Consider the following 70017-nt stretch of genomic DNA (forward strand, 5'->3'; position numbering starts at 1 on the left):
GCCCATGGTGATTTGAGATCTGAAACAGAAGGTGATCGGAGTAGTTGGGATTGGGGGAGTTGACACAACCTAGGAACCAGGTTCTGCTTTGGTGGCCAGCTCTGTTTCAAGGACCCTTGGTGAACTCTTAAGCTCTCAAGAGACCTGAGAAACAGGCATGCTAAAGCAGCTTTTCTAACCTCACAGAAAAGCCAACTCAGCTTTTTTAATATAATGAATTAGTTTTTGGTCTCATCTTATAGGCCTGGCAAGTCTGTGTTACCCTTGCTCCTTCTGTGCTGTTTTTTTTTCCCCCGTAGAAATGCATGCAGGAACTGATTCCCTTTCTTATTCTTTGGAACAATGTGAAGAACCATTCTGCTTCACTGCACATGTGGCCTTCCTAGCCAGGCTTACGGTACACTGCATAGAGCTGGGCAGCATTGCTTCTGGGCCATCCAGAATGTTACAGTTCAGAAGAGAGTCTAGCCACAGAGCTTCCTGTAAAGGGGGAAACACCCTCAAATTGGGAGACTTGGCAAGGCCCTGCTATCTTGTTGGGCTGAGCCCTCACCATGTCTTCTGAGCCTAGGAGGGCAGGGGGAGCAGCTGTAGCAGGGGAGGGATCAAGATCTGTATTTTAAGCAAATCTGCCAGTTGTCTAGGAATGTGTAAGGGAGGTTGGGATGTCTTGTCTTATGTCTCAGAAAACGGCGTGTTTTTGGCTGGAAATGAGGTGGGACTGCTGTGGTATTTGAAATCGAATTTGGGGCTACACTCTCAAAGTCACCCTGTGCCCTCACAGGAATGTGCTGGTATGATCTAGGAAGATTTGAGTTTCCTCTTTGAAGTCAGTTTCTTTTAAAAGGCTGGTTTGATTTTAACAAAGTTGCCAAAGCCCCCCTCTTTACCCTCACATACACAAAGAGTGCATTGTTCATGTACCCCCGCCCTGTGCTGTAAATAAGACACCAGATCAGATGCAGCAACCCAGTCTTGCATAAGCCTTGGTTAAAATGTTTTTTGAAACAACTAGGCCAGTAGCCAGAGCGGAATTCTTTAAATGGGGCAGATGTCAAGAGAATGGCTGCTCTCCTCTAGCACCCTTGCAGAAAAAAGCAAGTCTAGGATTACAACTTTCAGTGGCCTACTTTAAATAGACACTACTCTGGAAGATGACTTTCTTTATATTTTTAAACATAAAATCCAAAAACCTAACTCTGTTAAGTGAAAATTAACAATAAATTATGGTGACCCAGCAGCTGGCTGTTGTAATACTTCTTGCCCACCATTTGTACCTAATGGTTGACTGACCTCTTGAGGTGGCTTTGTGACACCTTTTACATTCACGATGAGTCTCAACAAGTTTATACTTTAACATGATGGAAACGCTGTGGAAAAAGTAGATTGTAGATTTATCAGTCTTCAGAAGTTTTGTATAAGAATATGACTACTTCAAGAAATACTTCATGTACCTTACAGTCTTTGGGAGGAAAGGGTGCTATTAAAATACCCATCTTTTGGATTTTATGATGATACCAGGTTATAAAAGATTCCTGTGTGTTCATGTTTTCCTCAAAATAGGCTATGTACTTGTGTCTTTTATCTCTGCCTTCAGAGGAAAATGGAGCCCAGTGATGATACGTACCTATTTCTGGTTGGGTTTTCTTAGGGGCTGTGGCGGCAGTTTCCAGTCCATTGTCATATGAGCAGTGGGGTAGGTTGGCCTGCGCGTGCATCAGGGGTGAGCTCAGAGGACTGGGGCGTTAAGATCAAGGCTTGCAATGGGAACTTATACCTAGCATGAGCCCCGCTCTCTGGGTTGGAGCAGGGCCCAAGCCCCTTAAGGAGAGATGACAAGAGTCAGTCCCTGGCTTGTGTAGGTTCAAGGTCTTGAGAACATGTGTACCATAATAGAGAATAAACTTTGTGGCTGTGGAGAAGAAAAGGAAAGAGTGTTATACTCTGTCACTGAAACAGCTTATTCCTCAGAGTCAAGCTTTGAAAAAGAAACCCAGTAAAAAGTATCTTTATTCTCATATCAGAAAACTTTTTCTGTGATATGCATTAACAATACAAAAATATTTTGAATACTACAATGGTCCTTTTTTCTCTCAAGACTTCTTGCAACACTACACCAGAACATATGATCTTTGGATTCTGAGAAGCCAGTGGCTGAAGTAGGAACTAAAGGCTTTTGTTGAGGGGGTGTGTGGGTACGGGGATAGCCCTTTCTCTTTGGACTCAGGCTATGTACAGTGAAGAGGAGGCAAAAAACCGAAGTTAAATTAAAAAAAGATTTGTTTTTTAAGGCTCAGGGTTGAAGCTTGGCTCAGAAATGGGTTAAAGTAGGCTGTGGTGCAAACCCGATGTCCACCACTAGAGGTTTTCTGGGCTCCTTGCTTTGGTTGTAATAGTCTTTCTTCCTGCAGCCTGATAGGGAAACTGAAGCTGGCCTACTTTCATGCTGGAAGATAGGCACTGGCTGAGGTTTGGTTTGCCCTCTTACAACTGTCTGAGAGCTGGCTAGAATGATGTGGATAGGCTGGAACTGTATCTGTGAAAAAGGCTCTCAAGAGCGGGTAGGGATGCACACAGGATTTTGAGCCATGACTAACTTGAACCGTTGACTGCAGCCACTAGTGACTGAGGCATTTGGTATCAGGGCTTCTTAGGTGGTTGAGTTCCTTAGGAAACATTTCCGAGTAATTTGAACTAGAGCCACATACCCTCACCACCCACACTTGCCTTTAAGGTAGTGTCAGGTTATTCCTGTTGGCTAGGGTGATAGGCCTAAATTTAACCTATTCCATTCACTCCTCTTCTTGTAAGCTCCAAAGAACGTGGCAAGAAGCTTGCTTTGGTCCAGCTTACAGATAGCAGCTGGTTTTCTGTAAACAGGGCTTCTCCAGGCCCTTAAGAGAGAAGCACTGTTGTCTTGAGCTTTGTGGTTGTGACCATGCTTACATATTGTTTGGTAAACCAGCTTGTTCTTGGTCCATGAAGTATCTGGTATGGGGAGGGTGTGGCAGTGGTGGGGTTGGGTGGGGGAAGTAGGGAAAGCAGTTGGGCTCAGTCCAGTCCATCTATGACCTATAGCAGAAAAGCAAGGGAGGCAGGGAGGGGCATCTGGCTAGCAAGATAGATGGTAAAAAGAATAGATCCAGTCTGCCATAGGCATGAGGGGATGCCCTTAATCAAATGACACAACGCAGATCTAATTCCCACTACTTGGAGCAGTTTGAATTGATGGCCCCATGTTCAGGCAGAAGATGTGCAGCCTCTGAAATCTCCAGGGCCTGGACTCTGAGAGGGAGCCAACAGGGCCCCTGGCCGGTTTCCACGTGCTTTGGGGCTCTGTCGTCTCCTCTCAGAGGGTGGGCCCCTGGAGGAAGCCATGTGTCCTGTGCATGCTAGGCTGCCTGTCTCTGAGATTCCTGTTGCTGTACCTGTGTACTCTGCAGGTTGCTGTGAGGAGCCTGAGGGGGCCCAGGGGGCTGGGAGGCTGAGAGTGGCCGAGAGACCTGGTGATGTAGGCGCCGGTTCCGCAGGGCTAGCAAGCAGTTCTGTGGGGAAGTGGGGCAGCAGGAGGTACGAGGGCGAGTCCTGGGGAGCTGGGGACCCGGGGCAGCCTAGAGCACTGTCATCGGAAGGAACGGGGCTGGGGCAGCGGCCTTCTCCGGGTAAGTACCGAATGCATTTCTTTTTCCTCCTAGGAATAGTGAAGAGAGTTATCTGTAAACAGAGGGTGAGTTCATAGTCATACTCCACAACCAAAAAAATGCTGTCCTTGCATAGGCCTAGCTCCCCATGACTTAGGTGATATGCCTGTGCCTTCAGGTTTAGCGCTACAACTGCTGAGCCTGGCCCAGACCTGGGACAGGTGCAGCTCCCAGCAGAGCCACAAGGTGGCACTGGGACCTTTTCTAGCTTGGCCTGTGGGCTGCCTGCTATCTTCCAGGGCAGCTATCTCCTAGTCTAGGCTGTAGAGGCTCTGCTTCACATGTTTGTGGAGCTCAGATCTGATTAAGGAAGGGGGGCTGCAATGGGCTTGTGGCTTCTAGGGCTGAGCAATCCAAATGCTCAGAGCTAGGCTAGGGGCAGAGAAGGGAAAGTAATGGACAGTGACTTGTCCTATCCATTCCGACCATCTTATTCTCTGGACCACACTTTGTTTCTGAGTAGCGTGGAATGGATGGAATAGGGCCTCCTCTGAGAACAGGGTTGCCTCCCATCATGTGTACATACACACACATACTTATTTCCCCCAAATTCCTCTTTGCCCTTGGACGGGAGCACGGTGGGCACGCATAGGGGATGGACAAGTATTTCCTAGAGTCAGTGAACTTACTGCCTGGAGCAGCCTCAGCCTTGGCCCTAGCAGGCCTGGCCTGAACCTCAACTAGGCAACTTTAGCCATTTGGTAGGTATACTTTCTTTTCCTATACACAAATATTTCTCTGCTGTATGGTGAAACATACAGGTTTAATGCCACAGGGCCTGAGTATGGGTACCAGGGGTACCTCTGTTCATCTCCCTACCTCTCTGAGCCCTCTGGTCTCAGTAGGTACATGATATAAGTCACATGGCCACTGGGCATTTAGGTTATTCAGGTTTTTCTCTACTACAGTCACTTTGTTATTCTTACAATTAAGGGCTCGGTATGGTACAGCAGGGATCCCAACTGGAAGAAGTGAGGGAGCTGGTGGACCATGATGACTTTGAGGCCTGGGAACAGGGGCTCAGGCCATTTAAATGCTGTGTGTGTGATTTGTTTGCTGAGGACCTGCTAGGCCTGATGAGCACCAGACCAACATTACCAGGGAACCCTGGGCACCAGGTACCAGAAATACCTTCTAAGTCTGCCTTTCCTTTCCTCCTAGAGCACTGTCTCTCCTTCTCCTTCCTCTTAGACCCAAGTGGTCTTCCCCACGAGCTGTTCTGTGTTCACTCCCATTCTTAGGAGGCATGGGCTCCCCAGTCTGCGGGTATGTTGGGGGCTAGGGGCCAAAGGAGGGCAGCAGGCCCAGCAGAACATGTGCAGAGAGTAAGGGAAGCAGCTTGAAGCAAAGGGAGGACAGTGGTGGGGACAAACCCACCTGCACGGACCACACCAATCCGTCTGCTGGTTGAGGCCAAAGCGAGCACGGCATTTCTTAGGCGAGCCAGGGTCTACTCACAGCCATGCCAGAGGGGCAGAGCAGGGCAGAGGGCGAGCAGGCAGGCAGCAGGGCAGAGCAGGGCCCAGAAAGAAGAGGTAACATCAGTGTTAGCCAGTCACAGATACCCCACAGTCCCTACAGGCAAGGGCTTCTCCACGGCACAGCCAGCCCTAGTGGGAGCCCCAGGGCCCAAAGCCAAGGTATCAGGAAAGGGTGGCACCCAGCTGGCAGTGTAGAGGCAGTGGGAAGAACGGCGGGGGTGGGGAGGGAGGGGACCCTATCAATCAGACTGGCTCCTATCTGTGGCTTGCGGGGCCCTTTGCAGCAAGGGAGCTCAGAGAAGAACCTGGGGGGCCCGTAGGGATCAAGCCTTTTCTGCCTTAGGGCACCCCCACCCCCGCCAACTCCCTGCCCATTTTATCCAGTTTTTCTTCATCTTTGCCAGTGTGCAATCTACCTGACCCATATCCCCTGGGGCTGTAGCTTAAGCCTATGCTACATACTTTTCCAGAAGGAAAGTAAAGCCCATTGTTCAACCTTAGAAAAAGGACTGAGGACTCTCCCGTGCCCCAGTCCTAGCCTCCAGCTTCCCTGTGTGGGGCAGCACAGCTGAGAAAGTCACTCATGGATGGTGGATGCGGAGTGTGAAGTGGGGGCAGGGTGCGGCCTCCCGGGTCCTCTATACAGAGCACTTTGCACCTCCGTGAGAACTGGGGGTGGGGTGATAAGAGAAATTGCTACGCACCAGCCAACAGGCTGTGTGACTACTGGGCTCAGGCGTGGGGCCTGGCTCAACCTCCACCCAGACAGCCTGCTGCTCACCTCCGCAGAACTAACCAGGATGCAGTATTTGGGTTTAGTCTTGAATCAAACAGTTCCTCACTAGCTTCTCTGGCAGAGGCTGGCCGCTAGCAGGGCTTGCGTGTGTGTGGCGGGTCACAAAGCACTGCTCTAAGAATTGGCTTCTGCAGGTCTTCCCTGGGACTTAGTGTAGCTGTTCCTCCTGTGGGGGGTTGACTTGTGAGATGCAGGCCTCGTTTCCAGAGGGCCCAGGCCCTTAAGGTTCATGGCTCAGTACTCTGCCCCTCTCCTGGGCCAGAGCAGGGCTGCTCGTGAGCTGGGGACCTGGAGAGGAGCCTCCACTACTGCCGAGGGAAGGCCTCACCTGTGTTGGATTCTTGGTGCTTTTCCCGTGACCGCCTCTTCTTCTTCCCCTGCAGGGAGCAAAGCGGAGGATGCTCAGAGGATGCTGGGAGGTGGACACTGTAACCCCAGTGAGCGAGTGGCTGGGACACCTGCAGCCTGCTGCCTAGTCTGGCTGCCGCTGGGATTCCAGGTCCACAGTGCCCTCTGACTTGGGGGCCCTTGGTGTTTCTTGATTGCACTTTTTGCTAGGTTACCACGGGGCAGTTGGGGTCTCCTCCTCCCTTTCCCACACTAGTCTCCTTTTTGAATGCAGGAGGTGACTTCCGGGCCCCTTCCTCTGCTTGTGCTGATGTAGCCCAATCAAGTACTGGACAACAGCCCTGTGTGGAAGTACATCCTGGGGAAAATGAGCCTGCCTCTAGGGGCAGCTCCCCTCATCTGATCCTCTTCTGAGCTAGCCATGGGAGGCCTTGGACCCTCTATTCCACCACCTCCCCTCCTCCTCTGTGCCTTCAGGACAGTAGTCCCGACTTCCCTGGTGAGACTGTGGCCTGGCATCTTGAAGGTTCCCCTACTGTGTGTTGGCCACTCACGTAGTTGTCCCGCGCCGACCAGCCTGGGTAGAGCTGCATGTGCAGCTGCCTCTCCTTGCGGGCCAGCTCATAATACTTGGCCTGCTCTTCCCGGGACAGTGCGTGCCACTGCAGTGGGAAAGGGGGGCAGATGGAGGTGCATCAGGGAGTCAGCAGGCTGCACCGGGGTGAAGGTAGTCAGGGCCGGCCCCTACCAGCCCACCTGCCCCGTGGCCTCACCCTCCGGCCCAGGATCTGGTTGATGGCAGCGCTCTCCTTGAGTGTGCATTCTGCAATGACCTTTGCTCTCATCTCCTTCATGTACAGCATGAAGGCATTGAGAGGCTTCTTGATGGTTGGCTTCTTGGCTTCCTTCTCTGCCTTGGATTCTGCCTGCGTCTTCCTGAAGGACACATGAACAGATCACTCAGGGGCCCCCACGGTGTCCTGATGCTACCACTCTCCTCTAGTGTGTCCAGTGTATGTGTAAGTGCCTGGATACTAGGGTTTTGTAAATGGGATCTTTTTTTAGCTGCCCCAAAGTAGGTGAGCAGAGCTAAGTAACTGTTCCTTATAGGAATTCTGCAGCTAAGTAAGGAAAGCCCCTCCCCTCTTGGCTCAAACTAAATCCACCCACTCCTCTCCTGCTTCTGAGGATCAAAAAACTGGTCAGTGGCAATTGCCACAAGACGGCTTGGCCAGAGGTCTCCTGGCAGTCCCTGGAGCTTCCAGGCAGCAGGCTTGGGCCTGGTGGGAGGAATGTGTATCTTGAGGTCTGCTTACCTCTCCCACCCCCCTCCCCATTGAGTGTCTTTTCACTCACAGGCTGCGGTCATAGGGCTGCAGCTCCTGCTTCCCTGAAGGGGGCACAATGGCTGGGTGGGGGATGGCTGCGGGGTGACCAGGTACACCGGAACCTAGCATCAGGGGTGGATGGGTGAACCTAAAGGCAGAAGAAGAGTTAACACTGAGCCAGGTATGTATGGGCCAGATCTTTGGACACAGAGAGGCCCCTGCACAGTACAAGAGGGTGAACAGATACCCACCTCCACTGGCCTGCATACAAGTACACAGAAATACAAATACCTGCTCCCAACACACTGCACAGACACGATGCAAAAATCTACATGTATGTCAAATTCAGGTGGTTACTAAAGTCCTGAATAGCTTTTGAATCTATCCCTTTCTCACCTCCTGCCCTCACCAGCTCAGCCTCAGCCTGTGGCTGCCCTTACTTTCCTCCTTGACCCCTCCAGGCTTCTCTCTATGTAACAGCCAGAGTGACCTTTTAAAAACACCTGAATGCTCTTGGCCACTTCTGTTGAAATTCCCCCACTGCCCACAGAATAAAACCCAGGCCCCTCCCTAGGGCTTGCACAGCCCTGTATGGCCATCTCTGCTGACATTTCTAGCCCCATTCCCCACCCCCCCCACCCCATTTCCCATCACTTCCCACCCCCAGCCATCTCCAGCTACTGATGTTCCCTTTGTTCCCCTCACTCAAGAGATGTTATCCTCTTCATGAAGCCTTCCCTGACCCATCAGACATGGCTGGGGTCTCCTCGGGGCTTCCCCATCACCCAGATAGCCCATTCAACTGCTGCTGCTGTGTCTATACCTCCCACCCTGGGCTGTGGGCTCCAGTAGGGCTAGAAATGTCTGTTGAATTCCTTGTTCCATACCTGCACACGAGCCTGTCACTGAGGGAGCGAGCCAAGTGAAAGGACACACATACACACATAGCTCCCACTTTACTTTCTTGATGTTTTATGGATACCAATCTGTCCCTTACTGCTTGCACAGGTATGGAATAACTGAGCAGGTGGCCCCTAAGGGCCAGAGGTTGGAGACACATGTAAAAGGTGCTGCCTCAGTTTGGGCAGAGCTCGGGGGATGCTGTCCTGACTCACCCTTTGCTCAGCAGGATGCACAACAGAGGTGAGTGCACACACACCTGCACATGTGTACATGCACTGTCTCAGGCTGCTCTGTCGTGCTCTGCACAGTATGGCCTGGGCTTAGGCCTCTTGCACTCCCACTGGCTTCATTCTCAGGTATAGGGCAGCGTGGGGCTGGAGAATGACAGACGGACGGATGGACAGACGACTGACACAGGGCAAGCACTGGCCTGGGCATGGCCTCTTGTGGGCACTGAAGCCTGGGCAACAGGAAGCAGGAGCCTAGCTGCAGGGTAGGGGACTCACCTGGGGTAGGGGGCGCCAGGGGCTGCGGTGGGGGCAGGGAAGTGCTGTCTATATCCGCAGGAAGGGGACAGGGGGTAGAGAGGAGGGCTGGGCCTGTGGTTGGGAGAGATAGCTGTTAGCAGTCTGGCTACTTGCCAAACGTGGGGAAGGACTTCCCCACCTTGCTCGGGCCTGACCCCTAGTGTAATAAGGCAAATTGGCTTCTGCTTGGAGCACTCTAGTGTATGTTTTAAACACCTGCCACCAGAGGGCAACCTTTCCCTCTACAGCAGCGGTCCCCAACCTTTTTGGCACCAGGGACCGGTTTTGTGGAAGACATAGTTTTTCCACAGACTGGGGCTCGCCCTGCCGCTCACCTCCTGCTGTGCGGCCCGGTTCCTAATCCCTGCTCTACAGGCTTACCTTCCCTCTATTCGTGTATAAGGGGTAGAAATGGCAGCATTCTCCTGGGACCCAGGTTAGTAGGTCCCTCCAGCCTCACCTCCTGAAATTCGGGCTTGATACCTGCATACCTGCCCTAAGGCCTTTGCACTCACTGTTGACACTGTTAGGATTGTTCTTCTGTCCCACTTTGCTTCAAACTCCTGGTCATCTGTCAAGCTCTTGCTTGGCCAAAACACCCTTTCTCCTGAAAGCCCTTGAGATCCCAAGCTGGATGAGGTGTCCCTCCAGGCTTTTACAGTCCTCAAAGCACTGCTAACAGTGCTCTGTAATTGGCCTCTTGCCTGACTTGTGCACTAGGTGGACTGAGTTCTGAGAGGGCGGGGACCTGAGGATCAACCAGCTTCAGCAGTGCTTCTCTGGTTCCCTGAGAACCTGCCCGGTGCACTTAAGTCCTGGGGGGACTCGTAAGGGTAGTCCTGATTTGTATTCAAGGTGGAGCTTTATCCAGAGACAATCTGGACATGGAAGAGTGAGCTGAATGTGGATAAAGGGCAAGTAGAAAGGGGCAGGCGGGCCCCAGGTTGGGCTTCTGGCCTGCTCTGCCTTCCTGGGAAGCCAAGCTTTCCTGCCTTTGGGTAATTGTCCCAACCTAGAGAGGCTAGAGACCTGCCTAGGTCAAACTGCGCATGATGAACAAAGGGTCACGTACTCTGCCGAGGCCCAGCTCCAGCTGAAGACGGGCCCTTTGGCTCACAGTTGGGCCTACCGAATGGGATCCAGGCCGTCTTTCCCTGGCCCAGCCTTAGTAGACTCTCCAAGCAGAATGCCAGGGGCTTGGACTGAAGCAGGCACCATAGGGGCAAGAAGGACCCTGCCCTTCAAGCAGCTCAGCCAAGGAGGGGACCAGCCAGCAGTAGACACTGAGGCAAGTGGGAAGTATCCCTCTGTCCACCAGGCCACTGTGAAGCAGCAGCCTCTCTTGTGGCCATGCACGCTGCCACCTCCCTGGTCAGGCCTACTTCTTCTTCCTCACATACTCATGTGGCCCTGAACAGCCCAGGGTTCCCCCACTCAAGTCTCAGACGTTACGGCAGAGTGTGCTAGGGCTAGGACCAGGAGCTAGGTCTCCTGCCTTCCCAAAGGGAGTGTGTCCAGCTAGCTGAGGCATGCATAGAGCTGCTGGCCAGCCCCGGGTACCTGCAGAGCTGGCAGCAGAGTGCTCAGCACAGGAGGATGGAGGAGGAAAAGGGAGGGGCAGGTATGGGTCCAAGCAGCGTAAGGTGCCCCTTTCCCACTGGGCCCTCACTCACCAGCTCACAGTGTGCGGGAGCTGTCCCATGCTGCCTGAGGTCAGAGAGTAGAAGCCAGAGAGGTCAGGGGTCTGCAGAGGCCTGTGAACTCCTGCAGTGGAGAGGGGCCGAGTAAGTGAGCCAGCCTGACCTGGAGGCCACTTCAGCTAGTTACTGCATCCTGGAGCCTCCTGTGGGGCCCTCCTAGGATCCCATCTCCGTGTGCTAGAGGGAGGACCAGACATACTGGTTTGTTCAGGACTATCCCAGTGTGATAACAGTGCCCCATTTACAGGCTAGGGGAATCAAGGGCAGAGGGTTTGGGTGACTTGCCTACGGACAGTGGCTGGACAGTGGCAGAGTTGGAGTCATTCAGGAGTGGGAGGCCAGACGTTGCCACACGCTGGTCCAGTGCTGGTCTGCAACTGGGGCCTCTCTGCTGGGGGCTCTAGCCTGGCTTTCCGGGCAGGAGGCAGACCCCCTGGCCTGGGGAGCCAGGGCTCCACCCGTTCCCCCACCCCACCCCCGTGCCCCCTCCTCCCCAGGGTTGAGTCAGCAGGTTTCCCACAGCCGACAATGGCTGATTTCAGAATGACTTTGCCCGAGGCTGAGGTGAATCAGCCATCACAACCACCACTTTCCATTTTCTCACTGGGGGAGGGAAAGACTGCAAGATTTATATTTATCAGCTTTACACAGAGGCCTACTCCCATACTGGTATTGGGTAGTCACGCAGGAATTAGGCTCCTACCTCAACCTGAAGCCTTCAGATTTTGACCAGGTACCACCTTCCCCAACCCTTTGGTGCCCTCAGGCTCCTCAATCTTTTGGGCATGTTCGAGGGGCCCTGAGTTTGCACAGCCCCAGGTTCTCCATTTACAAAAAGGGTCTAGCCACCTGGTCTCAGAAGGCAGGGACTCGATCTCCCCACTCCCCGGCTCTGGGTCTTGTTGGGCCCTTCCCATCCAGGATCCATACCTTGCTTCTGGCTGATGTCGGCTGGAGCAGGTGTGGGGTGTGGGCTGCTGAAATGGTCATAGAGAGGAGAGAGTTGGGGGACGCCGTGGGAAGGCTGACTGGCCTTGTTGTGCTGAAAAACGAGGAGGGTGGGTGAATGTGGGGGACCTGAGGGAGGAAGGCACGGGACTGGGGTGCACATACAGGAAGAGCCCCAATTAGCTGTGTGGCGGCAGCCCAACCACCAAGGGAAAGTGGAGGTGATCAAAACCACAGGCTTCACTGGACAGGACCCCACTCAGGCCACCTGGTGCCCAGGGGCCCTGCCCCCCCGCCCAACTTTGCCCAAGCAGTCCAGTCTCCTGGAGAGCCTCTCGGTCTTTCTTGGCCCTCAGTTCTAGGAGGCCTTTCCCCTGCCCAGGAAATTCTTCCTGCCTCCTGGTTTCAGAGATCCCCCAGTTTCTCTGAGGCCCTATGGCTTGTCTGGTGAGCTGCTCACAAGCCTCCAGCCCTAAGACAGCCTGCAGCTTGCTTTCCCCCTCCTCTAGCCCCCAGACAGAGGGACTTGAGTCTGACCCTCTGGACCCACCTCAGGCTTAAGAGGATTTGTTGACATAGGGAAGGGGCCCCCTCAGCTCTCTAACTCAGGGGAGGTGGGGCAAGGTGGTGCCAGCTGTGGCCAGGCTCCCCCCAGGGCCAACCCACCCAGCCTCCACACTTCCTGTTTCCTCAGCACCGCAGGACTCTTACTTTTCACGCTAGTCACATGGATTTGTCATGAGTTGACTCATATTCAGACTGGGACGGGGGCTCCCCTGAGACCCAACCACAGGGAGTTTGCGGCTCAGGGCCAAGGCCTGGCTCTGTATATCCTCGGTGCACACCTTTGCAGGCCAGGGCCCTGGAGACATCATCTAAAACTGAAGGTCAGCTTCCACTTGGAAAAGTCCACCTGTGGGGATGCTGCTGGCTGGGAGCACAGAAGAGTGACGTCTAACCCCTGACACAGAAGAAACGGGACATCTTTGGGCCAAGACAGTCATGAGAGATGGTAGTCTGGGCTCCTTCCCACCCTGTAGGTGTGATTTCTCACGGGCTGAATTTAGCCAGACTCCTTAACATCTCTGGGCTTCCTCTCCTGTGTAATGGATGGGGTTCATGATCCCTTCATCACCAGGTTTGGAGAAGGTGAGGGTAGCTCTTGGTGAGGAGGCCTGGCACCGGTCCTTTGGCACTGGCTGTTGGGGGTCCAGAGTGAGGCTAGAGGGAAGGGCAGGTACGAGCCACACTGTAGCCATGGCATGAGGCTCCCGGGTGGGCACAGGATCCCACACCTCCCAGCAACAGCCCTGGCCACCACCTGTAGCTTCAGGCTGGGCTACAAGCTGTACCCTTCCCCTCAGGGCTTGGTAAATTGCTGACACTGCCGTCCCCTGCTCATCCATCTGCCCACCAGGAGGAGTCTTAGATACCAGGGCTGATCAGCCTGCCTTCTGTCCTCAGGCAGACAGGAGCTAATGCTCTAATAGTGGTGGCTCCTTCTTTGCGGCTGGCATGGATTTGGCATCACAGCCACTTCCTGAGGCCGATGCCTCACCTCGGACCAGAGGCCTCTCCTGGCCTCCTGGGGCAGCACAGGAGAGCTTCCGAGGACTCGCCACTGTGAGCTTGAGGAAGAGTCTGCCGACCACGTTCAGTTCCTGGATCTAATTTACTACAATACCTGAGCACCTATTACCTTGTCTCAAATGGCTCTTGTGAGGATAAAGCCAGGAGCTCAAGTAGTCAGGTGTCAGGTAATGAGGAAGGGACATGTAAGAAGCCCCTCATTCACCTTGAAGAGTGAGGAGGAAACGTTACTTAGAGTGCTTCCCTAGCCCCCTGGTGCCAGGCCTCACATGGGCCAGACACTTCGGTCTTATTATGCCAAAGGAGGTCTGCCTGGAGATGGCAGACACGCCTGGCAGCCCACTGGCAGCATCACCTGGGGAGAGTGAAGACAGGGCCATGCTGTTCAAGGCTTTGGTTGCTGTGACCTTCCTGTTGCTGTGTGAAGGCTGGGCTTCCTGAGCAAGCTGGGGGAAGCTCCTGTCATTCCCAGGCCTTCTTTTATCCCCAGCACGGACCCAGACACACCTGTGACAGGTTGGGATTGTGTGGGGGAATGGAAGGTGGAAAACAGGATCCTTAGGCCTGCAGGTGACCGGCAAGAGAGAGGGGAGTAGACTGGGACCAGTAGGTGTGGGGTATGGGGTGTGGGGGAATGTGACCCCTTCATGTACTGAGTACTTGCCACATGCCAGGCACTGTGCCCAGCACTTTGCAAGCCCAGTCTTATTCAAACCAGGGTACCAGCAGGTTGCTATTTCTCCCATCTGTAAGCCCTCCAGCTGCCACCTCAGCAGCGCTGTCCCCATTTGCTGCCTCTAGTCCTCAGCTCTCATTATCCCTTCATCCAGGCCAGTCTCTTGCCCCATCACTTCCCTAGGTGACCCGTCAAGGTCCCCAGTGACTTCCATGTTGCTGAACTCAGCGGTCCATTCTGTCTGCATTTTACCTGACTTCTCAGCACATTGAACACAACTGATTTCTCCCTCCTCCTTGTGGTAGTTTCTTCACTTGGATTCCAGAATGCCACACTTCCCTGATTTTCCTCTAACCTCAGAGACCACTCCTTCTCGGCCGTGTTTCTGGCTCTTCATCTTCTTCCTGACCTGACCCAAGGCTTGGCCCTCAGTTCTCTATCAATCCTCACCTCCCAGGGCGCTCTCATCCAGGCTTACGGCTTTAAACGTCTTCATCTGATGACTCCACATCTGTATCTCCAGCCCCCACTTCTCCTAGCAACGCCACTCTCCAAATGCTCCCCACATTCAACATGTCCAAAGTAGAACCTTTGACTTCCTGCCCCAAACATTCCTCTCCATCTTCCTCAGTTAATGGTAACTCCCTCCTTCCAGTTGCTGAGACCAAACAGCTTGGAGTCACCTTTGACGCTTCTTTTTCTCACACTCCACCTCCAATTTGTCAGCAAATCCTAATGGCTCTACTTTCAAAATATAACAGAATCCAACCACTTCTTTCTTTCTCCCTTTCCCCACCCAGTCCAAGCCACAGTCACTTCTCACCTGGAGACTGCAGCAGCCTCCTGCTTCCTCAGTCCTCCATCCAGCAGCCATATAAATCAGATCACGTCGCTCCTCAGCCCAGGCCTATGAAGCTCCAGGATCAGGCCCCCAACTACCTCTCTAACCCCATTACCTTCCTCTCTCCTTGCTCGCTATGCCCAGCACTTCTCATGGTTGTTTCAGCCTCTTCCTCCAGTGGTCATTTTTAACTGTGCCAGGATGGGAAGTGGGTTGGGAAGTACAGCTCTAAGCTTGCTGACCTTTCCTCTATAGGATCCTGGGCCAGTATGCCCCTTGTAAAATGAGCATGATCATATCAACCCTGCCTACCTCATTGGTCATGGATGCAAAAAACCCTGCTTCATCCTAGAATTTTTGGGAGCAGGAGCCAAGGGCCTATGAAGGTAGAAAGCTTTCTGGAAGCCTCGGGGGCCTTTTTACCCGGATAAGTTCCTAGGACAGGGATTAGCCAGATCCCAGGCCTTGTGGCACACAGGGAGATTAGCCTCAGGGCCCACTCCCTCAGGAACCTGGGACCCTGGTGGAAGGCATTCCACTATTCGCCGTCTAAGGGCACAAATGCCTGGAGCCCTGGTGCAATGGGTGGAATGAACACCCTCCACAGGGCCCTGCAGACCACGGAGCTTTCAAGTCTAAACTTCTGCTTCAGAGAAGGCCCTGCCATCCAGCCTTGGCTCTGGCTTTTCAGCCCTCAGAGTTATAAGCCTGGCTGGTGGAATAGGCAGCTCTGACCCTGGGAAATCTTAGGAGCAGAGCCTGGGGTCCAAGGTGCCAGCTCTAGGAAGACAGTCCCGGAGTCCCACTCTGCCCAGGGCAGGGAGAGGGTGGCTCCACAGCAGGTTTCGCACACACCACCTTCCCTGGGGAAGGCTCGTTTGGGCCAGGAAGCCCTGTCACCTGAGGGACAGCTAGAGCTGACCCTCCTTGGCCAGGCTGGTTAAGCTCCATGTTGTAACACAGCTCATTCTAGGTCTAGGAAACCTCAGAATCCAGCTCAGCCTATAGCCTCTGGCCTGGTATGTACGTGTGTGACAGGAGCAGATGGACAGAGGGCTCAACCTGTCCCCCAGCCTTCCCCGGGAACTGGGGAAAAGCCTCATTAAACGGGAGTCTGTAGCCAGACCACAGGAGAGGTGCCAGGTGGGCGGAGGTGGGGCTGAGAACCTGCCGGCAGGTGGAAGCCCTGAGGTGCCAGGGCTCCAGGGCAGAGCACCGAGGGCCTGGCCAGTCCTTCCCACGTTCGTGCAGGCTGCCTCTCAGCCTCACTCCCCAGCCCCCTGCATGCCCGGTGGTGGCAGCCAGGGGCAACTGTCTGGCGCAGGACCTGGTGCCCCACGTCCCTCTCAGCCAATGGAACGTCCCGCTCCACGGCCTCCGCACAAGGCTGTCCCAGGGCTAGCCTGCCCAGCCAGCAGGGTGGAGTTGCCTGGGGCCTGGCCTGTGTCTGGGGAGCCGAGTGACTGGAGCGCCGCTCCTCTCCTCCCCTGATGGTGACTGTGTCCTGCCTCCGAGGGAAGGAGGCAGGCCTGGGTTGATCGTCCCCACCGGTCCCTGAGTATCTCGACGGCACAACCTCATCTCTTACCTCTGAGGGCAGAGTGCCAGGCATAGCGCTGGGCACTCAGTAAGCGCTCCCAGCATGGTGGGATGTATAAACAAATGAAAGACCTAACAGCAGACCATACTCCTTCATCAGCACACTCCAAGACCCCTCCAGACTGCAGCACTCCAGGACGAGTCTAGACTCTGAGACCCTTGGACTGGGAACAGCCTTAGCAGGGGCGGTCCTTCCTGCCACGACATTGCTCTTACTGTTATTCCCCACGCCAATTCAAAACCTATTGTCCCAAAGGCGGTCCTCATCCTTCTGGGATCTTTTCGTTAGCCCATGGCTGGAAATTCCTCACTCTGGTGCCCCAGCATGCCCTCCTCTTGCTGAGCAGGCTGGAGCCAAGAAGGGGCCCTAGGGCAGGGCCAGGCAGGAGGAGGTGGAAATGAGGGACTCCTGAGGTCGGTCTCCTCTGCTCTGAAGTCGGGCTTGGGCCTGGCCGGGCTGCTCCCGCCTCCCTCTTCCCCACCCCCCAACTTCCTGCAGGCTCAGGTGAAAAATAAACACGGTCGGCATTTTCCCTGCAGACCGCAGAGGTCGGCTTACAGGCTGTGTGCACCCTGAGAGCCCTTGCCACCGCCAGCAGAGAAGCTCCCTCGCCTCTAACGGTTGACTCTGAAAACCCCCAAACGCTTAAGAAGCCGCACAACACTTTCTCAGCGAAGAAAGCTGCTGCTTCCTCTGGTCTCAAGCCTGGGGGGTGGAAGCATGTGAGGCTGACAAGGCCCTCCCCAGAAGGCCTCCCCTTGGCAGGGACTGTGCCAGGAGAAGCACCACCCCCCAACACACACATACACACACTGCACCAGAATTCGCAGTTGATCACTCTCAGCAGACAGTCAGTCAGGATGTATTTTCTAAGCTCCTACTATGTATCAGGCAAAAGAATGTTTCAGGCCAGGAGATCAGCATTTGCTAATGACAACTGATGGTTTATACCCTGTGCGAGGCATAGTTCTGAGCACCTTATAGAGTTTAACTCACATACTCCTAAAACAAACCTAGGAAATAGGTACAATTATTATCCCCATTTAACAAACGAGGAAACTGAGATGGAGACATTACATAGCTTGCCCAAGGTCACACAGCTTGTATGTGGCAGAGCTGAGATTCCACCCACTGTACTGCAAAGGCCCTACGGTTATCGAGGATAGAACAAGGGGGAACAGGGGAAGGAGTCCCAGTCCTACACTCAGTCTCTCCCTTCTTCAGCCTAGTTGGTCAGAGTCACCTGAGCCAGTGCTCCCCTGACCCTAAAAATGCTCCAGTAAGTTCTGGGACCCCGGGATTGGGGTTCTAGCTACACCCCATGCCTGCCTGCCTGCTAGGGCTGTTGCCACCGGGAGCTTGCCTGATGGCAATAGTTGGGACGTGACCCCAGGTCCCCAGCCCACATCTCCCCAACTCACTATCGCACAGCCACACCCCAGCCATACCCAACCACGCAGGCCTGCCTCTCTCTTACCCTGGTGTCCAGCTCTTCTTCGCCTCTGCACCTTTACCCACCCCTTACGCCCTCCCCTCCCAGCTTTCCACACTTCCTCCTACTCTTTGCCATACTGATTCCTTCTCATCCTGACCTCAGTCTAAGGGCCACTTCCTTAGGACTGTGACCTGGGTGGGGTTCCACCAGCCCAGCAGGCAGAGCTGCCCACTTGCTGCAGGGGTTGGCCTGGGGGTCCTGGAGGGCAGAATCGGCTTGTTAGTCATCTCTGCCTCTCCAGGGTCTGTACTTGGCATGTTCATTAAGACCTGCTGAATGAAGGCCTCTAGAATACCTGATGACCCAGAACCCCTGCATGCCTACCCACTCATCCAACCATGGACCTGACTTCAGTCTCTTGGCTCCTAGAAGGGGGAAGTGGGGGGTATTCCTGATGCCCGCTCTGGAGCTGCGGAACGGCCCTTGGGACGAGTCCACAGAAGGAGGGCAGATCCACACCTCGAGCTAGACAGAAAGGTGGGCTATTGATAGAGTTACTGTTCTCTCTGCCAAGTGCGCAGATGTGAAACTGAGTATTGTAAATGCCACATGTGACAACTGATTTGAGGCAGGCATTATCCTTCCCGTTTTACTCATGAGGGAAGTGAGGCTCAGTGACGCTGAGGAAATTGCAAGTCAGTGCTGGGGACCCCTTTAAGGTCTCTCAAGGTCTTCAAGCAACACCAGACAGCCACATTCTCATCTCTCACCTCCTCTCCCTCTGTGCTCCAGCCACTTTGGCCTCAAGGGCCATGCTGTTGCCTCTGCCTGGAGAGCTCTCCCCCCACTTGTTGGGCTCTCAAAGTTGGGTCTCTAGCAGTACGTGTAGGTAGGGCCCAGTGTGAGCCAGTGTTTAGGGAGCGTGTGGCAGCACTGGACAAAGCACCCTGGCTGGGGCTGGGCATGGTCACAGCAGCACAGAGGAGGCTGGGAGGAACTGGGGCCACTGCTGGGAGTCAGGGACATCCTGCCTGGCAACTGAGACCCTGTGCCTCCTTCTACCCCATCTCCTCCTTCCTGCAACACCTTGGGAGTCAGAATTCACCAGCCAAAGCCAGGGCCACCACTAGTTCATATGGTGCCTTTGTGCTAAGTAGAAGAAGTACCCCTTCCTCTGCAGAGACAGCCAGGCCCACACCAGGGCACGTGGCTTGGGGAGCATAGTGCAGGCTAGATTTCAGCTCCTTGGCCCAGATCCCCTGCATAACCCCACACAGTGGCCCTGCTCAAAAGGTTCTCTCCAGTTCTCAACTTCTCTTCCCTGCATTGCCAGAAACCAGGCCACGCTCCATCCAGGGTCTGCCGCTGAGCCTCTGCTCTGGCCTTGATCAGTTCCTCTGGACTCCTCTCCCAGCTCCAGGGCCCACTAGTGCCCACCACACACAGCTCCCCCAGACCTCTAGGTCTGGAGCTGGGGATCCACTGTCCAGCACCCACAGTGCTTAAGCACCAAGGAGTCTGGCCAGTTTCTGAGTGGGAAGCTGCCCCACGGCCTGGGACCATGAGAATGAACTTCCCAGAAGGAAGCAGGTCCTCCAAAGGGGACTCGCCTGCCTATCAGCCAAGCCTTGATGTGCGGGCTCCCGCAGACCCGTCTGCAGATATCCCCCGGCTGGGCTCATGCCCTTTTATCGCCAGTCGCCGCTCTGGGCCCTGCTGCCCAGGACATGGTGCTCTCCAGAGGACGGCCCTCAAGCACCCCGCCCACAACGTGCTGGACGCCTTGTGCTAGACGCCCACCGCAGAGCATGGAGCCGCGGCCGTGTGGCCAGCTGAGCTGGAGGGCTGGGGTATGGCTGGGCCACACCCTTGTGGACCAGGAGGCTTTAGTCCCGCCTGCCAGCACAGGACTGTGGCCAGGGATGCACAGAGCCCTCCCAGGTCCACGTGGCCAGTCCAGCAGCTGCCCGGCCTCGACATCAGATAGGGGGTCCTGCCACAGCAGAGGTGAGGACTGGAGTCCCTGCCTACAGCCTTGGCAAACCACAGGCCTGCTCGAGACCCAGCCTGGCCCCGAGGCACCCCCGGAGCTAGCGGAACCTCACTGAGCTGAGTGGCCTGGCCCACAGCCTCCAGCGGTTTCTATGCATTCGTTTACTTTTGTTTTCCTTCTTCCTCTCTGAGGTAAACGCCCCTCAGGACAGGATGTTTTTAGAGGAAAATATAAGCTTCCGGGAGCTGCTGCAGCGGAGCTGCTAGTTGATGCTACCGACACACTGTCTGGGGACTCTGCAGCAGCCCGGGGGCTGGGCGTCCCCTGTCCAGGCAGTCGCCCTCCCACCTCCTCACGGCCCAGCCCTCCGGGAGCCCATGTGCCTGAGGCAGAGGCCAGGGCACAACCTCGGCTCAGGCTGTCTTTGGCAGCAGGAAAGCCAGGCTCTGGGAAGAAGGCATTTGAGGAGTTCAGAGATTTTGCTCCCCTGGGAGCAAAACCAAAAGGCTTTGTAGAAAAGGCACGAAGAAAGCAGTGGAGGTGCAGATTTAGAGACGGCAGCCCCCACTAGTGACAGCCTCCTGTGTGCCTAACACCCTGCAGGGTCCGCCCCCCGCCCCCCGAATCCCACCAGTCTTCCCAACCACTTTGTGACGTGTGTGTACAGATTGTGCGGATGAGGAAAGGGTAGCCGGGAGAGGTTAAACGACTTGCCCAAGGTCTCAGAGCAAGTAATGACAGATCGGGATTTGAATCCAGCCCTTTGGGGTTCCTGGCCAGAGATCTTTACCACTCAGTGAGAGGCCTCACAGGCCAGCTGGTAGCGCACCAGCAATGGAGACCACACGTGTGAGGCGCGGGAGCCGAGTGGTTGCCAGGTTCTCCCCCCCGACACTGGGTCTCCTCACTAAGACCTCCACCCACCTGGGACCTGCTGGATTTTGCCAGCAACACCCTGCCCTCATAGGAGGTGATGTGGGTCCTCAGTCGTAAATGACTAAAGGAACCGTGAGAAGTCATTCTTCCCACCAGGTCTGGCCTCTTTTCCCAGTCCACGTGCATGCGGGGTGGGATGGCCACCCGCAGAAGAGTTAAGTGTGCTGCCCAGGAGCAAGAGCCAGGACAGCCCGGCGCAGGGCCCAGAGAGGCGGAGGCTGATGGGCAGCGACGGCTCAAAGGTGGGAGGCAGAGGAGACTTGGAGATCTCATCCCCAGCCTTGGCACTGCATTCCTGCCCCGATTAATTCCAGCCAGCTTCTGAGAAGCAAAGACAAGATGGGGGTCTCTGAGTTACCTGGTCTGTTCAGCTGCCTGTACCAGCCCCGGGAGGACAGTTCTGCCCCGGGGCCACAGTCAGGAAGCTCACTTGGGTCTAACCCTTGCAGCTACTGCCAGTTAAGGAAGGCCCTTGGGGCTCTGCCTGGACTCAGTCCGGTGGTTTATCCCAAGTGAACAAGGCAAAGAGTGGAAAGGAGTCGCTGGAGGCTTCAGGCCCCAGGATGCTCCCACCCAAGCCCCTCACGCCAAGTGTAAGCAGACGGAGGAGGGCAGAGCTGCTCCAACTGCCACAGGGGCCCTCTTGGGGTGGAGCTCTCTAATGAGCTGGAGTTAGGGGGTTCCAAAAACCACAGCAAACAGCTTTTACAGATACACACCTGGGCCTAACACTATAAAAATACAGGGAGAGGGTGAAACACTGAATTCCTGGGGGAGGTGAGGAGTGGGGATGGATGGGATGGGGGAGCCAAGGGGACCCAGCTGTAGCTATAAAACCCAATTTTTCAAAAATGAGTGGATAGATATGTTGTCTAAGAGGCAAGGTAGCAGGTGGTAAGGGCAGGGAACACAGAGGTAGATGCCTGAATTCACATCTCTCCTCCAGCACTTGCAAAGTGCGTCTCTCTGTGCTTCGGGTTCCCCATCTGTACAATATCCATATCTCATAGGGATTAAATGAAGTAATATTTGTGTCTGCTAATATTTTTTAAAATTAATGAAGAAGAAAACAAAAGACAAAGGCGAGCATGTCCCTAGACCAAGGCTTTTCAGGAAAGCCAGCCTTTGTGCCAGGCCAGGGCTACTGGCCCTCGATTTCCTTTGGTCTACTGCCAGATTGCTGTTGGGCCAGACTCCTGAGGTCCTGACTAGCCCAATGACTAGAGCCAGGGCAGGGGCAGGGGGAGGGGTGGGGGGTGGCACGGGAGGAGCAGAGGAGGGCAGTGGTAGAAGAAGAAACTCTCAAAATGCCGCAGCAGGGTTGGGAGGTGGATCTGGTTCCCAAGGGGTTTGGGGAGGGGACACCCATGCGCAGGGATGCCCTCAGATTCCTCAGTCCAGCCATTCCCATTGTCTCAGAGCCTAGGACACCCTCTAGCCCATCCCTGGACCACACAGAGGAGGGCACCTGGGCCAGAGAAGTCCAACAGTGAGCTCCAAGCTAAGCCAGGACCAGGGCCAAAGTTAGAAAGAAGGAATCAACCTACACATAGTCTTAACTGTCCTTGCATCATGCATCAAACCTGATGTAATCTTTTTTTTTTTTAATTTAATTTAATTTTTGGCTGCGCTGCGAGGCTTGCGGGATCTTAGTTCCCTGACCAGGGATTCAACCCATGCCCTCGGCAGTGAAAGTGCGGAGTCCTAACCACTGGACCACCAGGGAATTCCCAAACCTGATGTCATCTTGAATGTCATTTATAAACACTTTTCCAGGTAATATTTATTCTGGAAGCCCTGAGGTCCTGCTTCTAACCAAGAAACAACCCTTTTGGCCCCTGATAGCATGTAGTCCAGCCCTGACCCAGGTCCGGAGCTCTGAGGTCACGCCCAGGAGGGGCAGTAAGGGCCAAGTCTTTCCTTGAGGCCAGAGGAATTCAGCTCATAAACTCAACAGGAGTGGGTTCAGCTTTGCAGCCTGCAATGCTCCCAACGAGCTCCACACAATCAAGACCAAAGGGACAGAGCAGAGCCTGGGCTTTGGGGTAAAACAGACCTGAGTCCAAGTCCTGACTCTGCCAAGTACTAGCAAGTTCTTAACCTCTCTGAGCCTCAGCTTCCCCATCTGTAAAATGAGAGCAATAATAGTATCTACTTTCTTGGTTTCTTGTAAGGATCTTGATATCAGGATTAAAAGTCCCCAGCTCAGGTCTGGCACTTGGGAAGTTCTTGACATGTGCACTATTACTGTGGCTGTTCTTATTCTTGCAACTGTTTACGAGCACCTACTATGGGTCATGCACTATGCTGGCCACTAAGGTTCCAGCAGTGAAGAAGACAGATGTGGCCTTGGCCCTGTAGATCCTCTCTAGCCCTTTTGATTCCAACCACTATCCCTTAAACCCCACCTCAACACGGCCATCAACCCTTGTGGCCTCTGCAATCCCAGCTTCATCTGGCCCCATACCCTTTGGTCTATGTTCACCCCCCAGCCCCACCCATGGGGTTGCCCACCACAGCTGGGGGGCTCCCAGGCTGCAGCCTGCTTCAAAGCCTGTTGGCAAGCTCTGGGGCGGCAGCTGCAGCCCGGCGCACATTCGGGGCCGCCCCGCCTGGACCCTGGCTATAGCCGCAGAGACCTCACTGCCGCTGCTGCAGAGCTCTCTCCACAGGCTGCTTCGCAGCGTCCCTAAGCGCCCACCCACCCCCTGCCTGCCTGGCCACCGGGCCAGCCACAGAGCCATATGATTTGAATGAAACTTCAAACTTAATGACTTTCATGCTGGTTATTTAAAACGCAATGTAATTTTCTTAAACACCCTATTATTTCTTTTGATAGCTACAAAGCTTCCCCCAATCCCATAAGCATGTTTATTTTTAGGGAAAAGAGTGGTTTTGCAGTTGGTCATAGAGACTATAGGGAAAAGGAGCCTGCAGAAAGTAGGACAAAGAGTCAACCATAGCAGCCTGGAGACCCACAGCTGCCTTGTCTTCGTGCTGGGGCAGGCTCCACCGACACCATGGGGTCCAGGGCAGGACCCTGCCCTTCTCATACCAGCACATCCGCCAGCGGCCCTCCTGTCTACCATCTGACAGTGGCCAAGTTCCCCTTCCTGTGCTTCCCCTCTACAGGCCCCAGTGTCCTCATCTGTAAGATGGTTCCACTGGCTTCCCACAGACATGCCAGGCATATATGGTCTGGAGAAGGGGTCCTGGGGCCACCGACATGCCCTCAGCTGCCTCCTCCGGACATTCTGCCCTAGGTAAGGCCTTGAGGCCTGCAGCATTGACCAACTGGACGAGATCTGTGCCCAGATAAAGTGGCCTCCGGCAGTGGCTGCCCACACTGGGAGGGTGGGTGGGTGTGGCCCTGCCAGTCGGGGCCCCCTGGCAAGGGAGGTGGCCTAGTGGTGGGTGTGCGTGCAGAGGTCAGCTGAGCCCCGCCAATGCGGGGTGTCCTCTGGGAATGGCTATTTTTAGATCCCAGGCTTTCATGTGGCCGAATGATGTGCAGTTTACAAAGCATTGGTAATGCGTTTCAGATGGCGGCCCAGCAGACCGGGAGGCTGGGCCTCCTGCCACCAGAGCCAGGTCAGAGTTAGTCAGAATACCCTCAACTGGACTCCTGTCACCTGTCTCTCCCTCCCTACAATTCCTTCTTGCCTGACGGGGAGACTAGGCCTGGAGCAGTTCTTGCAATGCCCAACAAAGCCCCACCTGAGGCCCACCCGAGCAGCAGGCCTCTCCAGCTGACGCTTATCTGAACCTCAGAAATCCTCATGGCCAGGGCTCCCCACCCCCGTTTACAGAAGGAAACTGAGGCCCAGAGAGGTTAACAGATTTGCTTGAGGTCACACACCCAGGGGAGAAAGTGGCCTCGGTCCCTGGCTTCCTTACCCATCATAGCCCCCTCCCCTCATGGGCAAATTGGGCTTCCTGGAAGGGGTGATCGGCCAGCCCTGGCTAGGCCGCCCAGACACGGGGGGCTGGGGCAGCTGTAACCATGCACCCCCAGGACCCACTGTTCCCTGGGGCCACATCCTGCCCATCCACGCCTGCAGCCCCAGCCGCACACTCGCCATCAGCTGAAAGCAGGGAGTGTGGTGCCCAGACACCTCTCCGTCCGTGGAGAGCGAAAAAGATGGTTGTTTTAATGGCAGGGGTAAAGGGGTTGGCAAAGCATCTGCTTCCTCTGATCTCCAAGGAGCTTTGGCTGTGGAGTTGGCTGTGACATGAAGGCTGTGTGTCACCACCTCCCTCTGGGCTCTAAAGCCGTATCTGCTGGCACAGCCCAGGCAGGCAGGCTCCATGGGTGGGACAGGCTGCATGGCTGCCTCCCCACAGGAGAGGGCCAAACTCACCAAACTACTACCTTGGGCCAGGGACCCTATCCAGCAGGGGACAGTCCCTCTCCCACCAGGGGACTGAGCCAACGGGAGCCCCATGTTCTGCAGGACCAGAAGGGGCCAAACCCTCTGACCAGGACAAACCCTCCCGGGCTGCAGCTCAGAGACCACGCATGCCAAGGCTGATGTGGGCCACACCTCTTTAAGGGAGGGAGGCGGCACCCACGTCCAAACCCCAAGCATCAAAGGTCTGCGAGCTGAGACAGCAAACTGCCTGAAGGAAGAAGCTAACAATGTCCTGGGTTCTCAAGAGACCCTCCATTGACTCCTGGGGCCTTGGAGTCCTGCTAGAGACAGTGCTGATGAGACGTGCTCTCCACACCCTGGCTAAAGCACCAATGGGCTGTACAACCTGACCTCTGGGGTTCAGCTCCCCTCAGGAAACAGTGGACAAGACCCTGGACTCATGACCCTGGAGTGAGACTGAGAGTCAAAAGAAATAACACAAAACTTCCACCTCTGAGGCACTCCTGCCTTGCATGTGCCAGTTCGCTCGGGTCTGCCCTGCCCAAAGCCCACCCCCTCCCTTGCATCCCAGCATCCACCTGCCCCAGCTGCCGGCTCTGCCCGCCTCACCCTCTATGTTCAACTCAAACCATCTCCTGTGGGCACCACACTGCCCTTCATGCTGCTAACACACTGCAGGTACCCACCAGCCACTCCTGGGCTCCGGAACCAGCGCCGCCCGGGTATTAAGGTCACGTGCTGCGCCTTCAGTGCTGGCCCTTCTCCAGCCTCACAGACCCTGGGCTTCGGGTGGCCCTTCCAATGACCAAGAACATACTAATTTCTGCCTCTCCTCCTCTGCTTGAGCTGTGCCCCCAACCTAGAGCATTCTCCCACTCTCACCTTTGCAGGTTCTGGGCCAGCCAGAACTCTCCCCTGTCAGGAAGCCTTCCTGGCTGCCCCCACTGGCCTCCCTCCCTCCTCAGTGCCCTTTAGCCAACACGGCCGACTCTGAGCCCCCAGGAGAGTCTCTTTGCCTTGCCAGAACTGAGCTCTGGGGGGTGGGGCAGAGGCAGCCGTCCCCTCTGTGCTGAGCCAAGGCCAAGTGGGGCTCCGTAAATACCGGTTAAGAGTCTGGACCAGGATTCTAGATACAGCTGGCACTATGTCGTTGACCAGCTGAGGGCCCGCGGGCTGGCTGGGCCGGACAGCTGTCCTCTTTGCCCTGCCCCAGGGGAACTGGCTGCTGAGCTGAGGACGGACAGCATCAGGGGCTTTAGTCCAGCCGCACCTTCAGGAGCACTGCACCTACTGGCCCGGCGTCCTTTACAAGGGCCATTCCCACACAGTGTTAACAATCCCTCCCACAGTGGCTTCCACTCACGAAGCACCTACTATGTGCCGGGAACTCCACATACACTATCTCGTTCCACTCCACAGTAACCCAAGGAGGTAGGAACCTTCGCTATCCTCATTTTTAGATGAGAAAGCTAAGGCCCACAGGAGTTAACTTACCCAAGGCCACTCAGCTAAGGAGTGGAAGATATGGTATTTGAGGGCGGAGCTTCCCGACTCAGGCCTTCCCCCTTCACTCCTCTAAGGGGCCTTGGATAAGTCCCTTCCCTGACCTGGCTTTACTGTCCCCACCTGCAGAGGAGGGTTGTTACCCAAGGATCTGTGCACTGTACCGTTGGGGGAGGGGGAGCCCTGTGACCTGATAAAACACCTGTTTCCTCCAACAGAGTCTTGTTTGTACACAGTGGCAGGAAGCAGCCAGTCACAAGGTATGAGGGAGTGTGACTGTATGGCTTCGGGACCGCAGCTGCCCGAGGAGGCTCAGAGAGGGCTGCGGCTCCCCTTGTCCCCTCCATGTGGCTCTGTGCCCACCCTGATCCAGCCTGACCTCAGCAGTTATGCGACTTGAAACCAGTGCCCCTGCAGCCCATTCTTACAGCTCAGCTAAACCTCCCTTCATGCAGGAATGGGGGTTGGGTGTGATCTTAGGAGACCCAGGAGGGCATGGGCTGCCAACTGGCCATGAGAGGGGACGGCCAAGGCCCCCCCTCTTCAACTCCACTCACGCCTAAGTCTTGGGAGCACCTGGGGAAGCAGGCAGAACTGGTATGGATATCCCTGTTTGCGGGCTATGGAAGCTGGCTCGTGAAACCCTGCTGGGGCCGGGGGAAGAATACCTGGGTCCTGGTGACCAACTCAGGGCTCTCTGTCAGCCCCTCCACCCCGCTAAACTGGAGGAGTGGATGGCAGCCCTAAAACTGCAGCCCCTGGTGACAGGGTGGGGCAGGGGTCTGCAGGATAGGCCTCCTTCAGGGTGCTTTCCTGGCCCTGAAATGCATCAGGGAAGCCCCCAAAACAAAGTTTCACCTTGGGAGCAGCTGGCGGTGAGGGGGTTGCTGCAGATTTTCCAAATACCACACAGCCTTCCAAGTCAGGAAGGAATGCAAGTCAAAATTACTTTTAAGTCTCACTGCCCACCACGAACCTATAAAACGAACAACAAAAAAGGGGAAACTCCACGTCAGCTATGCTTGGGCACCGCAAGGAACCCTCAGTGAACTGGGGCCATGATTCTTCCTACCTCTTGAACCCGTAATTCTCTTTGAACATTATGCTCCAGGAAAATAATCAAAATGGAAACTAAGGAGTGATTTGTATAGAGCATCGTTCCCACTGGTAAAGGCGGCAAGCTGCGAGCAAACTAGAAGCCCCATGAGGGAGAGATGAATAATAAACATGAGGGAAAACAAGCAAAGAAGCCGTGCATGGGCACTGCCTGGGGGCCTGCACACCAGGGAAGCGTCGGAGCAAGACACAGGGGTGTTACACACGGGGCACCATGTGAGAAAAGCTCTGGGAGTGGTTCAGAGGCTAATGGCCATGAAGGTCTTTTCCCTTTTTTTTCTTACAAAATAGCTTAAGCCCCTAACATCTTGTGTAAAGGGCTTCTATATGGCTGGGGAAGGGGAGCCTCTTTCCGAAAAATCTCTGGGCGGTGGGAGAGGATTCTCAGGATGGAATGAGTGGCTATGGCTCCCAGTCTGGCCCCAGGAACAACACTTTTCCTCCCAAGAATGCCTGGGTGAGGCAGGCATTGAGGGGGCCTGTACACCTGAGTCCCACCTGAGGGCTGGTCCCCAGGATTCAGACCCCCAAACCCCGTGGCCCAAAGTGGAGATATAATTCTCCAGACAGGAGTGCACATGGAGTCTACCACTGAGCCACCACTGGTCCCAGAGGAGCCAGGACAGCAAGGGAGAGGGATCACTTGTGGCCAAACCCCGACCCACAAGCCCAGGCCACGCTGGCACCTTCCTGGGCACGTCCCTGGTACTGCTGCCTCCAGTCCTCACTCCAGCTCTGGGAGGAGGGCTTGCCACTCCCACTGTGCAGATGAGGAAACTAAGGCTCAGACATACTTCTGACACATGGGCTGTGTCTGGACTAAGCATGGAAAGTGCATCATAAACCAGTGCCAACCACCTTGGCCTGAAGAGCTGCCGGGGTGGGCACAGCAGCCGAGGCCTGGTGGGGGATGACGGAGGGCCCCACTTGGATGGTCAGAGCAAGTCTCTCTGAGGAGGTGACACCTGAATAAGCCCTGGGTGAGGAATGAGAAGCGGCAGCTAGGTGAAGAGCTAGAGAATGCCGAACTGCGGGAATGAGCGCAAAGGTCTTGAGGTGGAAAGAACTTGGTGGCTGTAAAACCTATCAGGCCACTGAGGTGGCTGCTTTTTAGGAAGAAAGGAAGAGTACGGCGCAGATGAGGAGGGGCGGTCAGCAGGGGCTGGCCACCCAGGCATTCAGGCCGTGGCGAGTGGCTTAGATTTTACTTCAAGAGCAATGGGAGCCTCTACAGGGTTTCATCAGGCGAGAGATGGGATCTGACTTATGTTTGGCTGCTCTGTGGATCCTGGATTGAGGGTTAGGGTAGGGTTGTGGGGAGGGACCCAGGTCCGCTGCAGGGACCCTACAGGAGGCTGCCTTCCTGGAGGAGGGATGGTGATGGTTGGGGCTTGGGGGTAGCGAATGAAGTAGAGACGTGGAAGATTTGGGATGTCTGAAGGGAGCCCAGATGCCTGCCAGCCCCCTATTTGTCTTCATCTGGCAGACAACTCTACTCCTTCAGGAAGCTGCTCAGCAGACCCTCCCCACAGCCTAGGCAGGGGCCAGGTCTGCCCAGGACACGCCAGCAGGACCTTTTGTGACAGTACTCCTCTGGCCAGGGATTCAGGTCTATTCATCTGTCTCCTCCACTCAGCTGGGCACTCCAGGGGCAGAGGCTGGTTCTGCTCTGTCTGGTGCCCAGCCTGGTGTCAAACTCTCTCCTAACAGGCTTCATCCCAACCAGGGCCGGTGACCAACCATCACTACCCCTCCTCCGCGAGGCCCCACTGCTCACCCTCTGAGGGGTGTGGAGGGTTGGGTGGGTGCATCTCTGCAGAGCCCCCCCGGACAGGCTAGCCACACGTCAGCAGCACTTCCTTCCTCTGCTCAAGTCTTGCTCATACCCTCACCTCCTGCTCCCCCAGGGCTCGCACCCCTCACTTGGACCTCAGACCTTGGAGTCAGAGAACATGAGCCCGATGGCCAGGAGTCCACTGCTTCAAGTGGGCTCCTCCATGTCAGATGTCTCCGGGCATGCCCAGACACCAGGATGGCACAGGGGAACAGCCCCAAGTCCCTGCAAGAGCCAAAAGGCTCAGCTCAGCTATTTCTTTTTTAAATTGAGATGTAACTCACATACCTTAAAATTGACCATTTTAAAGTATACAATTCAGCGGCTTTTAATATATTCACAAGATTGTGCAACCATCACCACTACCTAATTCCAGAACATATTCATCACCCAAAAAAAGAAACCCCATACCCATTAGCAGTCACTCCCCATTCTCCTCTTCCCTCAGCCCTCGGCAACCACTCCTCTACTTTCTGTCTCTATGGATTTGCCTATTCTGGGCATTTCATCTAAATGGCAAAAGGCTCAGCAGCCTTCCAGGCCGCAGATACCAAGCAGAGCCCATAGAAGGGGTCCCAAGAGTGACATGGCCTCATACCCTTTTTGAGATGAGGATTTGCACCAGACTGTCAGTTCTGCACTAAGAGTCTGAGTTTCCCTAAGGAGTGATGCCTTACTCATCCCAGAAATCCCTCAAAGTCTGGCGCAGGACCAGTCATTGCCCCTCTCCACCTCAATCCCAGAGCGGAGCAAACAAAACAAAACAATAGTGGCTACTGGTCTAGGCCAGTAACTGTCTGCAAGCCTACATTAGATGCCTGAAAGACATCAGCTATGAAATTAACTTTGACCTAATTTCCACTTCCAAAAACAGAGTTTGCAAGAAACCAAGTACCAAAAAAAAGGAACCTTTTGGGAAAAAAATCTCCCTCTGCCCCCCTGGCAGCTGTCTGTGAGGTGGTCATTTGGCCCATTGCTCCTGACAACGTTCAAGTCTACCTGCTTTGAGGTGTCCAGCGTAGCAGCCGCATGGGCATTCCACCCACGCAAGGGCAGATGAGGTCCGTGGCATGGGTTTTCCCCACTGTCAGGGGAGGTCAAGCGTTCGGCCCTGAGCTCCCCTGCACAACTGTTGACCACTTGGATTCTCTCAGAGAGGGCAAAGAGCAAGAGGGGCCAAGTTCTAAGGCTCATGGGGAGGGGCTGGGCAGTGTGTCATCTGTCCCCTGAAGAGGGGCTCAGGAAAGCAGAGCTTTGGAAAAGAACTTCCAAAGGTGATTTTCCTCAGGTCCCCTACAAGGGACTCCTAACCCATCGTAAGAGTTTCTTTCCTCATTCCAGACACATGAACCTTGAATCACATGATAAATGTGCTCCCAAAACATGGGGTCAATTACTTTTGCTTTTTAAAACCTCACCATATTTTAAATGTCCACACAACTCTGAGTAACACAAAGAACTACTACTCTTATTTGCTATTTGGTTGTAAGTACCAGATTTGCTTAAAGGAGGCTCCCCTATATTCACGTACATCTTCCTCACCCAGCATCTCCCCAACTTAGGCCCTTGCCTCTGTCCTTGTCCCCAGCCCCATGGAGCAGCCGATGCCAGGGCACAGAAAGTCAGCTCCAGAGCCTGCCCTCCTCCTGTGTTCCCAGAAGCCAGGCTGCGGGAGGCTACAGCTGTGTGGGGAGGAGGACAAAGGGATCTGCCCCTGTAAGAGAGGGTGTGACACATAGAAATGCATCTGCTGTAGCTTGAGAAAGAGCCCAAAGTTGAAAAAAATGAATGATCCAGGCCAGGGGAGTGATGGTGTGCCTGCCCTAGTTCCTACTCCCCCCCCAATCCTGACTGCTAGAGGCAGCCATCCATCTGCCTACACTTCGACCAGTGTAAGCTAAAGGACACCAAATGGTCCCATCACCACACCCTTATGAAGAACGAGGCACTCCCACTCTGGGCACTCTCCTACCACTTGCCCAGGCTGTGAAAGAAACTCAGAAACACTGCCTTTTCCCTGCACCTCTGTGGAATCATAAGATGCTGGAGGGAATCTGCCTGCTAGGCCTGCTTTGGGTCCTAGGCCTTTTGTTTAGTCATGATTATCAGGGACCCCAGCCCCCTGTTGGCAGCTCACGTGCCTGTGGTTTGGCAGTGGTGGGTTATGTCCCACCACTTGGCCCCAAATCTAAAGGTTTACACCTTGTAGGGGGCCCCCAAAGCATCCTTCAGTATCAGCTCATGGAGGGTAGAGGTCTCTCGGGAGAGCTGCTACGTCAGGTGGCAAGGTCAGAAGGTGAGCCCCTTGCCCCACAGACTTGGAAGGAAGCAAATACCTCACAGACGGAGCCACCCCAGAGCAGAAAGCCAGACAGACCACTCAACCAACATATTCCTTCACAGATGAAGGAATGGGGGTCCAAAGGGCAAGGAGCTTATTTCTAGTCAGCTGCCCACCACCAGGTTTTCCATCCTGGGTTTCTGGAGAGAAGGCTCAATCTACTTTCTCATGTCCCACCAGCTTCAGCATGAAACAGCTTTCAGAACCAACCCTCCTCACTCCTGATCTGACACAGCCCGGCAGTCACTCTCTGCCCTCTGGGTGACCCCCACCACTAGCCACGTGAGCCTCCTACGGCTGGCCTGACCTGCACTGGGTCTACATTTGCACCCAACACCCGCCCACCACAGATCCCAAACCCTTACATGTACTCTAGAAGCTCTAATCTCACCCCTGACTTCGGCCAGCTGAGCACACTCTGAAACACTAATCCGAGTTTTTCGTAAGTGCAGCTTTACTGCTGCTCCACAGCACTCAGAAAGGGCTCTTCACACTTTAGGTCATCTGCACCAATGGGCGAAAAGCATGGTTTGTAATGATCATGGAATCTTCTCAAAGCACTGGGTGCTTAAGTTTAATTTGAAAATTCATTAAACAGGCCACTTACTGACACTACTGATTTGAAACACCTTTGCAAAGCCTTCCTGGTGCATTTGAGACCAAGCCAGCTTCATAAAAACCCACTTTCCACACATTGTGTTCGGGTTGTTTCTCTGGTAAGGCCACATTCATGCCAATAAGGACAGAGCGAGTAGAGCATGTTTCTCCTGTACAACCAGGAGACCTGAAGACCAGCTCTTCTGCCCGCTCCTCCAAACACTGAGGACTGGGGCTTAGTGGGAGAAGGCTAACAGCAAAGCTCACAGCTCTGGGCACACTACATACACCACCCTCAGGAGGGATGGGTGGTCTCAGCTTAACCGTTCTCCAAGCCGACTCCATCCCAGCATCACCTAGCACCAGGACAGGGCCCACGCCTGCTAGTGAGCAAGCTGGGAAGACAAAAGCCAACCGCTGGAGGCAGGTGGGGTGCCTAGGGCAGCCCTCCTTCCTTCAGGGAAGTTCTCCTTCTGGTTCAGATCCCGCTGGGTGTGGATGGGGAAAGAGACAAGAACAGAGTTCTGTATCCATTTTGTTCTAGGTAAAAGTCACTTCTTGCCCATGCCTCACATACCTGATCAAGAAGGTAGCAGGCACAAGGCAGGATGGGCTGCTGGGGTCACTTACCAGCGAGGGCTGCGGCTGGGGGTGCTGCCCTGCTCCCGACGGGGGTGGGTAGTGCATGAGCAGATTGAAGGCGGAGTAGACGGTGTCTTTGTACATGCCGCTGGCGCACTCCGGGGCCTTCAGGCCTGGAAAAACCACAGCTGGTCAGAAGCGCCAGCCCGGGCGGCTCGGGCTGAAGGCTGTCTGTTCGCTCGAGAGAAAATCGGAATTGCCAAGGGGTCCCCTTCAAGTTCGTGACTTGAAGGGCTGGGGGTGCCCGCAGTGCCAAGTTTCGACGAAGGACCCCGAGTTCGGGCCTCCCTTTCTCGGCCCCCACTCCGCCCTCCGGCCAAGGAACCTTGGCCAACGCTTTCTCCTCAAGTCGGGGGATTAGTCAGTCACCTGGGCAGGAGGGGAGGCGGAGATGGCGGGGGTCTGTTTACTCCTATAAAGGTCAGGGCACCGGAAGTGACTCGAGCTCGGCGGCGCCCGGGAAACCCGCCCCCACTCCCCCACCCCCTCGGTTTTACCGCCTCCTCGAGCTGCAGTTGGGGGGAGGCACCCCCTCGGCTCCCTCCCGTCCTCAAAGGCCCCGCTCTCCCACCGAGGCCGGGCCTTAGCGGGAGGAGGGGAGCCGGGCCGGGCAGAAACTCACCGTCTTCCAGAGACTCTGTAAGTTTGTCGGGGAAAAGTCTCTGCGAAGTGTGTTCCCGCCCGAGAGCCTGCGGGGAGATCCAGAGGGGCCTTGAGAGGGCTGGGAAAGCTGGGGGCTCGGGGCCCGGGGCAGGAGGGGTCTGAGGGATGCGGACCCCCGAGGGCCGCGGGAGGGAGGGGCGGGGCAGCGCGAGCCGAGCGCCCGGGCCGGCGGAGCGCGGCGGCTGCGGGGGAGCAGCGGGGCGCGGGCCGGCGCTCACCTCGGCCCCGACCTCGGCCTCGCCGCGGGCACCGGCGCCCGCCCCCGGGACCCCCGCGTCGCCGGCCGCGCCCTCGGACTCATTGACGAGCGACGACTTGAGCTCGGCCAGGTCGCGCTCGGGGCCCGCGGCGCTGTCGCGGCTCTTGTCGTCCTGCTCCTCGCCCTCGTCCTGGAAGGCCAGCAGCTCGTCGGGCGCGCCGAGGTCGTCGCCGCCGCCCGCGCCGCCCCCGCCCGAGTCCAGCTGAGGCATGGTGCGCTCCGCCCTTGGGGGCGCGGGGCGCGGGGGTGCGGGGCGCGGAGCCGGCCCGGGAGGCAGCGAGCCCGGAGTCCGGACCTCCGAGCCCGGAGCGCGGCGGGCGGAGCGCGGGCTGACTCCGCCTGGGCGGGCTGCGGGCGCGGGGCGCGGGCGCAGGGCGCGGACGCAGGGCTGAGAGGCTCGGGGAGCTGGCGGGTCCGAACATCAAAGGCGCCGCCGGCTGAGTGCCGGGGGCGGGGCGGGGACGCCGGGGGCGGGCCCGGTCGATGGGCGGAGCCATAGCGCCCGGCCCCTCCTCTCCCGGGAGAGGCCAGGACGTACCCAGTGGGTAGAGACTTAAAGGGCTCGCTCTCCCAGGCATAACCTGAGTGAGGCGTCGGAGGAGCCTGAAAAGCATCATACTTCTGAAATGCGGGGACTCTAAAGGAGATTTTTGACCTTGATTCCTCACCTACAACAAGGGAGTCCCTTCCTGCGCCCAGGTTTCTCCCCCAGCTGCGGAGGGCGCGGAGTTTGTGGGTGCCTTGGAACGGGAGCCAAGGTGTGAGCAGTCTGTACCCCGGGCCCAGTATGTCCTGGGCTTGGAACTGGGGGCTTCCTAGAGCTCGGGGGCTGCTCGAGGCTGTGCTCGAACACCGGGCCGGCAGAGTTAGGACTCCTCAAAACTCCATTCTCTGGCGCATCTTCCAGCCTTCTGCCAATCTGGGACCTCCTTCCAGGTCGCCCGCACACAGTGCGAACGCAAGCATATACCCCTCACACTTCTATTGAGTGCCTGTTGTATGAGGGACTCATACATTACACATCTGTGATGGGCCTCTCAGCCATGTGGCGGCTCCGAGGCGCGAACACAGCCAAGTGGGCAAAGGGGAAATATCCCGCCAGACCCCATTCCAATCCTCCAGCCCCACCCCCCCACCCCACCCCCAACACCTCGCTCAACTGAGTTCCATGCCTGGAACCTGCGGCCGGAGGAGGGGAGACTTTGGGCAGCTACGTGGGCCGCGGGATTCTGACGCGGGGTCAGTGGTCCCAGCAACTTAACCGGGAAGTCGCATTCCCGCAGAGCCCATTGACTCTGAGCCTGGCGCAGGCGGGCCCCCGCAAGATCTAGGCTGCAGGGTCTGTAGCCGGAGGAGAGCGGGAACGTGAGCCACCTTCCATCGCATCTACCAGGCACCTTGGGTCATGTCCACGCGGGCCTCCTCAGCACACTTGACCTCAGCTCAGCCACTGCATCTAGGAAAGACACCGGCCCTTTTGGATCGCGGTGCAGTAAACCCAGCAGGTTCCGTGCTGGATTCAGTGTAGACGTTCCCACGTCTCCCGAAAGCAACTGGTGCAGAGGGTATTTAGGAGGCGAGAGCGTCTTGGACGCGTGTCCGGTTCAGAGTCCCACAGGAGTCCTGTAGCGGCGCAAAGCCTGGCCGGAAGAGGGCCGCGCCGCCCCTGCGGGTCCAGGCCCAGCCGGGCTGGCTGCGGATCAAAGAGCCACGGCCGCCCTTCTCTGCGTTCAGATCCTATCTGCACCCGCCCAGCGGGGCGCCTCGGCCCCCCACCTCAGGGCTAGAGTGCCCACTTTTCCTCCCTTCCCGGTGCTGGAGGGGCGGGGCGTAGGGGGGAGGGGGTTGGGCACTGGTGCTCAGCTTGGTGATGGAGATGTGGGAAGACCCTGCCCATTAGGTCTCCCCGGGCTCCTTTCCTGGCTGTGAGCTTGCTGCTCAGTCTCACTCATCCCCTCTAGAGTGTGTGTGTGGGAGGGTTGTTCCAGCCTGACTTGGCCCAGTTGAGGGGCAGAGGGTACAGGAGGAGGGGCCCACAGCTTCCCCCATCCCCTGCCCCTGAGGTTGCAGGGTCTGACTTTGGAATGAGCGTCCTCTGGGAAGTTGAATGGGAATACGAATCTGCCTAATCCAAAGGCTTTGGAGGTCCTCCTCTGTTTGCAGGTGACCCCAGCTATGTAGGAGCCTCCTTCCTCCAAGAGAAGGTCTGCAGACCCATGCCGTCACAGTGGACATAGGCCAGTGGGGATTGAAGTTTTCTCCATGGAGAAAGGAGAGAAGTCAGGGCAACAATGAAGTGGTTGGTTTGCTTTTCTCAATAAGGCTAAATTTTTTTCAGCTTAAAGTATTAGCCTTTAATCAGAGATTATGAACTTTCTGCTCTATTGGGATGAAAACAGCCTTTCTTTACTAAAATGATAGTGAGAATTGATTTTTTAAATATCCTTATTTGGCAAAAGAAAAACTTGGCCACTCTCTGTTCCCTCTGCCACCCCAAATTTCTTTGGACATTTTATAGGGCTGTGAAATCCCAAGGTCTGGGATCTGCTGCCCTATGGGGTCATGGCCCCAACCTCTTGCCCTGCTGGGTGGAACTGGGGGAGGGGGTGGGTGAGTAGGGACAACAGAGGGGTGAGGTGGGGTAAGGTTGGGAGAGAGAAGCTGAGGCTCAGACATCCACAGCCACACTGGAATCAGCCTGAAGGCTTGCTGAGGGAGCCTCTACCCTATATCCGGACTCAGGCTGTGGAGAAGGGAGGGGCCGAAGTGGGGACCTGCCCTCCAGGAGGCATTGACTGTTTGAGAAGCTCAGAAATTACTAGAGCTGAGTTTGTTACTGTATTAATCTGTACAGATGATGGGCAGAAGGAGCTCAGATATGGGGAGATCAATGTGGCTGGAGCGGTCAGGCTGGTTTCCTGAAGGAGGCGGATTTCGTCTGGGTCTGGAAGGCTCTGTAGTGCTTGGAGAGATATAGAGGAAAAGGTATTCAGGCTTGTCCCCAAAAGATATATACTCACCTCTGCAGCAGCTCCTTGTCTGGTCAGCACTGAATCCATCATCCACACAGTGACTTCATATTACTGAGTGATTACTATGTGCCAGGCATCATGGCAAGAGCTTCACACACATTATCTCGTTTATTCACCATACCAATCCTATGACATAGGGACTATTATCCCCATTTATGAATGAGGAAACTAAAAAGCTCAGAGAAGTTGAATAAGTCACCGCAGGTCTCACAGCTTAGAAGTGAGGGTATTAGTATTCCAAACCCTGGCAGTCTGACTCCTGAGCTACCCTAACCACCACACTCTAGTGTTCCATTATGACTTCTAAAATTCCAGAGGGTGTCCTTACCTGCTTTGTGATCTTTGCAGACAAATGCTGATGAATGAGCTGTCACTAATAGAATCCCAGCTTCCTGGGTGGCTCACGTTGCATACAGGGGCCACCAGGAGGATTGGTCTGCATAGGGTGGCTCAAGCCCTTTGCTGGTTGAGAGGGCCCAGAGCATCTGCCTTGAGTCAGACAGACCTCAGCCCGTACCATCTCTCCCTTGGGCTCACCCTAGACTGCCTGCTCTGGGCGCTGACTCAGATCCCAAACAGAGATGATAGGCCCTGGGGTTCCTCTGTGGGGTGGTGAGTGGGATCTGCTGTGGCTGCCCCCCCGGAGGTGACCAGGGAGTTTGGGGACCAGGGCCAGCTGCAGAGAGGCCCCAGAATTTTCTGGACTCACGCAGCCCAGGCTTCATTTTCACACAAATGAACCAGGTGGATCGCGCTGTCATCAGATGCTGAACGCAGGACAAAATCAGAGCTCTTAAGGGTTGAGGGATGGAACAAGAGAGCTCTGGGTTTGGATTTAGACAGACCTGGTTTCCATCCCTGCCCTGTCATTTATTAGCTGGGGGACCGCAGATAAATCACTGACCCTCTCTGAGCCTCAACTTCCTCAGGGGTAAAATGGGTGTCACCCCAGAGCCTGCCTCGCACTGTGGGAGCAAGGCTGAGATGACTCATGTATCCTAGGAAAGAGCTTAGCACAACACCCAGCACATTCCAAGCACTCTAATAAATGGGTGCTCTTGAGCTAGATATTTTTCAGAAGTTGTTAGGCTAATTGGCTCTTCATGTAACGTCATGTAAATCATCTAAATGTTCTCATGGCCTGAGCCCACTTAATCACAACTAAGGCCGAAAATATACATTTCCTTTCCTTTTCTTTCAAGTTCCTTTAACATGAAAGGCTCGCATGAACTCTCTGACCTTTTCTAACAGGGAGACCCTTGAGATGTGGTGTTTCCAGAAAACAGCTCAAAGGAGCCCCAGATGGATTTGGTAAATTACAACGGGGAGAGAGGTTCAGAGTGGGTCTCTTCCTGCCCGCCAGCCGCCTGGCATCCTGTTGGGGCTTGCTGAACGCTGCCTGGAGGCTGGGCTGCTGGCTCCAGGCAGGAACACTTCCCATGGAGCTTTCTCTCTCGGGGCAAAGCCTGGTCACACGTCCTAGAGTCAGACTGGTTTGTTACTAGAAACACAGTTTGCTCTCTGAAAACTCTGTGTAGTTTCACTGCACGTCTGTGCATGTGTGTCTGTGTGTGTACATGTGGGAGGTTGTAGCCTGCAGAATGGCAAAGACACACAATTGCTGGGATGTGACTGCTCTGGCAGCTGCCTTTAAAATGAAGCAAGAGGGTTTGGGGATCATTTTTTCCATCTTTATAATCTTCTGTGTGTTCTCCCCCAGACCCCCTCCCCCACAATTAATGCAATAACCGAGAATTACTCTTAAAATAGAAATTTAATAATGAAGCTCGATGTTAGCTTTTCCTGACGAAAACCCAAGGAAGTTTGGCCAAACTGGCTTGAGGGGTCGTAGTGGTGGTGAGATTATAAAGAGAGCTGCCCCACAGGTTCAGAGGGCTCCTTATGACAGTTTCCCAGGGCTTATCTCCCACATGGGACCAGCTATTGTTCCCAGTGAATGGGGCTGGGATTTGCTCACCCGGAGGAATAGAGTCCTGGGTTTCCACAGGAAGGGGTCCGGAGTCAGAGGCACCAAGGTGTCAGCAGCAAAGGCAAGCTGGGAGTGGCTGCTGCGTGCCCAGCACTGTGCCGCCAGGGCGCACTGGTCTCCCAAGAGCTCAGTAGTGGGAGGCTGTGTCCCGTACGCTGCTCCACCACTGGCCTGCTGGATGAACTGCCTTCTCCGGGCCCAGGGCCCCTTCCCTAGTTTCAGGGATGCAGTGAGGAGCCTGTGGCAATGAGTCCAGAGGTGAGAGACAAGAGGCACCCCAAATGCAACAGGAAGTGGGGGACACTGAGGCCCAGTGTCCATGTGAGAGTCGCCGGCAGTTTCACGGAAGGGTGTGCCCACGTTCGCTCCTGTTTGGGTTGTGGGAACGGCCCCGGACACGTTGACGTACGAACGTCTTACCAGGAAAGTACCATTAGATGTCTCTTTTTGAAACAGGGCTGTCAGGGCTTTGCTGCTTATCGCTAGGGTCTGACACAGAGCTGGTGAACTGCAGTGCTCAGAAAGTTTTGGATGGATGACTTACTTGATGGATGGATGGATGAGTAAGTGGATAGATGGATGGGTGAATCATTCACAGCAGGGACCACTTAGAATTCAGGGAGAAAGTAGCAAGCCCAGTACCCGCTTTCTAGGAACTTGCCGTCTTGCGGGGGACATCAGGCCAATAGAGTTCCCAGGAGTCAGGGGTTTGGAAACATGGCTGTTGTATGCATGTCATGGTGGACAGGGAGGGCTTCCAGAGGATGAAGGTCAGCCTAGGAGGCAAGCAGAATTTAGGAGGTGGGGCAGTAGCCCACACTCTGGGTGGTGATGAACTTTGACCCCATAGGGTCTCTGGGGCCTAGGTGAGCCAGGATCCTGGGGGAGAGTTTGGCTATCTGTTGATCCTTGCCCAGAATGGCACATCTTCATGCCCCAGTTCCTACAGTCCCCTCAGCCCCCCTCCAACTGGGACAATTTCTCCCAAGTACCGCCTCCCCAGACACCAGCTCTCCCTGTTTACCTCCTCTCCTAGGACAGACTACTTCCTGGGCACATAATCCACCATCTTGCACTGGGCTTCAAGGCTTTCCTGGCTCAGTGCCCCAAGTAGAGTGCCCCCTCTTTTCTAGCAGCTGGGCGGGGGGAGGAGCAACAGGACATGGGAGGTAGGGAGGATTAAAGGGGACCTGGGCCAGACCCTGGAGTCACTGCCAGTCCCAACGTACATGGCCAGTAAAGATTCTGAGAAGTCCTGCACCAGGAAAGTCCTGTCTAGCCTTCCTTGGTTAAGTGCCTTCCAAACTTATCTGACCGTAAAACTATTTTTCCATGTATGATTTTCCAAAGAACGTGGCTCCCCTGGAAGTCTTTTGGGAAATGCTGGTATCCCTGGTTTCAGGAGGCAGAGATGGGCACTCCTTATCCAGAACATATTCCAATTTGTGTCCCTGATATGGAGGAAATTAGCAACACTTGCACCCCAAACTGGTCTTTACAGCTCTAACCAGGCTTCACTCTAGGCCTACTGGAGTCTCGGCTTCTTGGGATCACGGAACCTTCATCTGTGCCATTGCTGAGTGCTAATGTGGACCAAGCATACTGTGGCTCTTAATAAATGCCTGCTGCCCATGGGATGGGGCTGTTGTGTAAAGGTCCAACCCACCTCGGTTCCTCAAACTCCCAGGGGCTATTCCCATTGGTTTGTTAGCTGGGAATTCAGCAGCGTCTGAGATGCCTTGCTTTTTCAAGGCTCATCTCTGGTCTCTCCCTTATCCAGGAAGCCTTCCCACCTACTTGGGTCCACAGGGCTCTCTCTCCCTTCCAGACTCCCATTGCCTTTTGAATTGGAACCCCTCAACTGCTCCTGAGCTGTTCAGTCTCTGTTTCCCGTGAGTGAGTCTCCTGTCCCTCGACTGCTGTCTGTGTTGTCTGGTGGTCAAGAGCGGGGCTTAGAGCTCACAGCCTGTGTGTGAACTGGGTCTTCTGCACTTACTCATTGTGGGTGGGACCTTGGGCGAGTCACCTCTTTCTTGGAGCCTTCGGTTCCTCATCTGTTAAGTGGGCGCAATGATAGTATTGTCTCAAAAGCTGGGAAGGTGAGATGAGTTCCTGCTTGTAAAGTACTTTGCACGGTGTCACGTGTGGAGTAGGTTCTTGCTAAGTGGCAACCAGTTTCAATTATTATTATTGATCCCAGCCAGCAGGGCTGAGCCCAGGACCAGCCCTTCAAAGTGCTTAGCAGAGGCTGTCCTGCCATCTCGCAGTCCTGCTAGTCATGGGTGGAGAGCGGGAACCAAGGTGGGGAAGGCACCAGGAACCCTGCCTTCTGAGGCCAGGCCGAGGCCACTGAGTGTTCAAGTGGGGACTCCTGAGTGGGGACTCCTCCTGCCAAGAGATGGCCACCTCCACATGTCTGCAGGCCCGAGGGAGCCAGCTGGCCTGTGGCGCCTGAGGGCAGAGACAGGACTAATGGGAGGAAATTACATGGAGAGATTTCATCTGGCTTGAGGAAGCACGTCTACCAGGCAGAGCTGGCCAACCGTGGCCCGCCCAGGCCACCGACAGAGCCAGTGAGCTCTCCCTGTCACCAGAGGTGTACGAGCAGAGGCTGGGGGCTTCCAAGGGAGGGAAGCCACTGAGGGGATTTCTACCCTTGAGGCTCCTCCGAGGCTGTGGGCAGTCCCTTGTACTTCCTGAGTGGGCCTGCCCCCCCTGGCCCATCTGAGTCCACCGCAGGTGTCTGAGAGTGAGGGCAAAAGCTTGGATACTTCTGGCTCCAAACTGGGGCTGGAGACTGGAGGGGAGAAGGTGTTGCTATAAGAGGCTGATCTCAAGGGGGTTAATAACCACAAAGTCACCTTTTTGAGGCAGCAGCTTAGTTCAGTGGCTGACATCATGGAGCCGGAGCCTGTTCTGTGCCCAGGCACCTGCCTTAGGCCTGCTGGGGTCACGGAGGACAGAGATTGGTGGTGGGAGGGGTCTTATTCTTAAATCAGCCTCCTCTCTCTTGCTGCACCTTCTAAAACCAGGGGCTGAGGAGAAAGACGGGAAGAAGCAGGAGAGGAGAGAGCCTGGGTTTCAATACTGGTTCTGCCACTTGGTAGCTCTGTGACTTTGGACAAGTCACTTAACCTCTCTGTGCTTCAGTTTTCTCTGTAAGACAGAAAGATAATAATACCTCCCTCATTCGGTTCTTGTGAGGATTAAGTGAGTTATTGTTTGTGATCCATAATAGTCCATAGTAAGAACCATGTATTTGTTAAATAGATAAAAATTAATTGATAAACTCACCTATGCCTAGCCTAGTATCGTGCAAGGGTCTTTATATCAATCACCTTGTTTAGTCTCCACAACAGCCTAATGAGGTTGAAACTACTATTATTAGGGAAAGTGAATCTGAGAAGGTCAAGTTCCTTGCCCAAGGTCACACAGCTGATGAGAGGCAGGGTGAAGGTTTAAACTCCGGATGGTCTGGCTCTCCAGTCACTCGGCTCTGCTGCCCCACAGGTTTGCAGCCTCTCTAGGGAGGTAAGGTGCCAATGAGAGCAGGGTAACAACAGATCAGTGGGCAGGAAGGGGTCAGAGGCGTCCCCCAACCCCCATCCGCCTTGGTCAGGCTGGAAGCCCCCTTTCGCGGCTGCTGCCTGGGAGAGATTTCTCTGACTAATTTGTGGAAACGTTGCTGGGTGACTCCGATTACAAATTACAGCCCTGCTTCCTCCAGCTGAGTAATCTCCATGATGGGGAGGAGGGGGCCTGGAAGTAGCCGGAGTTCTGGGCTGGCAGTGTTTGCCTTGGCGGTGACACTGCTGAGGGAGCTGGGCCACCCCAGACAAGCTCCAGGGACATGGGACAGGAGCTGGACAAGAGCACAGTCTCTCTGGGTGGTGTGGGGCTGTGGGCCTAAGGTGTCCTGCTCACTCCCATTTTCTCTTCTGTCCCAGCTGGACTCCTCTCTCTTGCTCATGACTGTGTGCCCTGGGCTGAGCCAGGGCCTGGCAGAGAGCAGATGTCCAATAAATACCTGTTGGATTCCAGAAGTCTCCAGACACTGCACTTCACTGTTTACAAAATTCCTTCCCCTCTGTTATCTCATCTGATCCTTACAACAACGATGAGAGGTAGATGAGGAAACTGCGGCTCAGAGAGAGGAAGTGACTTGCCCAAGGTCACACAGCTCAAACCCGGGTTGCCAGGCTCCAAGTTAACTGTAGCTCTGCAGCCCACAGAGACGTCTCCCCTGTCCTTGTGTGAGGACAGTGGGAGGACAGAAAGAACCCCTCGTGGATGGAGGCTGCCCCATGGCCTCCTTCGGCACAGAAGTACTCCTCAGAAACCGTCAGGGGAGATGGCCTTATTGTCTACTGGGACACAGAGCTACAGCGTCCGGGGCTTCTGACTGGGATGAGGGGGCTCAGGGATGCCAAGTTCTTTCCCAGCCTCTCCTGGCTGTCAGATAGACAGGTCCATGCAGTCAGAAGCTCTTTGCCAGGGAGGTGCATCCAAGTCACTGTCCCAAACGCCAGTCTCCATTCTGCAGCGGTGAAAGTGCATCTCTTCACCTCTGGGCCACTGGTGGGCCTCTGCTGACAACTGCGGTTTTCCTGGTCAGCTCTGCTGTTTTTACTTTTTGTTCACTGCTCTATTATTACTGATATCGTAAAGGGTTTCCCCTTCTGGTCAAGCTTTGTCTTTTGTTTTGAATATAATTTTGGAACTTCTCTCCTCTCCTCTTTCTCCTCTCAGCCTGTGGTTTTGGAAGATGCTGAAGCAGGAGGTAGGTGAGAGGCGGTTTAAAAGCAGCTTCCCCCTGCCTCCCTCCTCTCCCTGTCCCTGCCCCTAACAGGCCTGAGGGGCCCCCAGGGTGGACCCAGCTCTGAGGGCAGCACTTGGGGGAGAAGGCGCCCCTTTGAACTGGGAATTCTTTTTCTTGTTCTAAGTGGCTTTGGTTCTTCTAGCCCTGCACATACAAGCCCCCTTGGTGCCGTGAGCCACCCCTTCTCTTTCTCTCCAACGTTCTCCCCCTCTCGGGGCTGTCCCCACTGCTGAGGGAAGCTTCTAGCACAGCTGAGACCACTGACCATAAACAAGTCAACTTACTTCTTGGGGCCTGTAGTGCCCTGGGAAAACGGGCACATGGCAGAGCCTGACAAAATGGGGGATGGGAAAAGGCGGCCCCTCTGCTCATCCTGATTCATTGCGGGACTAGGTCTAGGCAGAAAACTCCCCTTCTGAAATTCGCAGCCGCTCTGGCTGGGGCGGGGGTTTCTGCAGTTGCAGCACTTGGGCCATAGCCACAGGCCCATTGCAGCACATTCTGGGCCTTAGGTAGGGGCTGGGATGGCCCTTCCATCCTGACTGTGGGGCTAGCGCTTGCCAGTTGGTTTTGGGAGGTCAGGACTGCAGAGCTCTCAGAGATTAACTTGAATTCATACCTCCACCTTGGAGCCAGAGAAATACTCCTGGCCTCCTGCTCAGCCTTGTACGCAGGACCCCAAACTGGGAGGGACAGAAGTTCCAAGGTTTTTTGCTCCAGCTCCTCCCCCTCCAAAATAGTAGGGGCGGGACCTGGCTGGTTCTAGAACTACTCTTGCTTTTGTGGCTGAGCTCTAACTTTTCGTTTTGTGTTCAGAGATGAGATTCAGATCTGTAGGGGGAAAGCACTTAAAATCCCTTTGGTTGCTGAGACCTGTACCTGAGACAGACCCACGGCACACCAGCGTGGGAAATGCTGTTTTGGTCTTTCCTTTACACCCACAGAAAGTCCCGAAGGTGCCCAGGGCACCAGCTCACGGGCTAGTCAGGGAGCTGAGCTGTGATGCCGGCACAGAGAGGACCAGGCCTGTCTTGTTGACTGCTGGTGCCAGAGCCCCCAGAAAATGGGGGATCGTCAGTGGGAAGTTAAAGAGTTCCACTGTATGGACGAGGGCCTGGTGTAACTCCAGGCCCCAGACAGCTGAGTCTAGCTGTGCAGGCCTCAGAGGGTAGGAGAGCAGTGAGGACCAGAGTGGTCAGGGAGGGTCCCTGGAGGAGGGGCCAGAGCTGCACTGGAGGGCAATGAGATGGGAGGCAGGGACCGGGGCCTTTGGAACAAAGGTTAGGAGATGCTCCTCATCCTTTCTTCCCTCACCAGCCCTGAGCACTGAGGCAAGCCAGATGGCTAGAGCTCAGAAAGACTCAGGAGATTGCCAGGACCCCTGAATGTGCAGGCGGGGAAAGAGGCCCAGAGAGGCAAGTCTCACAAATCATTGGCGCTCCTTCCTCTACTCCATAGCTCAAAGAATTTAGGAGCCCCCTGCCCCAAGCTCAGGACATCGTGAAACGTGCAGCAAAATAAACAAAAATCCAAAGCACACATTTAGTATATTGAGCATGAGCTGCTTTTGTAATAAAAAATAAACCACTTAATGTCATTAAAAAAAAATGCAGGTGGAAATAAACACTTTCGGGGTAGGGTGGGGCTTGGGAGCTTGCTGCATTACAAGTAGTTCACGCCCTCACTGTCCCGGCCGGCCCGGGTGACCAGGCGGCTCCTTCCACAGCCTCCTCCCTCCCAGTGTTGGAGAGGCTGGATCCTGCTGGGGAGCAGCCGGACCCGCGCACAGCGCCCCCTGGTGGCTGGATCTGGAAGAGGCTGTGTCTGAACGGCAGGGGTGGGAAGTAAGGAAGTTGGCGCGCGAACACTGGATCCCCGCCTCTCTCCACAGCTGCTCCCACCGAATACTAGAGGACAGGCGCTCGGTCTCACCGGAGAATTCACCTCCCTCAGTTATCAGGGAGCTGTGACAGGGTTCTCACCTGGGCTCTGGAGCAGGCCTGGCGGCCGGATGTGCAGGTTCAACTGAGCCCCAGAAGGGGGTCTTTTAGAGCAGAATCGTTCACACGGGGCCTGACGGGGGTGGCAGGCTGCACGAGAGCTTGGAAGCCTCCAGTTGCTCCTGAGCCTCGGTCTGAGCCCCACCTTCAGTGCTGCTGACAGACCTGTGGTACACAGCTGGTGAGGTCCCATGGTGAGGGCTGCCCCGAGAGTGACAGGGCCACGAGGCCCCGCTCTACCCCGGCTCAGCTGCTCAAGCTGGAAGGATAGTAGCAACAGTAATGGCAGTAGGAATGTCACCTGGCATTTACTGAGCGCCTCCTGTGGGCCGGCACAGCCGAAGCCTCACAACAGCTCTGTGAGGCAGGTGGGGTCTTCTTTTTACTGAAAAATCTTAAAGGTAGAGAGAATTGTATAATGAACCCACCTATATCCCATCGTCCCAGTTTCACAATTATCAAGATTTACCACAAATGTTTCGCTTTTCCTCTCTCCCTTCCCCTTCCTTCCTTCCTCCCTCCCTCCCTTCCTTCCTTCCTTTTCTTTATCTCTTTTTAATTAAATATTTTATTTATTTATTTTTTAAATTAAATATTTTAAAGCAAATCCCAGATATAATGTCATCTCACTCTTGCATGCTTTAGTATGTATTTCTAAAAACATGGACATTTTCTTAATAACCACAAAGCCGTTATCACATCCAAAAAAAATGAGTAATAATTCCTTGGTGTTATCTAATATCCAGCCTGTGAGGCAGGCACTCTTATTGCCCCCATTTTATTAGATGAGGAAACAGAGATTCTGAGGGGACCGGTAACTTGGCCCAAGATCACAAAGCTTGTTAGTGATGGGGATGGGACCTGAACCCACAGAGTCTGACTTGGGAGCCTGCCCTCTAAATCACTCTCTCTGGTCCTCAGTTTCCTTCTCTGTAAAGTGAGGAACAATAATGACTGCCTTACTACTTCACAGGATAATGCATGAGTGTACCATGTTATTCTTGCCTCTAACAATAACAATGAAAATAATAACGACATAAAGCAATCAGAATTAATAGAACGTTGGTATGACTGCAAATATGGCAATTAAAGGAAATTAAGTTCTGCTGAGTCCCCACTCATCTCTCAGCTTGTGCTTATCTCATGGAATCTTTACTCCAATCCTATGTTTCCTGAATAGCAGCTTCATTCTGCAAGTGAGGGAACTAGAGGCTCAAAGGGAGGAAGTGCCTTTCCAAGGTCAGGATACTGGTAGCTGATAGGAGAAGGATTTGGAGCCAGGCTGCTCTCTTGGGGATGGCAGACATCGCTGGGGTGTGTCAGGAGCTGAAGATGATCTTTGCTAAGGACTTAGGGCATTCTGCCATCATGGGGAATGTGCCAGTTGGGATTACTGCTTGTAAGCAACAGAAATCAGCTTTGGTAATTTGGGGGCAGAATAGGAGTTTATTGGAGGGATATGGGATGGCTCACAGAATGGATTAGAAGGAGAGATCCAGGCTGGGAAAAGATGAATGTGAAGTAGCCCTGTGGCCTGGAAGGCAGCAACTGCTCAGAGGTCTCAACTGACCCCCAGCTCCCAACACACATCCTGGGATAAATCCACTTCTGCCTATTTCTCTGCTTCTACCCAGAGGCCCAGGAGAGAGCATCAAGGAACCCAGCCTGATGGCACAGCCCCTGCCCATCATGGCTGGGAAAGCATGGCACTTTCCTGGAGGGTTCCAGAGTGCTGGGTGGTGCCAGGGCTTTTTAAAGGAGTGAAACAGAAGGGAGCTGGAGGGGATTCCCCAGAGAAGGCTCTGCCATCTCTGGTTTTCACACTGTAATTTTGCTTTTAGTGCTTGGTGTGTGAGTCACATGTGAAAGTCTCTTGTTTTTCGAGGCCTGTGTCTGCTGCTGCTACCACCTTCACAGCGGCTGCCACCTCTAGGTAGGAGGCCCAGATCGCAGGCAGGATCCCCTGTCTACCACTGGGTGCTACAGATATGGGAGCAAAGCATTAGGGACTGTAATCTTGGGGCCCACTGTTGGGGAGGGGTTTTCCATCCTTTGCATCATATGCAAATAGATGCTAATGATATGCAAATGAGCAGGTACCCTCAAAGCCCAGCTGGGTAAGATGTGAAGGCAGGGGACTTGGCTCTGGCTGGCTTGTGCCCTCCAGAAACTGCTCTCTTGATCCAGCTTGCCCCTAGAGAGAGCCCTGGCTTTGGGCAGATCTGCTGACACCTCCTTCTAGAAATGTGCCCTGGGCAGTGTTAGAGTCTGTACCCCTGGGCACTAAGTACTCCCTGAGGGGCCTCAGATCCTTATGAGAAGTAGGTGGGGAATAAAGTCTAAATTAATAAATAAAAGGCTCCACCTGTGGCCTATGCACAGGGCTGGACACACAAAGCCTGCTGGATTGGCCCAGGACCAGACAAGGGGCCGGGCTGTACCAGCAAGGCCTGGGAGATGTGGGACAGCCCCCTTCCCACTGGGCCTGACCCCTGGGCCTTGACAACGGTTTCTGGTGAGGTGAGGGAGGCAGCTGGGAAAGGCTGACTCCAGGGAGAGGGTGTGAAGGCTGGTTAACACCTGGCAGAGCCCCTGGAAACTTCCCAGACAGGATGCCCTGCTCTACTCAAGCTGTGCCAGATAGTTCAGATGAGAAGATGAGCCAGTGGGGGAAGTGGAGAGGAAGGGAGTGAGAGGGACCCCCATGGGCCTTCAGGGCCCCAAGAGGCAGGAGGGCTTTAACTTCTGGGAACTTAAAGGGCCAATCCCATCGAGGGGCAATTCTGCGGTGATTAGAGGGCAAGCCAGAACAGTCCCCTAAGCCAGGCCCAGCCAGATGCTGACTGGCCCAAATTACAGTCTCCCCAAAAGCCCTACTTCTAAGAGCCTGGCCTCAACCTGAAGCACTCCAGGCTCTGAGCTGGTGAGTTTCAATGAGTTCTGTCTTTCCTGCCTGTCTGTTTACTTCCCCTCCTCCTCTCCTTTCCCTCTCACGGCTTCTCTTCATGAGGCTCCATTTCTCCTTGGCCTCAGAATTTTACCCCCACTGGGGCAGCCTCAGCAGCGTCTGACTGTCTTGCTGATCATAGCTGCAGGATCTGAGCCTGGAACCCTTCCTGGCTTGCCCCCTGCTCCTGAATAGATATAGGCCCCGGAATCACAGGCCCTCAAACACAACTTTGAATCCAGTACGGCCCACCTGGGCTGTTTTCCTGTCCCTTATGGACCCAAACTTGGCCCCTTCGGACTTGGCTCCCTCCCCAGTGCCTCAGTCTCTCTGGGGGAGACTCCAGGAGTGAGAGTAGGCACTGAGCCTGCCCTGGTCACCATGACTTGAACTCCCTACTTATGCAGGCTGCAGATACCTTCAAGGATAAGGTTGGGCCGAGCTCATTCAAGAAGCCTCAGAGGCCTGGGGCCAAGGGTGTTCATGTGATGGAGATGGGGCTGGTGGTAAGGGCCACACAGGGGACCACTACCTGTCCAGGCACAGAGGGCTGGAGGGTGAGAGGGGAGCAGTGTCAGAGGTTGGCAGAGGATTGTCCAAGAAAAAGAAATCCTTGTGTTGGCAAGACCTGTCCTGTGAAGGTTCCAGTGGGAAAGTCCCCAGGAACCTGAGCCCCGGTTGCGGGGGAAATGAGACAACTATCTCCTTGATGGCTGTGACCCTTATTCTGGTCAAACACACACTGCTGCTCCTGTCCCGCTACCACCCAGAGGGGCACCGCTGAGGTCCACTCACCAGCAGCCCCTCCATAGGTGGGGGTGTGTAGAGCGGCAGGGACCAAGTGCGCTCGAGCCACTGGAATGACCTCTGCCTGGTGAACCGAGGAGGCTGTGGGCTTCCGGGAAGAGGTGGCTTCCCTATGCCTGTGCCCAGCTGCCAGTGTAAATGCACCCTCACCGTTTCATTATCCAAAGATTTATTTAAAAGAGTTTTGTGTTGTGGCTGTTCTGGGTGAAGTTCTCAATGATCTGATTTTAAAAGCCTTTTTCTCCGCCTGGACCCTCAGTGAGTTCCCCTAGGGATACTTTAGAGGCAAAAACAGAGCTAATGAGCTTGATTGTGCCCTTGTGATCCTGAATGTTTTCCATTCTGAGCCCTTAACATATAATTAAAGGTTATTTAGCATGGACTTTTTCTTTTATTGTAAATTAATTTCAAAACCAAGTTCTGAGGTTAAATAATGATTGTATTTGTTAATCAATCCAACCTGGGTTTCCTTCCAAAAGAAAACCGGATGCCATTGTTGAAACGCTGGGAACGGGACGTTTGAGAACTTCGGGGTTTCACTGATTGCAGCGACGTTAAGGGTTCTGACAGTGTTGATATGTGTTGATGTCTTTTCGTTAGACAGGGATGGGCTTTGGGAAAGGGTGAAACTGGAGAAGCTGATGGGAATATGAGCTGGGAGCTGTGAACCTCCAGCTATGGTCTGGGTCCCAGGAAATTCACAGCTTCCTGAGAGGGGGCTGTCGGCCCCTTGGTCAGGCCTCAGCTAGCCTGCTGGAGAGCCCATATGTATCTACTCAGACATGGAGAGGTGGGTGAGAAGGGATTGCCACTCGGCCCGTGAGACAGGCTAAATCGGCTTGCAGTGCCTCATGCTGCCCCACCCCAGTCTCTCTGTTAGAGAAACTTCAGATGTTTTCCTCAGGGTTTTTCAGTCTTGGCACTATTGACATTTCAGCCAGATAATTCTTTGTTACCAGGGACTGTCCTGTGCATTGTAGGATGTTTAGCAACATCACTGACCTCTACCTGCTAGGTGCCAGTAGCCCACACGCACCCCTCCCCCACTGTTGTGACACCAAAAGTGTCTCCAGAAGTTGCCAAATGTCCCCTTGGGGACAGAATTACCCCCAGTTGAGAACTGCAGAGTTAAAATATCATACACATTCATGATAGAAAATAAGATAAAAATAATCTATAATTCCAATATCCAGAGTTAACCTCTTTTAAGGTTTTTGTTTGTTTGCTTGGTTTTTCGCCATGCCATGCGGCATGTGGGATCTTAGTTCCCTGACCAGGGATTGGGCCCGTGCCCCGTGCAGTGGAAGCCCGGAGTTTTAACCACTGGACCGCCAGGGAAGTCCCCCCCTTTTAAGGTTTTGATGTTCTTCTTTCAGACTTTCTTTTCCATGCATATATGCATTTTGGCTTTTTTTCTGAAACCGAGGCCATACAGTACATTGTTTTATCACTTGCCAAGCCATGGGCTGCACAATGGATATTTCCCTTCATCGCCAGATCTACTCTACTGCACCTCTTTCCAAGCTCCGTTGGAAGCATCCGCCTTCAGTAATGGGCTGGAGGGCCTGGAAGTGTGGTATGAAGCTCGCCACGATCACATCTTAAGCTTTCAGGGCCCAGGGGATCAATGTGCTCATTCCCCCAGAGGTGATGTGCTGTGGGGACAGACCCACACTCACACCAGTGCACTACTTACCAACAAGTCACCCCAGACCCACACTCACACCAGTGCACTACTTACCAACAAGTCACCCCAGACCCACTTTCACCTGGCCCAGTGCCTGGGTTGTGCTCTGTTGGGCTTGTGTTTTAATGGGTAGGCCTGGTGGAGAGCCCACCTTTCAAGGAGGGAGATGGAGGGTAGGCCAAGGCAATTGGAAGCTGTCAGGTACCAGGCAGCAGGTGGAGGAGGGTTCTGAACTTGTGATGATTGTGGCCCCTTTGAGGACCTGATGAAAGTAGGAGCCTTTCTCAGGAAAAACAGCCACATCTGCCTGGTTCTGCATCCAATTCCATAGATCACTGGTTAGGAACTTCTGAGGGCAGCGATTTTCCTGAGGACTTGTGGTGACCTACAGGCTTACTCCTCTCTCTTCTAGGAATATATGTTCAGGTCCTGGGAAGGCTATGACCTCAACCCTTCCCCATTACACAGGGCAGGGCGTCCTTCACAGAACAACAGTGTCGGTCCCAGGCAACAGATGGATGGATGGGTAGATGGATAGATGCACACATGCACGGATCCGGAGAACTGAGAGTAAGATGTGAGCTTCTCCAATGATAATGTTGATCAAAGCTAGCATTTGCTGAGCCTGTATCATGGGCCAGGCTACTCACCTAATATGCTCGACTACATCCAATCCCATGGAAAGGAAGGTACCATGATTATAAGTGAGTTGACATATTACTGAGCTGGAAACAGGCTGAGACTTGCCCAGGGACATACAACCTTGTGAGTGGAAAGCTGGAATGTCCATGCTCTCAACCTTGAAGATATACTGCATGTATGGAGGGCAGGATGGGGTTGCCTGAGCTGTGAGAGGTGTGTGTAAACTGTGCCAGGACCCCCTGGGAACTTTGGCCCTGGTCCCACCTTCCCAGCAGGGATCATGCTTCGGGCATAGAAGCAGAATGTAGAAAGGTGGTTGCCAAGGGCTGGAGGGGAAGGAGGGGGAGATCGGTGTTTCATGGGCATAGAGTTTGAGTGTGGAAAGATGAAAAAGTCTAGAACTCTGTTGCAGAATAATGTGAATATTCTTAACGTTACTGAACTGTACACTTAAAAATGCTTAATATAGTAAATTTTATGTTATGTGGCTTTTACCACAATAAGAAAATGTGGGAAAAAAGTCAGTTGTGGAAATCTGAATGCTGGAAGAAAAGAAAAGAAGTCTGCTTCTGGCTCTGGCCTTGTCTCTTTCCCCTGAAGGTGGGCAGCACCCCACTCGCTCCTCCATCTGAGTTCCTGGGGGCTGTCTCCACGTCATCTGAAGGGTCTAATGGGGCCAGAGAGAAACTAGCAATTTGGGGGAAATATATGAGAGGGTGGAGCTTGGACCAGCCTGAGGGCTGAGAAATGGGAAATGTGCACCCCAAGGGAGTTTTATTATATTTTATTTCATTTACCTTTTGAAAAGACAACATAGGTAGTGGGACAAACTTCAAAAGGTGCAAACAGATATGCAGTGAAAATTGTCTCTTTTCTACCCCCTTGCTTCCCCCATCCCCTCCCAGAGATAGCCATTGCCATCACTTTTCTGTTTATCTTTTCAGAAATAGTCGATGTACCTACAAGCACATACGAATGCGATATTTTTCTGCCATAAATGGCCTATTAAACATATTGTCCTGCACTTTGTTTTTTTTCGCTTAGCAACATATCTTGGAGATCACTTAATGTTAGTATAGAGAGATGGCTCTCAATCTGCTTTAGTAGTGACACAGTATTCTACTGTATGAACCATATTCAAATGGATCAGTCTTTTCTTGATCATCATATGGATTGTTTTGGATATTTGTGGTCATAAACAATGCTGCAGTGAATGATCCGGTACATTCACCATTTCACACATAGGCAAGTATATCTGTGGGCTAATTCCCAGCTGTGGAAGTGCTGGGTCAAAGAGGATGCGTGTTTGTAGCTGTGATGGCAGTAACCAAGTAGCCTTCCCACTTAGGAAGGTGCCAGGCCCACCACTGCCTCACCAATACTCAGTGTGATAAAATGTGTCAGTCTTTTCTGTTCCCATGAAGAAAGATGGCATCATGTTGCAGCGCTCTTTTAAGTTCTCATCTCTGTCCTCTGTGTCCTTATGCCCATTTTTTCCTTTGGGTTGTTAGCCTTCTTATGAGTTTATAAGAGTGCTTCTTGGACTACAGGAGCATTCCTGTGATTCAAATCGTGGCTTTTTAGAGAAAGAGCTGAAGAACCATGAGGCTCTCGGCCTCTCCCAGCCCCACATCTCCTGCTAAAGGTCTGTGTTGGGCTCATTGAGGAACTGGCTGGGGCCGGACTCTGGGTTGAAGCAGCAGCTCCTGGGGAGGAGGGGCAAACTCACTGCTGTGCAATGCAGACAGCGAGGCTTCTCCTCAGGACGTGCCCTCCCATCAGCCTGGTTCTGAGGTTGCTGCATGTGGTCACCAAGCTTAGCCTGCACAACCCCAGGAGGCATTGTTTATGGGGACTGTCATGTGAATGGTGACCCCGGGAGTTCTGTGACATGGTGGCCCTTTTGGGGTCCAAATGGAACCAGTGGTAGGCGGCTAAACTGGTCTCTACTTTCTTGATGTCGAGCAGACTGTGTGACTTCCTGAGCACCCAGGTCTGGGCAGGGCCAGTCCACAGCCATGTGTGCACTGACCTACATCGAGGCAGCATAGGACAGCCACGTGGGGTGTCTATGTTGTCACGGGCTTGGCTTCCTACAGAGATTAGCGCCCCAGCCTAGCAAGTTCCCCTGGAAGGGAGTGCCCAGGATCCCTTGCCCTGGGGCAGGGCTGATGGCCCCCGGGAAGGAAGCCTTAAGGGGAGCCTGGAGATCTGAGGACAGGCACAAGGAGCCTGGGTAGATCTGGTGGCTGCTCTGGGCATTGCATGGAGCCCAAGTGCCCAGGGAGCTGAGAGGTGGGGGCAGATTGTCCAATCCCTGGGTCTACAGTGTCCCTCGGCAGAGAGCGGGTGGTGCCTGGGCCTATTCCCAGATGTACTGAGGAAGCAGCGGGCAGGGGTCTTTGGCACTGCTTGCTGGAGGTCAACCCCTAGACCAGCTCCCCGACCACCCAGACTGCCAGCCTCAGAGCAGGACTGGCCTGGGCAGCAAGGAGTCTGGAGGTCCACAGGGAAGACAGCCCCTTTCCTGGTTTCCCAAATAGCCAACATTGAGGGAGGCCTGCGGCATCAGCCTGTGGCATCGCCCTGGGGGAAGGCAGGGGCATGGAAACAGAGTATCCCTTGTTCCCTGGATGAAGGAGAGAGCTGGGTGCTCTACAACTCCCACCCCCAGAATAGGGATTTGATAATGCTGAGAGTCCTGGCAGAGAAAGCGTCTGGAACCTGCTCAAATCCCAAAGCTAGGGCTGCTCAGTCAAGCTGCTGGCGTGGGGCCTTGACTGGGGGCAGAGGCAACGTTTTAGTTGCCTTGTCTCCTGGCATGGAGGGCATCCCGGGACTGGGACTCCTCTGGGGAGCATGGGTGTGTGTGTGTGTGTGTGTGTGTGTGTGTGTGTGTGTGTGTGTGAGAGAGAGAGAGAGAGAGAGAGAGAGAGAGAGGGAGAGAGAGGGAGAGAGGAGCACCGCCCCTCCTTCCCCATCCAGCAGCAGTGAGGCCTGGGGAGGAGTTGGGAAAGAAGGCCCTGGGAGGGAACAAGAGAGTGGCGGTCAGGCCCTGGGTGGAGGAAGTGTGCCCCTCGCTGCCGTCCCCGTGAAATACCTCTGCTCCACTCGGGTAGAGGCTGCCTCGGTGGCTGGTGCCCCATGGCTGTTGAGGACTCAAGGGAGGCTTGTTCTTGGTTTCCTCGATAGGGCAGAAGTCCAGAGCTCTTTTCTAGAATTACTGTGTGGCTCTGGGTTGTCTCCTAGCCTCCCTGAGAGTCTCATCAGCACCGACCAATAGAATTTTCTACAGTGATGGAAGTGTTCTCTGTGCTGTTCAGAAAGGTTGCCACTAGCCACATGTGCCTACTGAGCATTTAAACGGGGCTAGTGTATAAAAAAGGTAACTAATGAGAACCTACTGTATAGCAGAGGGAGCTCTACTCAGTGCTCTGTGTTGACCTAAATGGGAAGGAAATCCAAAAAAGAGGGGATATATGTATACGTATAGCTGATTTACTTTGCGGTACAGTAGAAACTAACACAACATTGTAAAGCAACTATACTCCAATAAAAATTTTAAAAGAATAGGGCTAGTGTGACTGAGGAGCTACATTTTAAATTAAATTAAATTTTAGTAATTTAAAATATAAATAGCTGCCAGTGGCTAGTGGTGACCTTCTGGACAGTGCAGCTCTGGTCCCTGGGCCCCATTAGCCTCTTGCAGCTCACTGGAGCCCCTGTGAGTGGGAGCGGATGGCAGTATCAGGTATGGAAGCAGGTCCCCCAATGATTTCAATAACCACAGTCTTGTGATAAAGTCCATGAAACACCCTAATCTCTCCTCCTCTTGGATTTTTGACATGCATATTACCATGTGATATAAAGGCTCTGAGATGTTTCTGCTCAGAAGAAACCCATTGGTTTCATTTAAGCTCAAATGTTCCAAATGCATGTGAGCACAGCGCCTTTTTCACATGGCACATCTAGTAGTATTCTGGGAACCCTTTGAAATGCTGCAAAAGGAGGCTAGACTCCCAGAGGAGCTAACACTCCCAAATGGGGCTACTTCTGGTTCATGCAGTGTATGTAGGGAACCTGGAGCTCTTGGTTAAAATTGAAGATGTTCCCATGGGTTGCCCCAGGGCTTCCCGGCCTGGGCAGGAACCCAGCAGGGACCCTGGGAGGCTCCATCACTGTGTGCTCTGCCCTGGACCTGGCAGCTGCAGGCCAGGGCAGCCCCTCCCCACTCCATCCATTGGCCTCTTGGTGGGGAGCACAGAGGCAGCTGCCCCATTTCATGTCTTTCCAATCTTCTACTGCTTTGACTGACCACGTGTCTGGACTGGGAGAAGCTCTGTTGTTTTTCTAGTTTCTGAGCTGGACCCTGATGAGAAGAGAGGGGAGACGGGGCAGGTGTCTGTCAGGGGTTCCCTCCATCTGCCCAGGTAGGCAGTGACCCAGAGCTGGCCAGGACTTGCACCTCCGCAGGGAGACTCCAAGAGCTCCTACTGGACACTCTTCATGCTGATTCGATAAGCCCTGTCACCTGCATTAAGCCAAGCAGGGAGGCAGCTGCAGCCCACCCCCACTCCCCACTTTCCTACAGTGCTTATCAGAATAGGGAATGGCCAACAGGAGAGGGGCTGCCATGGCCACTTTCTATCTTTCTCTGCAAGGCTGTGGCCCAGCAGCCGTCTCTCCCTCGGGGGATGGTTCAGTCCTCTCTGGGCAGCAGGGAAGAGGGCCTTCACCCCGACTCCCCCTAGAACTCTGTGGGTGCAGGTCTCTGCCCTGCATGAAGGCCTATTCTCTCCTACCCAGATCCATGCTTTGAGCTTGATATGAGGAGCACTGATGGGAGAGCTGGAACACTTCCTGCTGCCTATTCTGGGAAGTCTGAAGGCACGTCTGGGAGGCCTCGTCGGGCCCTGTGATAAGATGTCACCAGCCACCTAGGCAATTACAGGTCTGTAGGGCTTGGGCTGAGGTGGGATGCTCAGCTCTGCCCCAGCCTGGAGTCCTGCGGCTGGGCCTGCTTTCTGTGGGCTCACTGGACACACATGCAGGGCTACCATGGAACAACTCTGGGGGCACCGCTCACAGGGGACCCGTGTGACTGTGCTGGGGACACACACATGCATACGTGTCAGTCTTGTCACCATGCACACTTCCTCACCACACCTCAGTATCCCCAATACACAAAAATCCAACTTGATTATAAAGAACAGGCAGTGATCTTGCCCACCCTTGGAAATTAATGGCTTCCTTCAGAGCATTTGAAGTGGGTTCCATTTACATCTAACTTTGCAGGACCACATCCAGCTCTGTCAGGTGAGGTGCACCTGTACTCCAATGACTCACACATACATTCAGGCTTGCCAAGGGCCAGGGCAGCTGCTGTTCCCAACTACAGCTGATCGCTGGTAGATTTAGGAATCCATAAATCACCTTTATTCCCTGGAAGGATGATTGTGTGTTAGATTGAAAGAGGCCTTTGCCGCAAGTGTCTTTGGCAAACCCTGGTCAAAGCTATTAGCCATCATAAGGAAACTCCAGCAGTTCTGCTGGTACCTGAGAAGTGGTAAAGCGCTAAAACCAAGAAAGACTTGGATGCGAATCTGTGATAACCTAAGCCCCAGGAGAGAATTTACTGAACTATGCAGCAATGCTACAAGTACAGTACCTTTCTTCCATCCTTGTGGCGGGCCAGAGGGGGTTGGTGGGGGGAACTGGCATGAGTGGGGGGACTCTAGAACCAGTGCTGGAGATCACCCAGAGAAACCTGCCCATCTTCTAGATGAGGAAACAGATCCAGAATGATCAAGACGTTACCCTAGCATTTAACAGAACGCGAGGGGCAAAGCCAGGACCCCAACCTTGGTCTTCTAAGCTTGACCCCTGTCCTGGAGCCCTCCCACACACAGCTCCCTCTCCAGAACAGAGAGAAAGCCAAGACGGTGACTCACAACCCGCTTGGCAGTTTTGCTGATAAATTCTTTGTTTTGAAGCGAGATGTTCTGCCTCCATTAAAGTCTTTAGGAAATTATAGTGATTTTGACTTTTTGAGACATATTTGAATTACTCACAGTCTGGAATTCCCAGGCAGAGGGTGAAACCCAGAGAGGCTGCAGAGAAGTTAGGGGCACAGGATCCGGGGTCAGATGGATCTGAATTCAAATCCACACTCTGCCACTTACTGTGTGAGTTAACCACTCTGAGCCTCAGTTTCCTTGCTGGTTTTGGTAACTAACACCAGGATTAATTCAAGAGTTGCTGGGGGACTAAATGAGGTAGTGAGCAGAGAAGGCTTGGTCCCCAAGAGACCTGAATAAATGGGCAGTTGGGTTATTCCCTGACTGAGCAGGAAGGGAATAACCCCTGGGGTCTTGCTCAGCAAGCACAGAATCAGCCTGCATTGAGACCTCAAGCAGAGCTGCTCGGCCTTATGAATCACAAGCAGGGCTGCCTGAGTTCATATGCAACTCTGTCACTGACCTGGGGCCAAAGGACTCGTCCTCTCCGAGGCTGTTTCCCTGAAGGAAAAATAAAAGCGGATAATGGTAGCGCAGGTCTGTTGCAAGGACCTCCATGTTCAGGGCTTAGAACTGGTGCCGGGTGCTCATGGATGGTCGTTTTATCACTGTCCCTATTCTTTCTGCCTGTGTTTCCGGCAGGGCAGCAACGGCTCTTACAGAGGTAGTGGGAGAGTTTCCATAGCTCTGTTTCTGCCAAATATGGTGCGAATTTGAGCTTCTCTTGTTCAGTATGTGACTGAGACTTTGCCCATGCTGTTCCATTGCTAAGAAGACCCTAACTTCTCCATCCCTATCTATTAGCATCCTTCCAAGGCCTAGCTTTAAAGGCTGTGGGAAGAATGGGAAGAACTTTCCTGATTCCTCAGTCCGTATATTCATTGAAAGTTGAACAGATATTTACTGAGTGCCTACTCTGTTCAGCACTGTGCTGGTGGTAACTTCTCCATTCTTTTTTCCCAGCCCATTTTTGCACTTGAACACTTGTGTATTCTGCCTTATCCTATAGCATTAATATTTTAGAAGGCAAAGGGCCTTAGAAAACTGCATAGGGTTCGAGGGCCAGTTTGTACCCGGCAACCTCTCTGTCTTTTCTGACTTTTTCTGACTTTTCTCCCTGACCACAGACTCACCCAGGGGGCAGATGTGTCAGTCTTCCATCCCCAGCCAACAGCAGATAGATCTGAGCATGCTCAGTAGGACCGTAGGGGGGTACCACCACCCAGTTGGGGATTCAAAGCCCTTGAGAGGTAGCCCCCGAGGGAAGATGAAGGCTTTAAACTGTTATTGTAAGTGTGTCTTCTCTCCGTGGGTTGCATGGAGATCAAAGTCTGAAGGAAGTAGAAGGTTGCTCTCTGACAAAAACACCATATTTTTAGAAGCGCTTGGTGGTTTAGGATGTTTGCCCCAATGCTGCCTTTCAGTGGCAGGGGGTGGGGCTGGGGTGGAGGCCAAGGGATGCGACCTCAGGCTGAGGGTTGGTGGGAGTGGGTTTCCTGGCAGCAAAAGGCCTGAGGGTGGAGGCTGAGGGTGGGAGGACGTTCCATCATCACTTATCTTTCCTGAAAACCAGAGACCCCAGACCTTACACTTGGGGAGTGGGCAAGGGAGGGGGGCCTTCGAAGCCTCTGACTCCATCTCCTTTCAAAGATGGGAGCACTAAAGCCCAGAGAGGAGCAGAGAACTGGCTAATCTCCACCTCCCCACCCCCTCCATGCTTCCCCATCTGGGGATTTGGGACTTGCACACATGAAACCGTTAAAGAACAATGTATGCATTCTGTAATCAGCGCTAATTGGTGTGGTTCAGAGGAGGGGGAGGAATGCCAGGCATTTGAGGGCAGAACATCAGTGGGTCTCTGAACCAACTGCCCACGAATAGTCTGTGGAGAATTGGAATAACTCTTGGGGTCTGGGAAGGGTAAAACGTGGGTAGCTGAGAGGACAGCCCAGCAGTATGGGCAAAAGGTAGGAGGTGGAAACTCACTGGGCCTGAACATGGGGAATGATGGGAGTCTCCACGCTCCCATGCTAGGAGCCTGCCTCACTACGTTCTGTTGAGCCTCATTTTCAATGGTGGCGGGGAGAGGTGAACTGGCTACTCCCCGCACCCAAAGGGGAGCAGAGAGAGACATGTTGGGGGGCTGCCCGGCTCTCCCCACCTCCCCCCAGGACTTCTACCTTATAATCAGGGTGGCCCTTCCTTAATGTTTATGCCCAAATCCTGAACAGCCAGGCTGGGATGGTGAGCTATAATTTATATCATTTTTCATATGGGTTATAGGCTCCAAAGGCTCAGACTCCTTCAAATGGGAACCACATTGAAGAAGGGGTAAACCGATGTTAAGAAATCTGGTCCCAGGAAGCCACCTGCTTCTCATTTGGGATGTGCCTGGGTTTATATTGTTTGTTTCCAAGGCCCAGCTGGTTTTGAGAGGCGGCAGGGCAGCCATGGATCACTACGCTTGCCGGGCGTCCGCGCTGAGGCTGGGGCGAGCCTCTGCTCTGAGTCCCCCCGGGCTCCCGCGTGCCCCCATGTGAGGCTCTGCGGGGGAAGCTGGGAGCACACTGGTCTTTGTCCTTGCCTGTCCCCACAGAGCAAAGCCAGCTGGAGACAACCGAGTCTGGGCAAAGCCCCATGGCCTGTGGGAGGCCTGGCGCCCCAGGCTGGTTCAGGGGAGCGGGGACTCTGGGCTCCCCCAGCCACTACCAAGAATCAGGGCACCAAAGCAGTCCAGGAGGCCGGCTGCAGCGAAGATGAATGAACCGAAGCTCCACGCAACAACACGGATGGATCTTACACGTGTGGTGTTGAGTGAAAGAACACGAATGATGGACTCCATTCGTATACAGTCCCAAACCAGGTAAAACTATGCTGTGGTGTTAGAGAGGTAAGCTTAGGAGATAAAACTAAAGTTGGAAGGGATTACCCTGGAGGTTGGGATGATGGTAGCCTTTAGTGAGGAGGTTGGGGATTGGATTGGGTGGGGCGGAGGAATTCCAGGGGGCAGGCCATGTTCTAGTTCTTGATCCTGAGGTAGCTACAGGAGCGTTCTCTACAATCATTCATTAAACTGTACATTTATGCTTTATGGACTTTCTGAATGGGCTATTTCTCACAATAAAAAAGGCTAAGAGGGACTTCCGTGGTGGTCCAGTGGTTAGGACTCTGAGATTCCACTGCAGAGGGCATGGGTACGATCCCCGGTCAGGGAAATTTGCAGGCCGCGTGGTGCAGCCAAACAAAACAAAACAACACAACAACAAAGAAAAGTTAAGAAAACAAAAAACAGGACATTGAACGAGTGAGCATGGCACTCACTGCCCTCCCTGGCTTGTCTCTCCTCTCCATCCCACTTTGTCCTCAGGGCCCTGGAACACTCCCTCCCTCTTCTCCCCCACTCCAACTCCCACCCCATGAGCCAGCGGTCAGCCGCTTCCCACTTGTCCTACCCAGCCTGGCTCAGGCCCAGGCCTTCCTTGGTGCTGATGGCGTCACAGGTGAGGGGGACTTCCTGATCCCCAGAGAGCCCTGAAGCCCAGGGGGCTGTGGAGCCCTCTTCTCAGTAGCCCCTGCCCACTCTGGGCCTAGCCCAGCACTGGGCCCTGGATCGATTGGCACGACTTTCCTGGCTCTGAGAGATTCCGCATGGTCGCTCATCAGGTTAGGAATCGTCAGAGCTGCCTGGACTTCCCTGCCTCAGCTCCTGCAGGAACAGCCCGCAAGCTGAGTAGCTGGTCAGAGGACCTCTGTGGACGGTCGTCGGGTGGCCTCTGGTGACAGGCCTGCCCTGGCAACCTCAGCTCTCTCTGAGGGATGCCCTGGGGCACCCTCACTGTGAACGAAGGGCAATCTTTAGAACAAGCATAGTTTTTGAAAAAAAAAATCTCTGATCTTCAAAGTTCTGTTTGCTCTTTTAAAGGGCATTGCGTTTTAATGGGTGAAATGGATCCCTCAAAGTGGATGCTGAAGAAACTGTAGGAGAAAATGAGAAGCGTGGGGTTGGGGTCCCTAGGTGGGAGGGGCCGGACTCAGAGGGCTGGCTTCCTCCACACCCCTAATTTCTGGGAGCAGATGACTCTCCCCCAGGGTGCCCAGTCCTCGGGGCTCTTCCACAGAGCTTTCAGGTGAGAAACTTTCCATTGTTGCCTTATCTTGTGGCAATCCCCGCCTCGCTGCCCCAGAAACCACAGGTGCGCGCAGATCTGAGGCCCTGATCTGTTCCATTCTCTTTGTGCCACGCGGAGCCGGGGACGTGAACCCCGGCATGAAACGGCGCCCACAACCGCAAGGCCCGCTGTGCGCCCTCTGAAACTGTAGGTAAAGACAATTACCGGCAATTTCCACAGCATGGTTTGTTTTTTGTTCAAAGGCCATGAAGGCATTCTCAGCAGCGGGCCCAAAATATAGTATTCCCACCGCACGCCGCCCTCATAAATGTGCGATAAAAGCTGTGGTCACTTTGTCCCGGCTCTTCCTTTTAACAGTCAACCCTTCAAGTCTGATGTTGAAACTGCTTTTTTCTTAATGTGTACTTTGATGGCCCAGATAACGCTCCATGATAAGGAACTGCCTTCAAAACTGCTCACTGTACCTCGTGCTCACCAATAGGATGTGCGTCACAAGAGAAAATCAGGTGCCCGAACTTATGAGAAGTGGGGTAGTAATGTGCTGAGTCTGTGAAATTCTCCTCTCTAATGCCTGTATTGAAGATTTTGCAAAGAGGAAAAAAAAAAAAAAAGAACCAGGCAGCGATCAGAAGAGGAGAAAATGGTGGGCCATGTCCTAGAAAGAGCTATTTCCCCTTGGCAACAGTTGCCAAGAATCTGCGCACTCAGGCCCATCAGTTTTCCTTAACAAAAAAGACTCCATGAGGCTGATGTTAAGCGGCCTAGAGAGCTTGGGTATGTCGGAGCTCTCCTGGGGGAGTCTTGAGGTTCTGGATTCATCAGGTGTTGCATCTCCTGCGGTTGACTTTAAGTTATTCTCTTCGCTCATCGGTATTTGGAATCTACCAAGAGCTGCCCACACCTGGAGTCATTACCTCACAACTGGAACAGACCCTTGCGTTGTATAAGCAATGGTTGGTTTTTTCAAAGCACTTTCATGTCCATTATCTCATCTCCAAACCCATGGAGAAGGTTGACATCAATATGACGGCCAGCACAAACCCCAGTAGGGTACTAGGCCCATTTTACAGAAAAGGTAAGAGTGACTAAAGTGACAATTGCAAAAAATACTCTAAGGCCAAGAGATGGGCTTTTCAGTGGAGGTCTCATAATTGTGTCTGCAAAGACCAGGCATTTTCAAAGACTTCTAAGATTTGGGCTAAAATCAGTGGCTTCTCAAGTCTCTTAGGAGGGATCATCCTGGCTCTTGACTTCATTTTTAGCTTTGCCTTGTTCCCAGGGACCCCAAAGATCCCCAGCCTGTGAGGCAGAGGGATTAGAGCTGGCTTGGATCAGACAAACTGAGGCTTGAATCTGCTTAACCAGCTGTGTGACTTTTTGTGAGTTACTTTACCTCTCTGGGCCTCAGTTGCTTCATCAGGAAAATACAGGTGTCATGGTTAAATCTCCTCAGGGTCCCTGCTAGGCATGAGCGTCTGTGATTTTGTGATTCTATGAATTACCCTGAATTTGCATAAGCATAACATCTTATAGGTTTCGAAGCACTTTCACATACCTTTTAGCAGTTCATTTGATCTCAGCCACAGCTCTGTGGGGTAGGCAGGCAAGCATGCCATATTTTCATGTCCCCATTTGAGAGATGGAAAAGTTGAGGTACAGAAAGATTAAGTAGCTAGCCGCAGGAACTCTGGCAAGCTGGTGCTGGCCAGGAGCTGAGCAGACATGTGGAGATTTCTGGACTGTCTGTGGGCAGCCCTTTATGTCAGGGATCCCTACTGTGTTATCCTGGAGGGGACTGAGAAGCACCAGAGCTTCAGGGTCTGGCTTAGAGTGCCTGGCCCTCTGGGCCTCCTTATCATGTGCGGCTTCAGTGGCTGGACCCTTGGCCTCACACACAACAGCTGGCAGCATTCCAGGAGATGCTTCGGGAGGCAACTACAAAGGCCTTTCCGAGGCGGAGGCAGGGGAATCACTGCTCCAGCAGAGTCTTCTCCCTCAGCCCCTCTCCTGTGTGTCCACGCCCTCTGCCTTGGATCACACAGGTTTCCCTGCTGGAATCCCCTCATTCCTCCTGCTAGTCAAATTCTTAGCTATCCTTAAAGCCCAGACCAAAAAGCCCTCCTTTGAGCCAAGTGCTCTACATACAGTTTCGTATTTAATCCTCTCTGTTTCCTTGCCTGTAAAATGGGAACAGAAATATACACAGCCAACATCATTTATCACCCATTTTGCAGATGGGGATACTGAGGCTCAGAGGGTTAAGCCACATGCCTGAGGTCATGCAGCTGACAGGGGCTAGAGCCCGGATATGAACCTTATGACCTAAAGCACTCAGGGTTGTAGGCACCACCCAACACTGACTTCTTTGTCCCATTCACAAAGCACTTGGGGACCACCCCTCCGTCTTCTGAGCACTCCCATCCTCACTGAGTGTGTGTTCCATGGATCTCACTTATCTCCCTCTCTGGGCTGAGCCTTGCAGGTCAGAGGCTGCATCCTATTCAGCGCCATCCGCTCCGCATAACTGCCTGGCACATAGTTGGTCTTGGTAAGCCCTTGCTAGTTGAAGGTTCAGAGAGTGAAGGCACCTGGTGTGTGGAGGGGTACCAAGGCCAGTGGGGCCTGTAAGACTGGGGGCTGGGACTTTCCTGGTGGTCCAGTGGTTAAGACTCTGTGCTTCCACTGCAGGGGGCGTGGGTTTGATCCCTGGGGGGGAAGATCCCACATGCTGTGCTCCTTGGCCAAAAAAAGAAAAAAAGACTGGGGGCTGCTTTTCCTTCCATCTGGTCCCACCGGGGGCCAGGCTACTCCAGTGCTCTCTGGCCTAGCACTTAGAGCACAGCATTGCAGTAGGGTGACCCACTTTGTTTTTCTCACACTGCCCACAAACTTGGTCCTGACTCTTCTAACAATGTAGAATAATGTGCTATTTAAAAGCACGGGGTCAGTGTTGGACGCTCTGTCCCCCATCTACTGTATGACCCAGGACAAGTGACTTCATGTATTTTATGAATCTGATTCCATCCATCGTAAGGTGTACCATATTTTATGTCCCAGCAAGAAAGAGAAAAACACTCCCTGCCAGTTAAGCTATGCTAAGCCACCAGCTGTAAGATGTATCTCAGCTTCAGAGATATTAAGATTTGTCTAGACACTTCACAAAAGAAAGTATTCGAATAGCTAATAAGCACATGAAAAGATGCTCAACATCATTAGTCGTCAGGGAAATGCAAATTAAAACCACAGTGAGATACCACTACCATATCCATCAAAATGGCCTAAAAAAAATCCCAAACTGACCATACCAGGTGTTGGCAAGGATGTGAAACAACTGTATTGCTGCTGGGACTGTAAAACCACTTTGGCAGTTTCTTGAAAAGTTAAACATATACTTATTATATGACCCAGACATTCTACTTCTAGATATTTACCAAGGGAAATGAAAACACATGCATACAATAACTTGTACATAAATGTTTACAGCAAACTTGTTTTGTAATAGCCCCAAACTGGACACATCCCAAATGTCTACCAACAAGTGAGTGGATAAACAAATTGTGGTACATCCATTCAATGGAATAGTACTCAGCAATTAAAAGTAGTTAACTATTGCTACATGCAACAACATGGATAAAACTCGCAATAAATATGTTGAATGAGAAAATCCAGAGAAAAGAGAATACATACTGTATGTTTTGATCTATACAAAACTCTAGAAAATGTAAAGGAGTCTATTAATAAATTGACAGCAAGTAGGTCTGTGGTTGCCTAGGGCTGGGGTGGAAGGAGGGAGGAATGGATTACAAAGAGGTAAGAGGAATCTTTGGGGGGTGATGGGAATATTTGTTGATTGCATGGGTATAAACAGGTCAGAACTTATTAATTGTACACTTTAAATATGTACAGTTTATACCTCAATAAAGTTGAAAAATATGTGCATTTAGGAGAGAATGCTTTCCTTGTCTGTAACCCAGGAATATTGTTATGAGGCTTAAATGAGATAAGGCATTAGCCCAGTATCTGGTGCTTTACCTCTGTAGGTGGCTTGTAGATTTTATTTCACTGTGAGGTCCCTTTAAAGACAGGGGCCTGGGGCTGGGAGAGGCCAAGGACCCTGCCCTAGGTCCTACAGGGAGTTGGTACAGTGCAGGCCAGCATTCCCAGGCAGAGTGTGTCCCCGGTCCCATGCATCTTGCACTGGCCCAGCCCCAAGCAGAGCAAAAGGGAACAATGCCAGCCTCCAACAGCTTGAGAATGGTCTGGCGGGTGGGAGCCAGGGCCCCTGGGGACTGTGACTTGAGAAGCCCTCGGCGTCTGCTCTTGGGTCCTTCTCGAGGGTGACTGCCTGCAGCGCGCAGAGTGGATGTCACCCACCCGGCCACCTGCCCACATCGACACAGTGGTCCTTCTACACAGCCTGCCCCGGCCGGGCCCCAGGTCCCCTGCAAGTGAGTGATTCAAAGCCGCTCTTCACAGCAAGTGTGAGAAGCCTCCGCCGCAGGCCGCCTTCGCCTTCTGGGCGGGCCGAGATTCGACATTACTCACAGCTTCCAGTACCTGCCTGAGTTCAAACAGGAAGCCTGGTTTTCCCTCTTGGGTCAACAACAACCTTTCTTTCTCTCTTTCTATTCTGGCCTCTGGGCTCTCCTGTGGAGTGGGTTTCTCGGGGTGAAAGTCGGGGGCGTCAGTGGGCCCCACCAGCAGATGTCAGAACCTCCTCGCCTGGGGAGGCTTGGAAGCGGGCTTTGTGCCAGCAGGCTGTGAAAATGACCTAGCTCATCTATGGCTGTGTAAACCAAGGGAGCACCTGGCCAGGCACATAGTAGGCCCTCAATACATGTTTGTTCGACTGATCTAGATTGATACGTAGTATGTCTCCAAACAAATGCAGCTCCTCCTAGCTTCCTGGCTCAGCAAATATCACCTCCACCTCCTCCCTTGGCCCAGACACGCTGGAGGCACCTCTCTGGCTTTTCTATTCTCTCATTCCCCACCCCAAGTGGACACTAAGTCCACTTGTCCTTCTACCTCGATGTTTCCCAAATCCATCCCCTCCTCCCCACACTCTCTGTGATGGTCCCCTTCTGACCCCTGTCACGCGAGGCTGTCACTTTCTCCTCTGTCTCACCTGGCCCCGTTCCACCCACAGACCACACAGCCACCAGAGCCATCCTTCCTAGAGGCTTGAGGGACCACATCACAAATGGATCTTCTTTGCTTACTATCCTTGCACACCTCGTGTGGCACATCTAAAGTCCCTGCAGTGGCCTACAAGGCCCATCTCTCAGAACTCATCCTGCTCCCAGGGCATTCTCTGTGTGCTGAGGATACCCAGCCACTTGCGGTTCCCTAAGCAAGCCTTAGTCTTCCTGGCCTGCTGGGCTTTGCACAGTGCTCCGAATAGGCCCCTGCCAGCCCCTGCTCTCTCCATGCCAGTGCAAATACTCTCACCCTTCAGCTGAATTCCCACCATCCCCGCACGACCCACTCCCTGTAGCCTTTCCTGAGGGATAGCCAGAGTTCGTTTCCCTCCTGTGCATGTGTGTGTGTGCAGCTTGGTTTTGCATGCATCACCCATGTATATTTCTAGGCTCTGAAGGCAGGGGTCCAGTTTGTCTCTGTGTCTGCAAGCCAACCCAGGCTTGTTGGGTCAAGGAGGGTCCAACGTGGAGCAGGGGCTTGGGAGGTGTGTGCTGGACAGCCATCCCTTTGTGCACTTCGTAACCTCAGGGGACCTGACTCTAGAAGCAGCTGGCACGTGGCAGTGACTCCCCAGTTCTCCCTTGCTCCCCAGGCTCCCTGATACAGCTTGCTTTATAAGGAACACGTTCCGTGGCACTGATAATTAGGGGCAGGGCCAAAGAGGAAGGATCTCTTTCTAGGGCAAATTTCCATGAACATTGAATGCCTTTTGTGTCCGTCTCCGGCTTTACCTGGAGATCTGACCTGTGGCCAAGGCTGGGACACTCAGACAACCACATTCCATTTTTGCCGAGTTCTGAAGACAGTATTCCTGGATTCCTGGACAAATGGGCCTACCTGGGTTGGATGGGTTCTAGGAAGGCAAAAGGGAGGCCTAGTTCTTCTCTGTGGTTATTGTGAGGATTAAATGAGTGAATATACATGAAGCTCTTAAACAGAGATGGACACACAGTTAGTGCTGTATATGTTAGTCTTGATGATGATGTTGGTTATGATGACGACGATGGGGGTCTGTGGGCGCCCCAGTGTGGTGGGAAGTGCACAGATCCCAATGTGGGGAGGACAGGCCCCAAGTACATGGGCCTGGGCCATACATCCCTCTCTCGTGAGGGCTAAGCTCTGTGAGGGTAGAGGCTGCATCTGGCACATGGTGGATGCTCAGTAAGAGTTCGTTGAAAGGAGTTAGAGTTTTGACTTTTTGGACCAGGTGGAGGTGAAGTTTTTTTTTCCTGTGTCAGGGAAGGCAGACTTTGTGAAGCAGTTGAGAGTAAGGAGGTTTAAGGATGAATGTTTAGTCTCTTAAAAGGAGAAACACTTTAAGTGCTTATTTTACAAGGGTAGTGCTAAGTAGGAATCATTATTATCTGGTTATTAAGTCAAATGTCCTCCTAGAACTGTTAGGTACCCACACAGACCCAAACCGAGCTAAGAGCAGGCAAACTGCATTCCTTTAAAACAACCTGACTCAGCTCCCAGAGAGTCAGGTTCTTGTCTCTCCTGCCTCTTCAGCCTCCTGCACCTAATGGCCCTGGGTCTTTGGATGGGATGATGCCCCACAGAGGCCATCTGGTCCAGCCCTCTGCCTCATGACCAGATGCACATGGCCACCGTGGAGGAAAGGCCATGTCTTGAACACTTTGAAGGCTGCTGTGCTGTAAGAACTCTCAGCCTGGGCCCGGAGTCCCTCCCTGACACCACAGATACTCCTTGGACCTGAATCCACTGGGTATCAGGTTATGCTGGGTGCTGGGGAGAGAGCAATGAGCAAAACTGACTCAGCCCTGCCCGCATGGGGCTCAGCGGGGAGGGGAGACGGGGAGAGAGACATTGTACAAACATTAGACATATATAAACATCATTGCAACATGTACTACCTACAAAGGAAATGGCCGAGATGAAAATGAGGGCTGACCTCAGCAGGAAATGACCTGGTCTGAGGGAAGCCCTCCCCAAGAAGTGAGGCTTCCTCAGAGATCTGAAGCGAGCATCGAGTTATCTTGGTGAGTGGGGATTTGGGGAGAAAGCCTCGTAGGCCTAGGGAACAGTGTGTGAGAAGGTCCTGGGACCTGTTGAAAGACAGAAGGGAGGAGGAGCTGCATGGCTGAGCAAGGTTACAGGGGGTCTGAAGGAGGGGCAGGGACCCACCCATGATGGAGCTCTTCGCTCTGTCTAGGTTTCTGCGGGAAATGAGTCTTGGATGGTGGACATTTTCACAGACTATGTGAAGACTATCTAATATCAAATCTCCACTCGCCAGCTTGGAGTTCCCTCCAACAGCCCGAGATCCTTGCAGGGTGGGGTAAACATTGCTCTTCTCCAGGTCTCTTGAGAAAGGGGAGCCAGCAGTCCTCCCACTGTTGAGCGGTTGGGGGTGAGGCTGCTACAGACACCTTATAGGTTAGGTTGACCTGGCCTGACCAGTAGCCCCTCGGGCAGCAAAACCTCCTGCTTTCCGTTTGCACCATCCAATGCTTCCTCCCTTTCCTCTCCGTGCCCTGGTGTCTGTGAGCCAGGGTGGGACCTCTGGCGCCTGACTCCCACCCAGGCTCTGTGCTGACGCTGGCTTACAGGACCCCCACCTCAGCATGCTTGCTTCTCAAGGTAACATCCTTT

General features: G+C 53.7%; 1 protein-coding gene across 5 annotated transcripts; it reads right to left on the reverse strand.

Annotated features, from left to right (window-relative positions):
* Nucleotides 1-1992: 1992 nt before the first annotated feature.
* Nucleotides 1993-34577, reverse strand: TCF7 (transcription factor 7). Of its 5 annotated transcripts, none has more exons than XM_082454780.1 (11): nt 34091-34577; nt 33832-33898; nt 33198-33322; nt 11715-11826; nt 10758-10848; nt 9064-9156; nt 7683-7802; nt 7100-7262; nt 6881-6988; nt 6307-6355; nt 1993-3714 (listed from the first exon to the last, which is right to left on the reverse strand). In XM_082454780.1, the coding sequence occupies exons 1-11, from the start codon at nt 34340-34342 to the stop codon at nt 3692-3694; spliced, it is 1203 nt and encodes a 400-aa protein (XP_082310906.1). In that variant the 5' UTR covers nt 34343-34577; the 3' UTR covers nt 1993-3691. The 5 variants fall into 5 exon arrangements, with proteins under 5 accessions (XP_082310906.1, XP_082310905.1, XP_082310908.1 ...); XM_082454779.1 differs by having other exon boundaries at nt 1993-3691; nt 34091-34574; XM_082454782.1 differs by lacking the exon at nt 9064-9156 and having other exon boundaries at nt 34091-34575.
* Nucleotides 34578-70017: the final 35440 nt, after the last annotated feature.

The sequence above is a fragment of the Balaenoptera physalus genome (genome assembly GCF_965194825.1).
Source record: "Balaenoptera physalus genome assembly, chromosome: 3".
Taxonomy (NCBI): domain Eukaryota; kingdom Metazoa; phylum Chordata; class Mammalia; order Artiodactyla; family Balaenopteridae; genus Balaenoptera; species Balaenoptera physalus.

Coding starts and splice junctions, on each gene's coding strand:
- TCF7 (XM_082454783.1), bottom strand. CDS start 34,342: ATGCCTCAGCTGGACTCGGGCGGGGGCGGCGCGGGCGGCGGCGACGAC. Junction 7,263..7,682: donor CAGCCCTATGACCGCAGCCT/GTGAGTGAAAAG, acceptor TGTGTCCTTCAG/GAAGACGCAGGCAGAATCCA. Junction 6,356..6,880: donor GGTCGGCGCGGGACAACTAC/GTGAGTGGCCAA, acceptor TGCTCCCTGCAG/GGGAAGAAGAAGAGGCGGTC.